The sequence below is a fragment of the Coptis chinensis genome, chromosome 6 (assembly GCF_015680905.1).
Source record: "Coptis chinensis isolate HL-2020 chromosome 6, ASM1568090v1, whole genome shotgun sequence".
Lineage (NCBI taxonomy): Eukaryota > Viridiplantae > Streptophyta > Magnoliopsida > Ranunculales > Ranunculaceae > Coptis > Coptis chinensis.
This window is the reverse complement of record NC_141461.1, coordinates 74,519,566-74,591,654: the sequence shown is the minus strand read 5'-3', so window position 1 is coordinate 74,591,654 and position 72,089 is coordinate 74,519,566. Positions and strand designations below refer to the sequence as shown.

General features: G+C 38.0%; 2 protein-coding genes and 2 long non-coding RNA genes across 15 annotated transcripts; 2 read left to right on the top strand and 2 right to left on the bottom strand.

Moving 5' to 3' along the window:
- Nucleotides 1-13,572: 13,572 nt before the first annotated feature.
- LOC147494436 (uncharacterized) lies at nucleotides 13,573-14,481 on the bottom strand. Its single transcript, XR_015198703.1, has 2 exons — nucleotides 14,294-14,481; nucleotides 13,573-14,211 (listed from the first exon to the last, which is right to left on the bottom strand). It is a non-coding gene; the product is annotated as an uncharacterized LOC147494436 (long non-coding RNA).
- A 4,455-nt stretch (nucleotides 14,482-18,936) lies between these two features.
- Nucleotides 18,937-25,084, bottom strand: LOC147494435 (large ribosomal subunit protein eL15-like). The gene is made up of 4 exons (XM_086568811.1): nucleotides 24,929-25,084; nucleotides 24,685-24,851; nucleotides 19,721-19,918; nucleotides 18,937-19,642 (listed from the first exon to the last, which is right to left on the bottom strand). Exons 1-4 carry the CDS (start codon nucleotides 24,930-24,932, stop codon nucleotides 19,397-19,399), a joined length of 615 nt encoding a protein of 204 aa, XP_086424937.1. The 5' UTR covers nucleotides 24,933-25,084; the 3' UTR covers nucleotides 18,937-19,396.
- A 14,145-nt stretch (nucleotides 25,085-39,229) lies between these two features.
- On the top strand, nucleotides 39,230-44,527 carry LOC147494434 (uncharacterized). Its single transcript, XR_015198213.1, has 3 exons — nucleotides 39,230-39,333; nucleotides 39,995-40,064; nucleotides 44,358-44,527. It is a non-coding gene; the product is annotated as an uncharacterized LOC147494434 (long non-coding RNA).
- Nucleotides 44,528-47,481: 2,954 nt separating this feature from the next.
- LOC147494433 (auxin response factor 5-like) lies at nucleotides 47,482-56,531 on the top strand. 12 transcript variants are annotated; one of them, XM_086568799.1, is made up of 11 exons: nucleotides 47,482-47,651; nucleotides 47,733-47,833; nucleotides 52,384-53,501; nucleotides 53,598-53,652; nucleotides 53,820-53,972; nucleotides 54,396-54,524; nucleotides 54,660-54,761; nucleotides 55,005-55,174; nucleotides 55,293-55,693; nucleotides 55,812-55,909; nucleotides 56,133-56,531. In XM_086568799.1, coding segments are annotated over exons 3-7 (357 nt in total). In that variant the 5' UTR covers nucleotides 47,482-47,651; nucleotides 47,733-47,833; nucleotides 52,384-53,499; the 3' UTR covers nucleotides 54,678-54,761; nucleotides 55,005-55,174; nucleotides 55,293-55,693; nucleotides 55,812-55,909; nucleotides 56,133-56,531. The 12 variants fall into 12 exon arrangements, 3 of the variants coding, with proteins under 3 accessions (XP_086424925.1, XP_086424924.1, XP_086424926.1); XM_086568798.1 differs by having other exon boundaries at nucleotides 54,660-55,174; XR_015199806.1 differs by lacking the exons at nucleotides 54,396-54,524; nucleotides 54,660-54,761 and having other exon boundaries at nucleotides 47,485-47,651; nucleotides 53,820-53,977.
- Nucleotides 56,532-72,089: the final 15,558 nt, after the last annotated feature.

Below are 72,089 nucleotides of genomic sequence, written 5' to 3'. Positions count from 1 at the left end.
CATCTTCTCTCCTTACTCCCAAAAACAAAAAACAAAAACAATTCACTCCTTCATTCCTCAATCTCCATTTTTGTGCTCAATACTCGTAAGTTACACTCTCTCCTATTGAAATTCGATTTTAGAAATGTTAATTGTGATTGAATTGAATTGATTTTAGAATTGGATTGAATGTTGATTTCAGAATTGCAAATTCGATTTTAGAATTGAATTGAATGTTGATTTTAGAATTGAATTGAATTGTGATTGAATTAGAATTGCAAATTCGATTTTAGAATTGAATTGAATGTTGATTTTAGAATTGAATTGAATTGTGATTGAATTAGAATTGCAAATTTGATTTTAGAATTGAATTGAATGTATGTTGATTTTAGAATTGAATTGTGATTGAATTAGAATTGTGATTGAATTGAATTGTGATTGAATTAGAATGTTGGAATTGATGAATGTTAGTTTGAAATTATGCATTTTGTTTAAATTGAAATTATAAATAGGATATTGTTGATTGAATTGCAAGTGCCACGCAAAATGAGTAACAAGGGTAAACGATTTTTTGATCGAAAATCAGTTAGTAGATTGACACAAGAGTCGACGTGAGCGCTAAACGTCGATGAGGATGAAAATGTCGATGAAGTCTATAATTTGCAAAACCCTCTAGTAATTCAATTTCCGGACCCAGTCGACCCACTAACACATGCTACATTGGCTAGAAACCCGGAAACTCACATCTCTCATCGTGTAAATATGGTAAGCATTTTATCGTTAAATATGATTTCTTTAACATCATAATTTGTATTTTCTTTAATTTTAATGAATAAATGTTTAGGGAGGGGGGGTGAGATGAAATTGCAATGTTGTTGGGCATCCGTAAACAATTGGTGGAAGATAATGGTTGCCAAAGGAGATTGTTTTGAAGGCATAAGAAATGAAATTTTACAATCTCTGTATGGGTCATTGTTTCGATGTGGTTATCAAAACGCCGACCGTGGTTTGATATATGCTTTGATCGAGCGGTGGTGGGACACAGCTCACACTTTTCACTTTCCACATGCGAGATAGGCATCACTCCAATGGATGTTACTATGCTCACAGGAATGAGCGTAGGAAAGGAAAGGTCATTACGTTTGGAGAAGGTCGGTTCGCGAGTTTTGATTATGCACAGCAAAGTTGGTCGAATATAAAGCCAGAGCATTAGGCTAAAGGGGGTATCAAACCCTCCTTTTTTGTGAATGAGTTCATGGAGAAGACTAAAGAGAGTGACGAAGGTTGGTGCCCAACGGGTACAAATCGGGAGAGATATTTGAGAGCATTCTATTTTTATTTAATCACGCAGTGTTTCTTCCCAACGGGTGATAGTTCACTGAGATTAGGTTGGATAGAGTGTTTGGTTTTGTTACATTATATGCATCAATATGATTGGGGTGGTACTATGTTTGGAGTTTTGATTTATGCGTTGGATCAAGCGTGCCAAGTCACAGCTAATGTTGCGGATGGTCAATATGGTGGCTTCACCCCTTTTTTACAAGTTTAAATTATAACTTTATGATAGTATTATAATTTTTAAATTACGTACAAGTTTGATTTTGATATTTGTTTTTATGATAGTATTGGTGGCATGAGTACGTACCTACCATGGTTCCTTTTCTGAAACCGAACATGGACCGTGATATCGTCCCACTGATTAGAGCATGCATGAATGACTTTAAAGATCGCCAAAGTGGTCAAGAACGCCACAACATTCACTTAGATTGTAACCAACTTGAGACTAGGTCGGCATTGGCGATATAGTGGACACCATGGTTTCATACTCGATATATGTAATTAAATGTTGATGATGTGGAGGGAGATACCATGGATGATGTTTGGTTATGTGAGGTGATTCACTGTGTACGTCGTTCGTATAATCTTACAATGCGCCGAACCTTCTTTGAGTTTGGAGGTATCATCCTGTGGTACCTGGGCGATAGGTGTTGGCACCAAATCATTGGGACACCTTTCATCCCACACCCTCCTCCGGAGAATATGTGCCCATTGGGAAGAGCCAGTCAATGGAGGTCCTATCTTAGAATGCATGAAGACTTGTGGCCACAAGCTTCTCTATATTTAGATGTGAATGGTAACTACGATAGTTACTGGGATCGCGTCTCAAGGGGTCCTATATTGCCTGCTAACATATGTAGAGCTGCTAACATGGACTTTGTGGGACATAAGGCTATTAGAAGTGATTTGCGTATCCCACACCCTACTGAGCCCTACTCTTCATCTCAAGGTTCTTACGAGGCTTTTGTTCCAGATCCTTCCGATCCGGATAACCCATGGAGCTATGGCATAACTAATTACAGGGAATACATGTCGCTATACCTATACCTCATGTTGATTAAAGTTATCTTCCGAACCTTGTCCTGGATTTTGACACTATAGATGAGGTTAGTATTTGGTTTATATTTTGAAACTTGAATTATATTTGGTTTATAGTGATTATTTTTCTTAAAGTTATTGATTTTTTTGAAGGCTAAACTTAGAGCGCGATATGCCGAGTCATAGCTAATAATGCATGGGATATGCAATTTGTTTATGACTACAACCGGTGAATACTATCATTATTTGGTGGCCGAGCGAGAAGAGAAGAAAAAGACACATGATAGAGTTGCGGAGCTAGAAGCGCAGGTGCTAGAACTGACATTGCGAGAATCACGGCGAGCGAGTAAATCAAAGAAGAGGCCAGCTGGCGAGGGTTTGAGCGGAAATTAGTTTAGAATTTGTTTTTATGTGTGTTTTGATTTACTTCTATGGATTTTGTTTAGTTGAATGAATTTTGGTTAGTTAAATGGATGTGTGGATTGTTGAGTGAGTGGAATGGAATGGAATGAATGAATGGAGTGGAATGGATATGAATTTGTATATGAAAAGAAGAACAAGATTTCTCAGTTTTTGCGTCTGCCAGGTATGACGGCAGAGTTTCTGCCGTCCGTCCATTTAATTAAAACGGGATATGGATGACATAGTTTCTGCAGTCTATACATAAATAACCAACGGACGGCAGTAGCTATGCCGTCCGTATCCCGAAACTTATTATGGCAACTGCTAGCGAAGGTCTTAACTTAGGCTGGGTTTTTTACTCCTTATTTGTTGGTGATTGTTTGATGTTTAAGGTTTGTATTTTCCTTTTAAGATAATATATGGGTGTTTGTGTAGAAGTGTCATTGGTCCACTTGCCCATCCAGTACTAATGTGTTTGAATCAAGAGTGTAGGTTTGTGTGATGAATTTACTTTAGAGTTGATGTAAAAGATTTATGCTTTTCAAATTAAAAATGAGAAGGATCCAACTTAATTTGTGTTTCTTATTGTCTGGTAATATTGTCTTGGCTTATGTAACGGAATTTGACATGTTAAAAAACACATCTTGATTGCTTGTTTTATAACTCTTGGGAGGTGAGAGCGAAGGTTTATAGAGCGAGCGGAAAAATGGATACGGACACTATCACTATGTGTTAAGATATCTACACGTGTTTACTCCAAGAATCAAGGAACTACTTGATAAGATTTGGAGTCTATCTTTCAAATGAATCTCTCCATACAGTTAGTTGTAATACATGTCAATCAATAGAACAAAAACAGTTGTGGAAATCAATACAGAGTATTTATTTTCTCATGGTCTCGGAGTAACACTTCTAACTTCTATCCAAATCAAAGCACTCAATTGTTCTTGTTCAGTCTTTCTCTTTATTTTCTCTCTGTTCAATGGTTGTACCACCGGTACTGAATTCAAACCCCTTTCTTTATTCATCACTCAGACTATCCATCTACTATGTTGGTTGCTCTTTCTATGGCCTTACGAGCGAAGAACAAATTTGGTTTTGTTAATGGCACGATTGAGAAACCAATTGATGTTGCTAAAATTCTTCAATGGTAGAGATGCAATGATCTTGTTTCATGCTGGCTCCTCAATTCTGTGAATCCTTAAATTTGTGGAAGCATTGTGTGCTCTGAATCTGCAAGAGAAATGTCACAGCCCGAATTTCTAAACAATTACAAAGTGAATATTTGAAATATAAATATCTCAAACATCACTATGTTCAATTGTCTTAAAAAAAAACCCAGGCTATGACGGGGTGGATACAACACATACAAACTCCTGTAAATCCATTATATTAGAATCAACTTAAAAAATAATAATCCCAAATATTTATCCATCATCACTTTATTAACAGGCTATCTTCCGTCCAAAAATCACATCAAACAAAACTCTAAGAATAACAAATCCTCGACATCATATTCTCATGTCATAATGAATATGAAAACAACATTATTACATACTTCCAAAAATGATCGGACCTAATAAAAGAAACTAATGGACTGCTCCAGGAAAGAATCCAAATCAAACGTCGTGGTTCCACTGCCTTCCACCTATTTTCCCAAGAACACACCCACGTTGCCAAAACAAAACAAACATGGGTCAGCAAAATCGAATTTGCTAGTATGAGTAGACTAACAACATATAGACATTTCCAAACTTTAATTATCAAAACCAACACTTTAAATGTACCCATACTTCACCATTCTCAGCTTAGAAGACATGTAGTTCTGTCTTTTCAACCAGCATAGTTTCTTCCCAAGCAAGATTTCCATTCTATTAATTCATTATAATAATTCGTTCTAATAACTTAGTAATGGAATTAAATCTTACCGATAACCGCTTCTATATAAGGGTAGGACAGCGTCCCTGCACAAAATATTAGTAAGTCATACCCTCCTGCAAATGAAAGTTAAAATTCTTAATATACATATTTAACTAATCTATATGTATTCAAACACAAGTCCAAGCACGCACACGCACAACCAAATCAATTTCTCTTATTAACTAAACCGATTAATTTTTATTCACCCACCCTTTAGTACTTACTCCACGATTTGCACTCCACACATTTGCCAAATCATACATTCTTGTGTGCCTCTCTTCCACCGAGTACCACTATATCACAGCCATCTCTGGGCTTTCCATACACATAATTCACAGCCTCTTTGGGCATAAAATCTCAAGTCATTCATGGCACATTCAATAAATACCTTAGGTCATTAATGCCACATTCAAGGAACACCTATCATATCACTAACGAGTCATTCATGGCACATTCAATAAATACTCGGGTCATTCATGGCACAGTCAATGAATACCCCTTTATAACACTAACGGACCATTTATGGCACATTCAATAAATGCCCACCTATCACATGACATCACTAGTCATAATATCTCATTTCCAAATCTTGAGGCGTGGAGAGTTCTAAAGGGTGTAGTCGACGCGTTAAAAACATTATTGAATTGTATTGTGTATATTCTTTCAGTGTAAAAAGAAGTATCTTGTTCGTATTTCATTGTTCACGCGTTATTAATTATCACGATGTCTAAGTATCATATTTCATAAAAGAATTATAGTAAGAATGTAATTTCACAATGTAGTTAATACACGTACACACTTATGTAAAAAAAAATATAGTCTTAGCTTAAATCCAAACACACTAATAGCCCTAGACCTATCCTAATAGACCTAATCCTAGCAAATAGTCAAAAGTCAAACTTGGTCAACAAGTCAAAGTGTTGACTGGTCAACATTAGTCAATATGCCAAGGGTCAACAAGTCAACAAGTTCTAAACCCATCTAACCAAAACCCAAAGACTAAGGCCCAAAAGTCTTTAGCCTTCCCCAAGCCCAACTTAAACAAACTTAAGCCCACATGTTTATATCTTAAAAACAACTAAAGCCCACAAGTTCTATTTCGGCCCAAGCTCAACTAAAAGAAATCAAAGCACTAGAACACTACCATAGTCTCCTTCTTCTTCCTCAAATAGCTCACACCACCACCGAATCAACCACCACAACATGACCACCAAACACCACCAAACGGTTCGGTTTTGATCCCCATTAAAAACCCAACCTTTTGGTATAATCAAAACCCAATTTTCTCACTTCTCAAAAATTCGATCTCGGCGCCATTAACACCCTTGGGAGCTTCAACAGCACCCATACAAACCACCGAAATAGTTGGATTTTGATCACCAAAAAAACCCAACACTTTGATATACTCAAAACTCGATTCCCCTCACTTGCCCAAATTCAAGTTCGACTCCATTAATAACCTTTACAGAGCTTCAACAATTCAACCAAAACAAAATTCAGCATACCCAACTCAATCAACAACCGACAGACACAAATTAACACCCATATGATATCCAAACAATTCAACAATTCAACAAATAAATTTCTCAACAGTTAACAATTTTTTAACAATTTGACATGATGATATTCGACAGGATAATCTCGACAGTAGATAAACCAAACCATAATCAAAATCAAATAATATTCGACAGGATGATCAACAGTATGTATTCCAATTCGACAGCACGTACGATAAGCATGGAAGAGAATGAGCAGAAAAAATAATGAACAGAAACCTTATATATTTGACAGTAAAGTTTTTAAACATACGTAAAAATCTAGGTTCAGTGAAAGATAAAAATATCTACTCACTTGTGATATGCTCCTGCTATCAGCTATTAGTAGATCTCCAGCAAGAAGCCTCCCTTCTCCTCTATATGAAAAACTCTCTTTTTTCCTCTATGTGCAAAACTCCCTCAGTGTAAAAAAACACTCTCCGTGTGAACTCCTGTGTAAACTCTTCTATGTGTTCCTTTTTGTTTTAAAACCCCCGAAAATAGGGAAGAGGGTTTATCCTCTTTACCCACGGGGTTTCCTATCCTTAACTAATATTTATCCTATTTTTATTTTATTTTATCTATTATTATTATTATTATTTTATTTATTGTACTAGAAAAATATAAAAAAAACGGGGGTGTTATAAGAAATTTGGAAGGACCTTACGGAACACTTCTCTTAATCAAATGCTCCATTAGATTTTTCAACTCAAGGAATCCATTAAAGACACAAAACAGGATGACATGTCTATCTCTGCTTATTTTACCAAGATCAAGTCCTTTTGGAATGAACTTGATTCTCTCACTATCACTCAGCCATGCAGTTGTGGATATGGCAAGCTTCTTGCAGATCAAATTCTTGATGATCAAGCAATGAAATTTCTTCAAGGTCTCCATGATAGGTATAAACCAATACGTAGTCAAATACTTCTCATGGAGCCCTTTCCTCCCATTACCAAGATTTATTCGATTGTCCGTCAAGAAGAAAAGCAACACAAGATCCATTCCTTCTCATCTCCTATTCTAGAAGAAGCAACACTTGCTGCCAAGTATGTGCCTTATGGAAACATTCTCAACCGTGGCAATCAAAAACCACGTTTTCATTGCGATCATTGTGGTAGAGACAATCATACCATAAATCGTTGTTTCAAGCTCCATGGCTACCCTCCTAAGAACTTTGTTGACCCACAAAAAGCAACAAAGAACATGAAATGTTGTCACCTCCAAACATCACTAAGGAACAATACAACAAATTACTCGCCATGCTTTCTTCAGGTAGTACATATTATAGTGCAAACCTAGCAGGTATTACTCTCACTATTCCCACAAATTCGGTATGGATTATTGATACAGGAGCATCCAATCATGTGTTATAGTTTATCTCTTTTTTCTTCATATAAACCATGTCCCAATCCTTTTAGTGCTGGTCTTCCTGATGGTTCAAATGCTTTTGTAACTCATATTTGGTACTGTTCAGTTGTCTACTACTATTAAACTTGAAAATGTTTTCTTCATTTCCTCTTTCAAGTTTAACCTTTTATCTGTTAGTCAACTTACCAACTCAAATGATTGTGTTGTAAAAAAAATTCCTTGTAAATGTGTTTTTCAGGACCAATCAACGAAGAGGACGATTGGGAAGGGTAACATTCATGAAGGGTTATACTATTTTCAAGCAGCTTTAGCTATGGCCGTTATCAAACCACCTTCTATTGACTTATGGCATTGGCGCCTTGATTGGTCACATTTCTTATCACTCTTTAAGTCATCTAGTTAAAGACGCTTCAATTATTTCTTGTTTAGAAAATAAAACTTGCAATATTTTCCCTCAAGCAAAACAAGCTCATTTATCGTTTCCTTCAAGTTCTATTAATACTACTAGACCTTTTCATTTAATTCATTGTGATCGATATATGGGGTCCTTTTTCTCAACCATCATTAAATGGTTCTCGCTATTTTTTTAACTATTGTAGATGCTTTTAGTTGTTGCACTTGGCTCTATCTCATGCATTTTAAATCGAAAACAAAACAAATTTTGCAATTTTTCTTTGCCATGGTTCGCACACAATTTTAGTATCACATACATCGTGTTTACTCTAACAATGGTACTGAGACTTTTTTTTCCCTGACAATGGTGTTATTCACCAACGAAGTTGTGTTTGAACTCCCTAGCAAAACAAGGTTGTAAAGCGTAAACACCGCCATCTTCTTGAAGTAACTCGTGCTCTTCGATTCCAGGCGCATCTCCCTTTAAAATTTTGAGGTGAATGCATTCTCACAGCTGCTTACCTAGTTAACAAAATGCCAACTCCTATTTTGTCACATAGAAGTCCGCATGAAATTTTGTTTGGCTAGCTCAAAACCTAATTATTCTCGCTTACAGATTTTTGGAAGCTTATGTTTTGTTCACAACAACAACATTCGACATGGCCTAGGGTGTTTATTGGCTATCCACATGCACAAAAAGGTTACCGTGTTTTAATTTGATATTGCAACTAAAACTATAATGACTTCTCGCAATGTTATATTTTATGAAGGTATATTTCCTTTTCGCGACATATCCTCACCACTAGTACACTCTCTTGATCTAGTTCTACCATTGTCCTTGAGTGAAAATCCTTGTTATGACAATACACCTCCTACTGCATCGTCACTTCCTAATACCTCCACTACCGTACCTCCTTCATCCAATGCACATATTACTGAAAATTCAAACACAACATGTCCATCTTTGACTGCCCAACCAACCACTAGTACACCTACTACTACATCTATTTCTACATCTACATGTACATCTCCTCTTGCTACATCAGAACCGATAGAATGCACTCGACGGCCTCCACCTTATTTTGGATGCCTATGTATGTTTTGCGGCTATTTATGAATGTTTACCTTCTTTATCTACCTCCAAGTTGAAAGGTACACCATATCCGACCTCTTCACAATTATACTTCTATATTTAATTTTTTCGCTACACACAAGTCTTTTGTTTCCACCATTATATTTGTTCTACAAATGACCCCAAAACCTTCTCCCAAGTTGTTAAATTACCTCAATTGAGGAATGCACTAGAAAGAAATAATACATGAACTCAGACATATCTGCCTCCAAACAAAAAATCCGTTGATTGCAAATTGGTATTCATAACTAAGTATCGATCTGACGGTACTATCGAAGCGTCCCAAAGCTCGATTAGTTGCCAAAGGTTTTACTCAAATTGAAGGGCTAGATTACCATGATACTTTCGCACTAGTTGCTAAATTGGTCACTGTACGTGTTTTACTATCTATTGCAATTGTTAAACGTTGGTCTCTACACCAACTTGATGTTAACAATAATGCCTTCTTGATCTTACCTAAGAGGTTTACATGGCACTTCCACCCGGTTTTGCTCGACAGGGGGACACTCGGGTTTGTAAGCTTAACAAATCCATTTATGGGTTGAAACAAGCATCTCGCCAATGGTTTGCAAAATTCTCTTCTACATTCATTGGTGCAGATTTTTCCCAATCTAAGGCTGATTATTCTTTATTCATTTATCATAAAGGTAGCTCTTCGATATTTGTTCTCATTTATGTGGACGATATTATTATTATCGGCAATGATGAACATGTTATTCAGCGCTTCAAGCGGTTTCTTGAAGTCAAATTTTTCATCAAAGAATTGGAAAATTTTAAATATTTCCTTGGTATTGATCGAGCTTGCTCACTCAAAAAAAGGCATTTTTATCTCCCAAAGGAAATACATTATGGACATTCTCAAGGATACCGGTTTTATTGGTGGACGTATTGTTGATTTTCCTATGGAGCAGAAACTTTAATTATCTAAAGAAGGTGGTACATTGCTCCTTGATCTGACTTCTTATCGTCGTCTAGTGGGTCGCTTAATTTATCTGACGGTGACACGACCAGATATTACTTATTCTGTTAACATTCTAATTTATTTTTCACGCGCCTACACTCCACAACAAAATGGAGCGGTTGAGTGGAAGAACAGTCACATTTTGGAGACATCTACGACTCTTATGATATGCATGGCTCATTCAAATATCCCTATGAAATATAGGGCATAAATTTTCCAAACATCTGTCTATTTGATCAACAAACAGAGACAGCCCTTTACAACATGTCTCACCTAATGAGAAAATTCTCAAACATCCACCTAACCATACTGTAGATGTTAGTTAATTTGGCTCTACGACCTGATGATTTGTTGGATTGGGAATGGCTGCACTCTTTTTGGGATAAGAGTTGCCTACGTATCAAGTTTCTTGGGGTAAACTTGAATCAAGTCTTACACAGTTCATCTCTCTATATTTATAGATGTTTGAGCTGAACTTCCATATTTGCTTTGGACCATTTATGAAGTATAGATCCACCTTGTGTGTTATCTTGATGATTCGCCATTACTCTATTGTTACAAAGTTAATGTCTCCTTGATTGTGGCGTTGATTGAGCTCTAAGATTGCGCTAGTTGATTTGCTTCCATAAATGGTCATGGCGATCTTTGTGGACGATCGGGTGTTGGGTGCGTGGAGTGCGGTCACGATGGTGTAGGACATTTGAAGGAGGACGACCTGATATGTGGACACGTGTACTGTAGTGTGGAACGGAGGGTACTTACACATACTTTTCTCGGTCTTTAAATGCACATGCCTATTGAAGGATTAAACCTTATACACAACAAAAACTATATTACAAAACTAAGCATTGTGCCTTCGTAGGGTATAGTACTATTTTCAAAGGATATCGATGCTTGGATATATCAACTGAAAGCTAGACATAATGTTGATATTCAACAAATAAATTTTCCTTTACGAACAAAATCTCAAAATACTTCCAAAGAAAATTCTTATTCTCAAGCCACATTACCTCTTATATCTCCTCTACTCACTTCACAAACTCCTACTTCAACACATCATACTCCAAACTATCACACTTCATTTCCAGTTGTCACTTCACCACCGCGTCGTCGGGAAATAAAAGGGCTTTGGAGCACTTTTTATTTACTGTGGTGATTTACTAATATCTCCTTCTAATTTTTCGCTTGATGTAGGCGATTTGATGGTTTTAGGCATAGACTAAAATGTCAACTCGAGGCAAAAAATCAACAATCACAAAAACTGAAAAATTGTAACACAAAACTTGACATGCAACCAACCACAAACTCCGAATACACAGTTGGACCTCAACAGGGTGCGTATTTTTTAACTAACATGCCTAAGGGGTGAAGAGTCCACTACCTAATGTTGGATTTCATGGATTTCCAGCCCACACACAACTAGGCCTTTTGCAATCTCTACACAGAACCTGAACCGGTCCAGATTGTTGGATGCAACTACTTAGGTTATGGACACCAAAAAATATATTTAGTCTCCCTTAATAACTCACTAAGGACTCAATATCTTATGTGACATCCAAATTATATTTCTCTTTCCAAAAACCAAAAATAGAAACAAATAAACAACTAATAACTTACCCAATTAAATAACTAAAACCAAAATAGTAACAAAAAAATTAATTATATTTCCACAACAAATCAAACAAAAAAAAAACCAAAACCCAAAAAAAATTGGGCACCCCAAAAAATTCACATTCCTCATTCTCAATCCTCTCTCTCTCTTTCACAAAATTCAACTTTTTATCACTTTACTTTATTTTATATTAATTTAGAATGGTTCTCTATCTATTGACTTGAACAAATGGTTCATATGTATAGTATATATAAATGTAAAAAAAATATAATGATTTGTTTCACACTTGGGCGCCCAATTCAATATTTTTGGATGTTAAGGTTTATTCTTTCTTTATTTTCTTTCTTTATTTGTTTGATTTGTTTGTGGAAATATAGGCAAGTTTTTTTTTATTTATTTGTTACTATTTTTTGTATTTGCTATTTAATTAGGTAAGCTATTTATAATTAATTTGTTTATATGTTTGCATTTTGAATTTTGGAAAGAGCGAATTGGATTTGATGCCACCTAGAAAATGGAGTCTTTTTGTTGACTGCCATTTTACTTGGCGACAGAATTGGACATCAGTTTTTCATGTTTGGATATAATTTTATTCATTTATTAGATGCCAATTTCAAATTTAGCAAATGTAAACTAATAACAAAATCATTGTTTGTCGTAAAATTATGGTTTGAATTTGGCTATAAATACTCTTTGGATGACTATGCAAAAACATATCATTCTAGGAAGAACCTCCTTTTTATCTTTGTCTAATTGAGTTTCTACAATTTCTAAGAAATATATGGCTGATGTAAGGTTTGTTATTGCGTTATTGGTGGTCTGCATGCTAATGTTGTTTGCACAGCCCGCCTTTGGTACCTGTTTTAGTGACTGTATGAAGCGTTGCATTGGACAAGAATCTGTGAGCGATTGTGCAAGGGACTGCAGCACAGCCTGCCTCCACTAAATCAGATGTGAGTTTTAATATGTACAAGCCTCATATATGTGTGATGTGCGAATTATGAAGTAAGAAATTATGCAATTGAAAAAACGAAGAATTTTTGCGGAGCTCGTCATTTAAGTGATGGATATATGAAAAAGAAATAAAATTATTTTAGTTACATATAAAATTATCAACTCATATTCGACGCTACAATAACCCCCGCAAAGGCAAAAATATTGACCGGGTCATCTGTTTGATGATTTCATTCCAACTATATTCTGACTGGTACACATATTCAGTGTGTGCATTCCCCATTACAGCATTACGTGTGCACACTGATTGTGCAAACAAATCTTGACATGCAAAACTAACAAGAGAGACTAACATAACCAGATATATGTGTGCACCTCAAGATGTATGCATACAAATTGTTCTGGAAATGGGATCTTAACATCTATACAAGGCTAGAAGCTCATTTGTTGTGAATGTTTCTCTATCTACACATTAGCTACAATTAAATCTTCAGTGTTTAGAATTACTACAGGCAATTACTTAAGTCAAATAGTTTTGAGCAACCACCATGATGTTTTCGTTGCTAATTAATCATCACACAACATCTTCATGAAATTCTGCAAACTCCAGATTCCCTCAAAATTTTCAAGTATCACTTTCCAAACATTTTCCTGACAAAGACTGCATTTATAAAAATATCTAGAGGTTCTCCCCAATACTTTCTAGGTATTCAAAATTTCAAACCCATCCATCTGTTTTAAAATCCATCATACCAAACACACGACTCAATATCCAAGACTTTCATGAAAGCTACATGCTGAATAACCCTCCCAACAGCCAAGTGCATAGAGGACTTCAAGCAGTAAAGGGACTTTTCTTTTTTCAGTTCTCAATATTCACCTAAATAAACTGAATATAATTGACAAATTGGGCCTTATCTAACTTAAAACAACAAGATCTCACAACTTTCAAATTCATAAAGAAACGAGCCATACTGTAATCTAGGAATACAATTCAAAATATAGTCCCCTCTATATCCAAAACTTTCAGGCCTGGCTGGTACTGAGAATTATCAAAGGGTTAGTTAGTCTTACCCCACTAGATGAGCCAATTAGGATTTCCCCCACTAGATGGCCAATTAGGGTCTCCTCCCTAAATACACACAAAAAAAACACGGTCAACTCAAGTTGATTTTTTTTTTTTTGTATGTACTTAGGGGGAGACCCTAATTTCCATCCATCTAGTGGGGGTGAAATCCTAATTGACTTATCTAGTGGGGGTAATACTAGTTAACCCATTATCAAATAGACAACAGAATGACACCAAAACACCCAAAAAGTACTACTAAAATCAACAGTAGCGTCTGAGAGAAAGGGTGTTGTTCCTCTTCCAAGTTGCCCTTCGAGAGGGCCTTGCCTTGGTGTGCAAGTGACCCCTTCCGCGGAGACCCCTATACTTCTTTCCAGCAGAGGTGAGTCCTCGAAGCTCTCTGTGGTTGTGTACAGGAATGAAGATCCAGTTGATCCTTGGGTCATTTCGAACTACATTGTGGGAAGCATCAACAAGGATAACCTCAAAGTATTTATAAGTAGAGTCCTGCATCAAGGAAAACACAATGAGAAATCACAGAGTAACAGAACACAGCAGAAAAAGTGGGGTAAATACTTCTGCTACAAACCTCGTTGATTCAGTAAGAGTTGAGAACCTTCAAGCCACCCAACTTTCGACCAGCACGCTCCTCTGCAACTGATCTCTTGTTTCTTTGGAACTTCAACTGAGATACCTTGGTTTTGGGTTTGCCATAGACAATACCCTTGGGAACCGGCCTCCTACAGCCACCTCTTCTAACACGTACTCGTACACCACATAACCCTTAAAAAAGGACATAGCAAAGACACAAAAGCATAAGTGGGTGTTTGGTTCTCATTTTTTCAAAAAATTATTTTTTCTTAAAAAACATTTTTATGAAAAAGTATTTATTCTAAAAACAGTTTTTCAATAAACATGTTTGATTGTGATTTTTCTTAAAAGCTATTTTATCAAATCAGATTTCACACTATGTTTCTCGATATATTTTGGCATATCATGGCATAAATCACTAAAATCTAAAACATCCGGAGAGTTCATTTGCCTTTAGCACCCAAAGTGTTTCCTTCAAAGAAAAATAGTTTTTTAACTTGAAAAACAAGTTTTACCTAAATCTTCAAGATTATTGTGCTGCTTCTGGTCAGCTTATCAACTTTGATAAATCTAGTATGTTTTTCAATAGAAATATCAATTTTAGAAATAAAATCAAGCTGAAAAAGTTCTGAAAGATGAGATTGTTTGACCCAAAAGATAAATATCTGGGCATCCCTATCATGCTTTCTCAAAAGAAGGCAAAGGACTTTGATTACTTGGTTGACAAAATTCATAATAAGATTAAAGGGTGGAAGGCTAAGGTACTATCTCAGGCTGGTAGGGCTACTCTGATCCAGTTTGTGGTACAAGTCACCCCTTTATATGTTATGGCCACTTATATGCTCCCTATGTCTACTTGTAACAAAATAGACAAAGCATGTAGAGACTTCTTTTGGCATGGTACTGAAGACTCAAAAAGTGTTCACATCATTAGGTGGGATAACATATGTAAATCCAAGTCTGAAGGAGGCTTGGGGCTCATAAAGATAAGGGATATGAATTTAGCTATGCTAGCCAAGCTTCCTTGGAAAGTTGCTACTGATATAAACTCCATATGGACAAAAACCCTAGCCAGTATTTATGGAAAAAATTGTATTAGGGATGTTTGGAAACCTCCTGAGTATGCCCAGGGATGTCCAAATGGGTACCCGACCCGCCCCGAACCCAACTTTTCGAGTTTTGAACGAATATCGGGTTACCCAAACTCGGACCAATTTTCAGCTGGTCGGGTTCGGAGTCTAATATTTTGTTGAGAAGTGTGACCAAACCCTACTCTAACCCTATATTTCGGGTACCCATCGGGCTCGGGTTCGGGTTTCGGGTAAGAATAAATGAAGCCCGGTATAAATGAAGAAAAAAGACAATAAAAAACTTTATTTGAAATATATATATACATTTTATCCTTTCTTCGGCTATCCACCAATCCTTCAAACAAAATAAAACTTCTAATGAACTTAGAAGTAATTATTACATATACTCGGACATAATTATTTGATATGATTTAAAAATAGATAGACTTCGGAATGAACTATAGACACATAATCATGTGCAATTACTGGAAAAATTGGAAATCCCGACATAAATTTTTACATAATCCAATATATTAAATAACTCATCATTGTAAACATGAATGAGATCATAATCCAAATATTTATCTAACTCATTCTTTTATATGAGATTAGTAGTATGCAATTGAAACCGGATTTGGGGTTCAATTTCGATCTTGGTTCGGTTTCGGGTTTTTTAGCCCTTTTAACGGGTTTAGGACTAAATTATCGGGTCGGGCTCGAGTCGGTCCAGGTTTAGAGAGTGTGACCAAACCCTACCCTATGTATTTCGGTTCGGGTTTGGGTTCGGATTTTGTCAGGTTCGGGCAGGGTTCAGTGCGGGTATTTTGTTCGGGTTTTGAGCGGGTTTCGGGCAAGATGGACATCCCTCGTATGCCTCCTTTTTTTGGAAAGACATACACAGAACTTTCAACCTCAATAGTGGGGGTTTGGTTTGGGGGATTCATAGTGGAACCTCCACCTCTATCTTGGATGATCCTTGGGTTGTTTGAAATGGAAAACCTAAGACTCTAAGAGAACTAGGAGTGGAGGATTCCATGCTAAATGATCTCCATGTGGCTGACTTGTTCAAAGAGGATAGGACTGGATGGGATGAGGCTAAGCTAACATCCTTTTTCCCTCCTTTTCTAGCTTTAAGAATCAAGGAAGTTGTGATTAGGCCTTTGGGCCTTGGAAAGGACAATATGGTTTGGAGTGAGGATAAGTCTAGGAGGTTCACTGTGAAATCTGCTTACAAGTATATAACTAAGGACAAAGTTGTAGGGCAGAGCTCCAATTTTAACTCCCATACTACTAAGCTCCTCTGGAAAGCCAGATTGCCAGCCAATATCCAAATGTTCCTTTGGAAAGTGTACATGTATACATTATCAATGGGGGAAAGGCTGACATCTAGACAAATGTTAGGGACTTCTCCTGCCCCTTATGCTTCAAGACCTTAGAGACTGATGGCCACCTGTTCTTTGATTGTGAATGGTCTAGAGCCATGTGGTTCTCAGTAGGCTTGGGTCTGAGAGTGGAGAGTCGAGGCAGGAACAATGTCAAAGCTTGGGTTACTAAATTCATAAGTTGGAGCAATAGCAAGAGTCAAAATATATCCCAAGCGAAAAACTTGCTATTTGTTATACAACATTTGGAAAACAAGAAATGAAGCTAAGTTTGAACATAGAACACCTAACAAAGAGAGAACAATCAGAAGGAGTGTTGTGGAGGCAGACAAGTGTTATACTGGCCTTGCAACAAGCAACCAAGAGAATAGAGCTTCTATTCCTCCTGTGTTTCTTTCTGATCAAACTGATTTTGATTCTGTGTTTCCTATTATCCCTAATGATTGTATTAACATTAGGTTTGATGCTTCCTTCCAGGCCACAACAGGATAGGCAGCAGCTGGTACCATTGCTTGGGACAATGAATGCAAGATAGTAGGAGCAGGAACCAGAAGGTTTAAATCCAGGTCAGCAAAGGAAGCTGAGATGGTGGCTGCTAAGGTGGCAATAGTGCTTGCTATAGCTTCTGGGTGGACTGCAGTTTTGGTAGAAGGTGATTGTTCAGAGGTTATCAAGGCACTCAATAGTCATACCTATTCATGGATGTATGAGAGTTTAAGAGACTATGTTGTTAACTTAAGTTCTTCCTTCTCTTTTTGTAAGTTTAAATGGATTAGCAGGAGGTTTAATGGAGAGGCACATTTGCTGGCAAAATGGGCTTACCATCAGCAGCAAATGTGTCAGCTACCACAGTGTATCCTGACAAACAATGTTGTGCCTGTTATGGTTTAGAGTTTGGCAATATATATATAAGGTATTATCGGAGAATATTTTTAAAAAAAAAATGAAAAATGATGTATATTGTCATTTGTCTGTTGGTAGTGGTATTTCAAATTGTTAATGGTATGTATATTCAAGGCCCAATATTTCAATATCGGATGATATATCAGACCCTCCAAAAATCAATATATATCAGATATATCAATATATCGGTGGATATATATCTTTTTGTTGACCGCCATTTTACTTGGCACTGTGAATTGGATATTAGTTTTTCATGTTTGGATAGTTAGATGCCAATTCCAAATTTAGCAAAAGTAAACTAATAACAAAATCATTGTCTATCATAAAATTATTGTTTGAATTTGGCTATAAATACTCTCAAGATGACTATGCAAAAACATATCATTCTAGGAAGAACTTCCTTTTTATCTTTGTGTAACTGAGTTTCTACAATTTCTGATAAATAAATGGCTGATGTAAGGTTTGTTATTGCGTTATTGGTGGTCTGCATGCTAATGTTGTTTGCACAACCCGTCTTAGGTATCTGTTTTAGTGACTGCATAAAGCGTTGCATCGGACAAGAATCTATGAGTGATTGTGCAAGGGACTGCAGCACAGCCTGCCTCCACTAAATCTGATGTGAGTTTTAATATGTATTAGCCTCACGTATGCGCGATGCGCGAATTAAGAAGTAAGAAATTATGCAATTGAAAAAACAAGAAATGTCTGCGTAGCTCGTCATTTAAGTGATGGGTATATAAAAAAATAAATAAAATTGTTTTAGTTACATATTAAATTATAAACTCATATTGGACGCAACAATAACCCCACAAACACAAAAATATTGACGGGGTCGTCTTTTTGATAATTTTTTTCTAATTATATTCTGATTGGGTGCATTCCCCATTACCGCATTACTTATGGACACTGATTGTGCATACAAATCTTGACATTCAAAACTAACAAGAGAGAATAACATAACAATATATATGTGTGTACCTCAATATGTATGCATACAAATTGTGTTGCATATCCCAATAGGTGTGCATATATATTTTGCATACCCTATACGCTCACTGATTGTGTATATGCATACTGAACGTGCATACCTCACCCTCAATATTCCATAACGCCCAAAATACATTGCAGGCAACGGCCGGAAAGACTAAAGAGCCATCCCCATCATCATATTAGGGGTTTCGATTCAGTTTTGCAAAATAAAATAACTTAAGAAGTTCTGGAAACGGGGGCTATAAGCTCATTTGTTGTGAATGTTTATCTACACATCAGCTACAATATCCAAGGTATTCAAAATTTCAAAATTTCAATTTTGAATACTCCTTAGGTATTCAAAATTTCAAACCCATCCATCTGTTTTAAAAATTCAACATACCATACACACGACTCAATATCCAAGACTTTCATGAAAGCTAAATCAGCACAAAAAACCTACATGCTGAATAACCCTCCCAACAGCCAAGTGCATAGAGGACTTCAAGTTGGTAAAGGGACTTTTCTTTTTTCAGTTCTCAATATTCACCTAAATAACCTGAATATAATTGACAAATTGGGCCTTATCTAACTTTAAAACAACAAGATCTCACAACTTTCAAATTCATAAAGAAACGAGCCATACTGGCCTAAACTTCAGGAATACAATTCAAAATATAGTCCCCTCTGTATCCAAAACTTCAGGCCTGGCTGGAACTGAGAATTATCAAATAGACAACAGAATGGCACCAAAACACCCAAAAAGTACTACTAAAATCAACGGTAGCGTCTGAGAGAAAGGGTGTTGTTCCTCTTCCAAGTTGCCCTTCGAGAGGGCCTTGCCTTGGTGTGCAAGTGTCCCCTTCCGCGGAGACCCCTATACTTCTTTCCAGCCGAGGTGAGTCCTCGAAGCTCTCTGTGCTTGTGTACAGGATTGCAGATCCAGTTGATCCTTGGGTCATTTCGAACTGCATTGTGGGAAGCATCAACAAGGATAACCTCAAAGTATTTATAAGTAGAGTCCTGCATCAAGGAAAACACAATGAGAAATCACAGAGACAGAACACAGCAGAAAAAGTGGTAAATACTTCTGCTACAAACCTCGTTGATCCAGTAAGAGTTGAGAACCTTCAAGCCACCCAACTTTCGACCAGCACGCTCCTCTGCAACTGATCTCTTGTTTCTTTGGAACTTCAACTGAGTAATACCTTGGTTTTTGGGTTTGCCATAGACAATACCCTTGGGAACCGGCCTCTTACGGCCACCTCTTCTAACACGTACTCGGTAAACCACATAACCCTAAAAAAAGGACATAGCAAAGACACAAAAGCATAATATTTTGTTACTTGAAACAAAATCATCAGATTTTGTTACTTAAAAGTAAAATAATATAAACCTGATCTACCAAACTGCACAAAGTTCTACAAACACCCCAACCTATATATACTTCATTTTCTACAAACAATTGATTCAGTCTGAGGTATCTATCACTGATTGATACCCTAACGGGAATATCCCGATTTGTTAGAAAATATCGAGTAAATATCTCCAACACTAAGATTATTGAATCTTGCCACCTTTTTTATCAGTAATTCCCTGAACTGAATTCACAAGTCCAATATCTTCTGATAATTGGGGTCCAATATATTGGACGTCATCTATATTTTGGAAATTGGCTTTGAAAAATAGACACAAAAGTCATGAGACTGCATAGCAGAGATTAAAAGCAACTTAATTATAAAAAGGGGGCTTAAAGTACAGGCAACTGAATATCTAAACTCTTCCATGGTATACAATTAAAACAAGAGAGTCAACCTTTAACTCACTGTTGCTTTGGATGCCCTTTAAAGCGGCCTTCTAACATGCCGGAAAAAAAATGTGCAATGGATTCAGCAGCTTGAAGCCAAATGAAAGTCAAATTTGAAAAGGAAATCAAATTTAACCAGCAGAAGGGAAAGGCCCACACACATTGAAGGGACCTTCTTTGACTAAATTATTCAGGCTCTTATTTGGATAGCAAAATGCAGAATAGAACAAGACAACGAAAAACAAAACAACCCCAGCCGCTTGCAGTAAATTAATGTTAAATTCAAAAAGAAAGCAAGCTTAATTAGCAGAGATAAGAGCCCCCCATACGCACCCATGCATACTATCATTAAGTAAAGACCTAGAATACAAACTAGACATATTTGTACTCCTACTTACAAGACAAGGATAAGAACTAAAACACTAGTTCGGAAGCAAAAGCAACTATCAACTGATCCCTATCAAATCGTGAAAACCAATACGAGAAGACACATTCATATGCATGGATTAGACTATATTGTCGGGGGCGACGCTAAACGAGGCGCTAAGCTTCCCAACTGGTGCCTTTGCAACACCTTTTGACAACAAGCCACAACAATTTCCAGTACAATTGGTGCCTTCAGAACCTCAGTAGGACAGGGATGAATGCCTAGGGCTCCTTGGCGGCAATTTTTACAACATACCCAATTTAATATATGAATATAATGAAAAACATGTTATAAAATTTGAACTTTACAAACGCTACAAGAGTACCTTACTACAACAATCAGAAAGTAATAGGAGCAGAGGAGGAGGAAGTAGTAATTACAAGTAATTGCAATCCAAACTACAATGTGAAGTACAACAACAGTGGAAGTACAACTTATAACAATGGGAATTCAAGCTCTAACAGTGATATACACCAATATGTCAGATAGGCAGTACACCTGGTCACCTGGCAGTGGATTGCTACCACTGAATGAATTATGTTTTTTCAGGCTGATTACCACCTCCAGAATTAGCAGCTACGATCAGTACATCCTACTCTTCACCACATGATAACACATAGATAACAGACTCAGGTGCCACTAACCATATCACATCAGATTTATCCTAGGTTACATTGACACGGAATGGTGTGTCCATATCCGACACAGATACGAAGTGTCTGAAACAAGAGGTATAAAAAATTAAGGTATATCACATATAATGTGTCCAATGTGCCTGACACAGACACGTGGATATGCATCCGACACAGATTATTTTCAAAATATGGTGTCCATGTAACATTGGATTTATCAAATCTTTATGTGTTTTCAGAATACAATGGTGGAGATAAAGTGATATTTAGCAATGGAGAAGGGCTAGACATTAAAAACACTGGTTCACCTCTTATCCCAACTCTTTTGACTAAATTTCATTGAAACAAACATTACACATAACTTGTCATCTGTACAAAAATTTGTCCCAGATAACCATTGTTCCATAACTTTTACATCTTTCTATGATTTATGTGAGGAATCTTATCTCACAGAAGATAATTTTCAAAGAACTCGTTATTGTTGGCCTTTTATCCAATCTCATTCATTCAAGTCTAACAGACCACCAACTTTTCTTGTCAATAAAGTTTCATCATCAACATGGCACAAGGACTTGGCCATCCAGCACAACCTATCCTAGTTTTTGCTCAGACAAAGTTATCAGTAAAAAGATCTTCTCAGCGTTCAAGCTTTCTTCCTTCTTGTCAACTTGGTAAAAACCACAGATTACCTTTTTTCTTATCCAAAGGAAGGTCTTCAAGTCCACTTCAACTGATTCATATAGATCCATGGGGGCCATCACCAATAGCATCTTGTTCTGGTTCTAGATAATATGTGAGTTTAGTAGATGATTTTTCTAGATTTTGTTGAGAATTGATTAATACTTTGTGGTATTACTCATTTATTTTTCGCACACCTACACTCCACAACAAAATGGAGTGGTTGAGAGGAAGCACAGTCACATTCTGGAGACATCTAGGACTCTTATGGCTCATTCAATAACTTTTCCAAGCATCTGTCTATTTGATCAACAGACAACCCTTTACAACACGTCTCACCTAATGTGAAAATTCTCAAACATCCACCTAACTATACTTTTCTCGGTCTTTGGATGCACATGCCTATTACAGGGTTAAACTTTGTACACAACACAAACTAGATTACAAAGCTAAGCCTTGTGCCTTCGTAGGGTATAGTATCATTTTCAAAGGATATAGATGCTTGGATATATCAACTGGAAGCTAGGTATGGTATGTTCATATTCAACGAAGAAAATTTTCCTTCACAAACAAAATCTCAAAATACTTCCCAAGAAAATTCTTATTCTCAGGTCACATTACCACTTATACCTCGTCTGGTCACTTCACAAACTCCTACTTCAACACATCATACTCCAAACTATGACACTTCGTTTCCAGTTGTCACTTCACCAGTGTCGCCATCTCAACACTCAAAAGTACAATCTCCAGTACAATCACATACTAACAATCTCAAGTACAATCAGACACTCTTTCACCACTACATGAAGCACATACAAACGCATCAACTAGAAATCCAACATCAAACACAGGCTCAGTCTTCTGGCAGTACTTCACCTTCTGCAGAAATTTACCTTCTGGCATGATTCCCTCACATACATCATCTCAACAACCAGGATCACATGACTACAAGGTCCAAAACTGTTCAAGAACCAACACAACCCACACTACGAAAACAAGATCATAGTTGTGGGATTTTCAAACCTAAAATCTCTTCAACAACTAATCATTCGTTGCCACAAGACTTAGTTGCAAAACTAAAAGATATCCCTTCTACACCAACCTGTTATACTCAAGCCTGTAAAAATCTAAAACAGAGAGAAGCAATGGCCTTAGAATACAATCTCTCATTCACACAGACACCTGGTCTCTTGTTCCATACAGTCCCCGACAAAACCTTGTAGGTTCCATATGAGTTTTCAAAATCAAATATAATGCAGATGGATCTATTGGAAGACACAAAGCCAGGTTTGTGGCCAAGGTAAAAAACAAGGGTTAGACTATTCAGAAACATATAATTCTGTTGCAAAACTGTTTACCATCAAATCCATTACTCTTCAATTTGATTAGCCTATAAAGAAACTTGATGTCAATAGTAACTTCCTTCATAAAAATCTTAAAGAGGGTAGTTTTCATGGTTCAATTGTTCCTGCACCATATATAAACAATTGATATATTTTGTGAGAAAGCTGTTCATTCTTCTTGCAAAGTGTACTTTATATCAAAATGTTAAACACTGTAATTTTCTTAAAAGAAAAATGGAGTGATCAAATAATCACCATTCACCAATACAAACTTTACAGAAGCACGTCAGAATCACGTGCAAATACACTAACTACTCTTTGAGATCTTCACTACAATCTACAGAGACCACCACAAGTATTATGTGATAACATCAGTGCAACAACACTCTCCTCAAATCCAGTATATCATGCCATGAACAAACATGTGGAGGCTACCTACCACTTACTAAGAAGCAAATGGATGTACACTACGTGTGCACACAGGACCAACTTGCAGATGTCTTTACAAAAGGTTTGTCATCTGCAAGATTCCAGACACTCGAATAAGTATGGACACATCTTGAGGGAGTGAATAAGCAAAATGCTTGACACATAAGTACGAACACATCTCACTTATTTTGTTTTAACAAACTGTACAGCTCAGCAAAGTTAGTTGCAGTACCAGATTCGGCTAAACCGTTGTAACTAGAATGTAATTATTGTCTATAAATATTAAATAGTGAACACTTCTGTAATGAAACTCGATGAAATGATATCATTGTGAGTCTGTCTCATTTCTAAACTAAACAGATTACAAATATCCCAATCCAAATAATCGTGAAGCGCCAGACTATCATAAACCTATAACGAAAGTGATATTGAACTATGGCAGCACGCGTGCAGTACTCGGAAGTCGGACCATGCTAAAGCATACTGCATGGCTAATCTTATAGGGTGTTGTCATGTACCAAAAGTACAAGGCCAAATCTTGGGACACCTTGAGGTTGTACACATCCTTGGACAAGGTTAAGCTTCAATATCATTACGGCTTATGGCACATAGTGCAATAAAAAAGCCATCTTCTCTATGAGCTAAATACATCTTGTCCTCAAGGAGTAGGACCCACAATATGTAGATGGTTACAATGTTTTTAGCATAGAACTAAAACACAAACTACAAAAACATTTCATTTTGTATACCTGCTTTGCCTTGTAGCCCAGACGACGAGCCTTATCAGGACGCGTAGGACGAGTGACACGAACAATAGAAGGAAGCTGACGATACTCCCAACACCTGACCCTCTGCAAGAACCTCATCACATCCGATTGTTTCTTCCTCCATAACTCAGATACATACTTGTATGCACCTGAAAAATGGACATTATTATAAACAAATAAACAAACCCACATTTCTCATTAATACAGAGAGATTAATAATACTAACCCATTTGTTCAGAGACGGATTTTTGGGGAGGAGAAGGCTCTTTTTTTCTACTTCACAGACTAGGTTTTAAGGAAAGGGTTGATATTTATCGTGTTGTATCTCAACCGTTGGATTTGTTAAGTTGTGTAGATTCTATGGCTGAGATTTAGTTATAGAGAGAGTATAGGTGTTATTGAGTGGGTTGGGCCAATTTAAAATTTATTTGAGTTGAATCGGTTGGACTTTGGGTACCCAGCTTAATTGGGCTGGGTATTGGCTGGACCTTTAGTATAATTGTCGGATGGGCTCCCCCTTTTAAAAAGTTCAAAAGGAAGTTGCCATAACAGAAAAATGTCTTCGGTACAGTGAAACAAAGTGGAATTTTGTTAAGATTAAAGTATTTTTTTGTCTTTCGAGGCTTGCTATTGATTGCGGAAATGCGGAGTACTCTGTTTGTCTTTCAGGATTTTGCATGTGAAGTAGGGGTGGGCAATGGGCCGGGTCGGGCTAGTCCGGCCCTAAACATTTAAAGCCCTTCAAATATTAGGGCCGAATTGGCCCGGCCCTAAAGTCAGCATAGAGCCGGGTCATAAGTCTAAACCTCAAGCCCTTATCCTACCCTAAGCCCTCTTTAAAGGCTTTAGGGTATATACTATATATATATATATATATATTTTTTTTTTTTTACATCAGTTTTAAAACTCATTTATATTACAAAAATGTCTAATAATCTACAAACTCAAAGTCCAACCAATCTAATAATAATCTTGTATAAGTTCAAAATTTAAAATGCACATTCACAATCTAATGAACCCAAGACATCGAGAATTGAATTTGTTCTTCCTTTGTACTTCAAACCTCACTAAAATTACATTTTAAATTGAAATACATAGACAAATAATTATATTATCATTTTAAAGGAAGAAGTAATAGATATAAAGAAGAAACATAATAGTTTTGGTTAAGGGTCATTGGAAGTTGTTAAACTATTTGTAATATCATAAATTATTTTATAATAGATTCAAACAAATATAATATTACCTTTCTTCTAATTTAAAAGTGATTCAAGCTTTGTATATGGAAATGAAAATATTGGCTTTTGAACAAGTGATGGAGAAAGGTTTGAGATTACAAATGTCATTTTTCCCGACAAAGGTTGTTTTTTGTTTCTATGTTACAAATGTCCGCTATGTATTTTGCTTTAATGGTGTGGAAGGAAATCTTTAGTTTTAGACTTGGCTTGGATGTGAATAAAAATATAATTTATAAGAAATAAGTGAGAGAAAAGAAATTGAGAATAATAAGTTATGGACTTTGACTTGATGATCAAAGGAATAAAGTCTTTATTTTTATTAAATTTAGTGCTCATTGTTCTTCGTAGGTACATTAAGTTGATGTTTTTTTGTTATATAAGACAAGTTATTGGAAGTACCACTTGGGTGTAAGTGATAAATTACTGAAAGGACAATGTTATTTTAATTGAAAATATTTAACAAAGAGTTGGACAATTATGGTATGTGTATTTATAGTGAAAGTGTGAAACATGGCCGGTTATGGCTTGGTTAGGGCTTGGTTAGAGTCGGGTTAATGAGGGTTTGAATTAGGGTCGGCCTATGTTTTAGAATTTTAACCCTAGCCACCGCCTAGAGAAGGCATTAGGGCGGCCCGGCCCGACCCCTAAACTCTGTGAGGGCTTTATAGAGGCTTTAGGGGCTTAGGGGTCGGTCGGTCGGGTTAGGGTTAGGGTCGTTAGGGCCAAATTCCCACCCCTAATGTGAAGTACATTTTATTGGAAATAACGTGAGATAATTCCACTTTGTGTGGTTTTCGTCAAATTTGTAAAATTGTGGACTGACCAAGTGTTCTATGGACATCATCTACTATTTCTATATACAAAAGCAGATATGAAGGATAGTCTTTTCTAATGGCCTACAATTCCACGTATATGGAATCTTTTTGGAAAGTTTGACTGTATTTCTAATTCTTATATTTGGAGAGTTTGAGTATATTTTAAATTCTTATATATTTGATTAAATAAAAAAAAATTGTTAAAAAATATGTGATTTATAAAAGTAATTTTCTATTACGAAACAAACACTTTTAGTGTTCCAATTATTATATATTTGATCAAATAAAAAAATTTGCTAAAAAATATGTGATTTGTAGAAACTAATTCCCTATTACAAATCATACAATTTTAGTGTTTATGATAAAGCACCGACTTATTTCGAATATATCATTAACACGGCCTCAAAACATAGTTAAAAACAATTATACAAAAAATAACATCACAAAATATATAATGGAAAATGGGAAAAAAAAATGACGACAAAGCAATAATGACAAATATTTTAAAAAATATATAATACTGAATGAAACTAACGCCAAAAAATAATAAATGGGGAACTGAAAACTGGATGCAAATGCATCGAACTAACCTCAAATCATATTTAATGAGAAATCGAAAACTGGATGCAAATGCAAATATTAAACTAATCTTACAAATTAATTAATAGAAAATTGAAATATGGATACAACTGCATTAAATTAACCTCCAATAATATTTAACAGGAAATCAAAACTTGGATGCAAATACATCAAACTAACATAAAAAATTAATTGTCGGAAAATCGAAAACTGGATGCAAATGCATTGAGTTAACTCTCAGATATTAAATTAACGGAAAATCGGAAACTGTATACAACTGCATTGAACTAACATCAAATAAACATTAATTATAAATTGGAAACATGATGCAAATGCATGGAACTAATCTTAAAAAATAATTAACAATAAATCGGAAGTCGGATGCAACTGCACTGAACTAATCTCAACAAATAAACTAGATGCAAATACATTGAACTAACCTCAATAAATAATTAATGGGAAATTGGAAACTGAATGCAAATTTATTTAACTAACCTCAAACAATAATTAACATAAAATCGAAAATTAGATGCAAATGCAACTTTATCAAATAATAAATGAGAAATTGAAAACTGGATGCAAATGCATTAAACTAATCTCACATAATAATTAATGAAAAATCAGAAACTGGATGCAAATGCGAAGAACAATTAATATGAAATTGGAAATTAGATGCAAATGTATTGAACTAATCGAAAAGAATAATTAACGAGAAATCATAAACTGGATGTACCTGCATTGAACTGATCTCAAAAAATAAATAACGGGAATTGAAAATTAGATGCAACTGCATTGAACTAACTTCAAAATATAAATAACGGAAAATCAGAAACTGAATGCAAATGCATTGAATTAACTTCAAAACATAGTTGGGTTATATGTTGTGAGAATGTCTCTATAAGTATAGTTTTGCATTTAAAATGGTGTTTATCTTATCTTTTTCCGTATGATTAGGAACTCTTTGCTATTTAAGTAGTTTCAATATATATGAACTTCACCTTATTAGCCAATCTCACAAAAGTTCAATTAAACTTCTATTATTAAACAACAAAATAAAGTTGAAGGGTTTTTTCAAATGTGAGTTATTTTTTTTAATGAATAGTGAGGTTTTCACGTTATAAAAAATTTGGTTTAGTGATCAATATAATATCTCTACTAGTAGTATAGCCTATAATGATCGTGGCCTCTTAAATTCATTCGGGTCTTTTTCTAACGTATAATACCCTTGATGAATAATAAAATTAGATGCCTAGATATTTATTAATGAGGACTACTTTGTCTTTTTATGCCTTTATAAATTTTCAGTACCAATATTGTCCTTAAATAAAAATATTGTTTAACACTTTTAAATAGGAGCAATCAGTCTTTTCATATGGCAGTATATTAGAAAACCAAATCCACGCTATTCTCAATTGTACGCCTGACTATAAATGTTATAAATGCAATTTAATTAGCAATAATTGAATTATTTAATAAGAGATTAAGAAAAGGAAAATTCTAATCAGAGAATACGAGCCAATTCTTTTCCCTTCTCTCCCATCTCTTCTGTTTCTCATCATTTTTTTTTTCTCACAGAAACTACTACTCTCATTCTTTTAATTTTGGACCATAAATACACAAAGCCCTTTCACTTTCCATCTCCCTCTCAATCTCCACTCTATTCTCTCCAACTTTCTTAGTAAAAGATAATCAAATGAAAAAATTCATATTTTCTTTTGCTCTTGAAGTTTAATTCATACTTCTCATCCTTTTTGCTTTTTGCTTTCTGTATTTTTTCTGTTATGTACAACTACAAAAGCTCAAATCTTACTTGAAGCTACTTCCAATGGAAATCTATGTCGTCTCAAGAGTAACAGCTTCACTTTTAACTTCTCTACATTTTTTTGGAGTAGATTTGGCTGCGGAACTTGATGTTGGAAAGGGAATAGCGGCAACAGTTGCCAGTATTAAGAATTCAAAAGGCGAATCGGCTCTTCATCTTGGATATGAGCACATAGTCCTTGTGCATTATCGTGAGACTTCAGAGGTTGGTCTGAACATTACCACTGCGCTTTTATATTACCTTTGTCCACTATTTGTTTCAAACGGTCAGCATACATAATTCTAACTTATTAAATGTGTGGTTCATTAAGTGGCTTCCTTTTTTAGATGAATCTGTTCACAAGCGCTCCAAGTTTCTTTTGTCGAATTATCTTTTGAGTTTGATGTGATGGAGACAACCCCAAACAATTTAAAACATTAGCAATGTTGCTACCTATTTACAACTACAGGATTCTCCAGTCACACCTGTTAATTCAAATTATGCTTCCTCCTACTCCGATACATCTGTGCCAAGGCCTTTATCAGACGAAACCAATAGCGAAGCTAATCATGCACTCTATATGGGTATGATAAATGTTTAATGATGCATTTCTTTTACATAGATATAGGCAATAATTTGAGCTACATGGTGAGCAATAAGAAAAGCTCTTAATATTTCATATTATATTCTTTATTTACTTGATTAATCGATTACGTAGTATATATTGTTGAGTGAAAAATTTGGATTAGCTCATTCCTAACATTAAGAGGGAGTTTACAGTTTTTATTCATCGTATTATAAACAGATAGAAGCAATTTGGCCTTTGTAGTACAAAATATCGATATTGGTTTTATTGTGGTATAATAGGTTCGATACATCTTTCGTTGGTGAATCTGTTGAGCCTAGCGGTATCGTCGATTGTGCAAAATCACGAAAAGAGACTTCATGAGATTAACACCCTCGAATGGGAAGACCTCTTATTGTCAAACGCTCCCAACAACGTCAACATAGGCGAGGGAGAGGTGAAAGCATACATGTTATGTTTGTTTTTAATTCGAAATTAACTTGGGAAATCATTCTCCATGTTTTGTTGTTACAGTTGACATTTCATCCCTCCAACAACAATATCAAATTGCAAATGTACGACTCCAAAACTAATGTAAGTAGTAGTAACATGGTTGTATGAAGTTATTTATTTGTGGGATCTTGATCGATAATCATTTAATTGTATGTCACTTGCACTGTTTATTCTAATTTTAAAAGGTTTCAGGATGGCCTTCTATCATTGGACATTTGTTTCTGGACAATCGGTTTTGAGCCTTGATCCCTAATTCTTTGGGAGTGGTTTAATTTTGGACTGCAGCTCATGAAGAAAGATACATGGATAAATCGAACTGCAAAGGAAATTGAGAAATTGGAGCTTAAGATCACCCCGCTTTCTTTGGCGATTCTTGTGTACCTCTGTCACATGATGCGAAGCCATACATTCTGGTATTGCACTGATTTTCAAACTTGTGTTTTAATCATACGTCATACATTTCCTTTATATAGACTTATTAATTCTTGGTTCCCTTAACATTTCCAGGCACAACTGGAGGAATGTGCGGACAAAGATGCTGCAGAGAAATCTGATGTTGTAAAATAAGCAACTAAAACTATTTTTACTCCTAATGCCGACGAGACAGTCTCTAAGGGAAATGGTCAAATTCAAGAGAAATAGAAGAATAAGGGCAAAAAGAAACACAAAAGGACTACCAAGCTAAAAGTTTTAGTTCTATACCTTTTTTTCCCTTGCCTTTCAGTTGTGTAATAATTAGGGGCTGATACATGTTGCTTGTAAATTCAGACCTTTGGTGGTAATGACTAATGAGCATTTTCTCCATGACCAGAGAAATGAGAAGCAAGTGTAAGTTTCTCTCTTTCTCTTACGAGACATAAATACAGGAGTTCTCATATTTCATGTCCTTCACCTCTATTACTCGTCACTACAAGTTTCTGTATGGTAGTTTATGATTTAGTTGTTCGTATCATAAACTGGTGCACCTTCCAAGTCTCGGCTAAGAATAAACCATCCCTTGGAATATCCACCAATTCTTCAATACTTCCACTCTGGTAAATTCATTTCATAACATTCGTGATTTAAAGTACTGATGAAATAGTAAGAATCTTCTTCACAAGGGTGACCACCAGGTTTTTCTGCAGAGGGAAGTCGAAGTACTATCCACTGAACACGCACTCTGAATTCTCCCCTCCCTAACTAGAGTTCGACTAAAAATGTTCTTCTAATGTTTGGGCTTAGTCTTTACACAGGCACACACTCACACGCACTCCGAATTTGAGGATAAAAACATTAGTAGTATATACAACAAACGTAAAACTAGACATAAAACGAACATTTGAAATTAAGACAACCCTTCAAATCTTAGACATGAGAAAGACAAATAACGAAAAATAAAGTAACCCTCTGCTCAAACTTGCTCCTAGATACCGAGTTGTCGTCTTAACGTTTGAGCAGTTGCCAGACTTTCTTATGACTACATAGCTCAATCCTTTGCAGCAACGGTATTTACCTGCTTCGTAAGATAAGCTTCATATATACCCACAACAAGGCAGGGATCTTTACCAACTAGCTCCTGATATTCCTCTTGCTTTGTGAGCTTGTCCATGTTTTCCGTGATCAAAGACAAAGATTTTTCATGTTTGTTTTTTGCATTGTGCTGACTGGAAAAGGCAAAGCACATAAATGCATTCTCTCGTGATTAAACCCGATGTCAAAAAGTTCGCAGTGTGGACTTAAGATGCTTCACTTGATACTTCTCTGCTAACACCAAAAGATCACAAGCCATTTGCTCATCGAGGGAAACCTCGGCCATAGTGTACAAAAATCTTGAACAAAAGAGTGAAGAGCATCATAAGTCACTTCACTAATCTTAATGGTGCCGCTTATGCTCTCCTCCAGCTCATTTTCAAGCATAGCTTTAAATATTGGGGATCTACTTGTCTGATGATTATCAATGAAAAAATATATATGTTAATTTGATGTGAATAAACACCAAATATATTAGTGCTTACCTTCAATTAATCTCCCATCGGGTTCTTCACCTGTGTATTACATTCCATCGGGTTCTCTTCTACTCTTCTTTCATGTCTGAATATCATATTTTGTAGATTATTGGATTGGATTTATGCATTTATTAGTAGTTCTCTTGCACATCGTGATTCACTCACAAAGACGACATCCCGTACCCGCTTTTTTGTGTTGTATGTTGAAAACATCAAGGTTTCTAACGGTGGGTATCGACAAGGTTTGCAAATTCTTCTTTCATTATTTTGATTATTGGAACAAATGATACTTTCAATTATTGGATTGTATTTACACTTTTTAATTTTCTATTGTTTCACAAGTTAATCGTCCTATAATATATATTTTTAAATTATTAACTAATTTCTTCTTTCAATTATTGTTATTCTTTTGATCGATCTTTTGTAACTCTGATTTGATAACTTTTCATTTCCACAAGATTTCACCATGAAAAGACTAATTCCAACTGTAGCAGGTAAGCTCACTTTGAATTATAATATGTATTGCTCGTGGTTGTAAAACATTGTTACAATTGGCTGCTATCTTTATATTTTCCTTCTTAAAACTTGACACTATTGCAAGCAGGCATTGTGTGTGTGCAATTTCTCATTCTTTGACTCCTGCTTTTGCTCTGTCTTCAATCTTCGACTGGTACTGTTCACACGTAAAGGACTACTATATAATTTCTTCAATCTTGAATATTCAGCATCTTGATACATATTTTTTTGTGGCACTGTTTTGTTGTGATTATCTGTTCAAGCTCTCATTGGAGATTCTGGTGTTGGCAAATCATGTCTGCTCCCGAGATTTTCTGTAAGTTATACTTATGGCAGCATTTTTAATATTCACATCTTGAGGGAATCAAGCCATTGGAGGTTAGCTCCAAGGTATTGGGTCCGATTTCCAAATTTGTATGTCATTGAGATTTGAGAAGTTGCTACTTCTCTATCTGTCCAAATTGCTTCTTTGCCATTTGAGAAATATTTTATTTTTGTTCTAACTTTTGATAGGAGATTCCGTTTTCAAATCAGTTTGATAATTCATGCCCTTGATCAATTGTAATCATTCTACCTTTATTGTACACCATGAAAAATTATCATTGAAGTAGAAAATTGCTTAGCCTACAGTTCTCAATTTTCCTTTTTGATCGATGCCCAACAAATGATATTCTAGCTGTCAACATTTAAACAAAGTCTATGCAGTTTGTTCATATATGTTTGCTTAAGTGATGGAAGAAATGACCACTTGATATATCCATGAAAGTGTCTCTTAAGTTTTCACCGATTACGTTTATATTTAGTAATGGTATTTGATAAGTGAATGGAATATTATGTTTGAAATCTTTTCTAGGTCCAATGTACAGTCCAGACATAGTATATATAGATTTAACCGCATCACTATTGCAAGTACTGGATGGATGATGTCCACTTCAAGCCAAGTCATTGACTTAGGGTTTCCACATATCTTTGGTTGGCAGTGTGTGTAATGATTGTTGCTAGCTTCTTACCCTGCATGTGTACATGAAGGTTTTATTTTTCTTTTACAATATATGCCTTTGGGTTTGAGGTGTTATAATAGTAATCTATTTATGTTTCATACTATGATTGTTGCAATGAACATCCTACCTATTCAACTTATCTGGTATAAGCATATTGATAGATGCTTTATAGGAACACTTATTTCATAATGTTATTTGTGTTTCTTATTTTCTTCCTTCTAACTTCAGCGAAATTTAATCGGGAGGGAAAAGTTAAACTGCATGAAAAGAGAACGGCCATTTCTACTGTTATAATATCTAAAATGGAAAAGGTGTATATTGCAGTGAATAGAAACGTTTAACCTGCTGGCCTGGGTACATGTCTACTTGACCAAAGAAGAAATACCGCAGGGAAACAAAAGAACACCGTTGCATAAGAGGTATTTATTTTGGAATTACATATAACTGCTCTTCTCTTCAAAACTTTGTCTTTTGAAAAGAATGTAATTATAGTTGTAAGCCTCTTCATAGTCCTTAATCTTAATTTGATGTTAGTACTTTTGTGCCCATCTTCTATCCTAAAACTATACAGTTGGGTAATTGATGGGATGCGTCACTTTTTCCAGACGAAGAATTGAAGGAGAAAGTCTACAAACTCATGGTATTTTTTTATTTTCTCCTTAGCATTTACTATTTCCATTGTCAGAAGATTTCCTTTACAATGGTAATATGCTTTTCTTTAGTTCTGGATCCCAAAACACAAGGTTTCATGTTAGAATAATTCTACACTACTAACATAGTTTTATAGTCTGATTGTATTAGTACCTATGGCCAATTGTAGGGTGTGCAGGGCAACTTGAAAGCAGACAATGATCGGGAACAATCTTCTTGGAGCAGAGAAGCAACAGGAGCTCCAGATTTAGGAAAGCAATACACTGCTAGACTCCGACGAAGAGATGGATGCATAGTTGGTCTTGGGCTGTAACACTCTCTTTTTATCCTGGTACTGTCACAACTAGGTCCGATAACTTTGGCTTTCACTGCATAAAATGGGGAATTTTTGTTCATGTTGTTTTGATTATAAGGAAATTTCATAGAAAATGGGGAATCTTTGTTGTTTTGTCAAGGGTTGTTTATAAGTACTTTGATGAATGTGGTGTTATGTTTTATGGGTTTTTTGAGCTTCAAGGAAGCTCCCATGCAACACTTTTGCACTACACCATAACACTGATTTTGCAACATATAGTAAATTTGAATGCTAACACTTATTCATCCGTTACAATGTTTGTCACGCTTATAGTTCCGTTAGAAATGTTACCAACCGTTACATATTCTCAAGGCAAATACTAGAATTATTTAGTAACAATTATGTAATATTATGTAACAGATAATCAAGTGTTACCAATTGGCCCAGAAAAATAAAAGAAAAATAAAAACAATTAAAATTGGGTGAAAATGTTTTGGGGGGAATGTTTTCATCTCGCGCTCATCTCTCGTAGACTCACACAGTCACACCCACTCAGTAGCAAAAGAGAAAACATCGGAGATAAGCAAAGAGAAAATCGCTGCCGTCGCCACCATTATTGCCCCCTGAGGTAAGTCGTCAGCTTGTTCTTCCTTTTCTATTTCCTTTTATTCATCTTCTCTTCTTCCTCCTTTTTAACAGTTAGGGGTTTTGGCTTAGGCGTTCGGTTTACAACAATCAATTGTTCAATCTGCTCAAGAAAGCTTCCTTTTTGTCCAAGGTAAAACATTTTATTTCGAGAATCCTCTATTATTTATGGTTTATCGTGTTTCCAGTTTCGAAAAAAGGAATTAGCTTTTGGGTTTAGGGTGTATGTTCATGATTATCAGATAATATGCCAACCATGGCCAAAGGTTGCATCTTTATATGTATTGTGTTTAAGTTTATCTAAATATTCTCATGTTGTATCGTGGTGTATCAATTATAAGGCTAGGAAATCTACTCATGTTGGCTTCATTCCTTTTTGATTTATAGGAACCTAATTACTATAGCAAATTTGTTAAATTTTTACTTTGATTTCAAGTTAATAGTTTATTTAGTTAACAAAATCATCGTAGGTTTTGAATTATTTACTAAAGCTTTGTTCTTGAAGTGGAGTTTTAGATTTTGAAGATGGGTGTTGCTTGGAAATGATGGGTTATGTGTGTTGATGCTTAGATCTAGTCTATTGTTACTGTTGGTCTTCATTAAAATTGATTAAGCTTGATGAAGTTGTCTTTTATGTTATCGTTTGCCCTTCTCCAAGCGATACTCCTCCATTTTATGGTGTTTCTGTTTTCACCGGGAATATCTTGGCACTTCACACGTGAAATCCTGAAACCACAAGTGTTCAATAGAAGAGCGGGCAATACCGGGTATTATTGTTTTATCATCATTATGAGTTTCCAAGTTTACACTTTAAGCAACTATGGATGTTTGTATATGTCTAGGGTTATGAATTTTTAGTTACATTTCATAGACTCATATTAGACGTTAAAATATTTGGGTGAAAAATTTATGTTGATTCTATGGCCATGCCATTTCGAATGTATTTTCTATTTGGTTATGGGCTGACTTATTTAGACTTACTTGCAATATCATATAATGAAATTGTTGTCCCCTTAATTATCTTGTATTGTTATTATTGTTCAGTAGGAAGCTTTATTTGGGTGGGTGGACTATCTCTGACGATACCTTGAAAAAGCAATCAAAGCATATCAAATTAGAGAACTCTATTAAGCCACAAGCAAATTAGAGAAAATGTGTAAGTAGATGTCTTGGTCATAGTGTATGGATTCAATATATAGCCTCAACATCATGAAGTTTTTCTTTCACGTGAAGAAGCATAACCGTTGGATCTTGCAACCGGGGAAAAGGGGGTGAGGGGTATCCCTATTTTCTTAAAAATGGAAGGTTATCTCTAATTGCAACCAATAGTGGGGAGACAAGGAGTCATCCCTAACTAACCCTTTATATGCCTTTCGGTAGGAATAGTGCAACCTTAACCTGAGCGTTATATTACAGGTCTCTAGTTCAATTGAGTTTGATGGAGCTTCAAAAGGAAATCATGGGCTATCAGGTGCATGAGTTGACATACGAGCCGATGATGGAAGTTTGGTACACTCCAACACATTTTATGCTTTCCATTTGACTATGTTAATTGTTATTAAATACCTTGAAAAACTTTGCTTTCTAATCCTTCTATTGTAAAAATTTGTTGAGTCCATGAAGGTGTGGGCATGCGACCAATAATGTTGCTGAATATCGAGCTATCATTTTAGGATTGAGGCACGTGCTGAAAAAAGGGTTTACTCAAATTTGTGTGCAAGGCAACTCTAAACTTGTCCGTATGCAAAGTGTCTTTTACTTATAGTATTGGTCTTTGTTATGTTAGACAACCTTAGTTCATATTACATGTTTTTGTAGCAAGTTATTGTTTTATAATGGGCTGAATGATTGTATTTTTTTTTCTCTGTTTTCATTTTTAACTAAGGATGAATTATGGAGAAGGTACAGGGTTTATGGAAAACCAAGAATGACAACTTGGCTCTCCTATGCATGCCGGTTAAGGAGCTTGTGGATAACTTTGTTTCTTTCAAAATCAGTCACATTTTGAGGGTATGATATATTATGTCCATATTATACTCACACTTGTTTTAATTTGTGCTATGCTTTGCTAAGTCACTAATTGTGGTTTTGCATGGCTTGAAACATATCTATTCTATATTGCTATAGTAGCCTATGATATAATGTCTTGATGTGATAAATTGAGTCCACTATCATGTATCAATATCTGTGTAAATTGCTAAGCTAAAGTCATCATTTTAAGTTGTGTCCGATCCTTCTTTTGAATCTTTTCCATACCCCACTATACTTGATTAAGCATGTTACAAATTGTAAGTTTTTCCTAAGCATTTATCCTTGCAGAAGCTACGCCATAAGGTTGGTTTGAGCAATAGCTCGATTGTTGACAAAATTCGGACAACTATCTACTCATAATTAGGAATTGCTTTTACAAATGTCTAGATTATTATATTTGGGATGTGTTTGACTAATAAGAAGAAAGGGAAATCTTAACCGTGCTATTGCCTCTTACTTAGCCCAAAAAACAACAGTTAACTTCTTCTGATGGCAACCCACTGCCTAAGGTCTTTTGCTTTGAGGTTCATTTACAATCTAGAAAACTCTGAGGGATCTTAACTGTTGTTACCCTCGATGCCACCTCTGGGGGCACAACTTATCTTAACAAGAGGAAGCTCACCATTTTTTCAATAGAGGGGATTTTCAGTAAAAATAAAGGGAAAGAAAAGGAAGCAAAAAGAGGAAGGGTCTCAATTTAAAATGGGAAGTCTACTACCCATTCTTTTTGCTGGAAGACTATGTACAAAGGGCGACACCCATTTTTTGTGATATCATTCCATCTCCATGTATTCCACTACTCAAAGGCAAGTTGATTAAAATGGGAAGTCTAGTATGTCTCTTTCAATTAAGTGATTGTGGGTAATTTACTTAACTAAAGTTTGGATTATGAATAGATGTTCTTGTCGATTCAATTACTACCCCTTTATTATTTTTAAGTAGTAGAACATTGGATGGAAATTCTTAACAGAGGTTTATCATTTCTTGAGGGAGCTAATTTGATATATGTTGTGGTTAACTTTGAATCAAGATTTTGATATGGAGTGTTGTTCCTTCTCTTTTACATACATGTATGACATTAGATTATTTCTTAATTAAAGTAACAAGGAATACTGATTCTGGTGGGAAGGGGGACATTATTCATCTACTCGACGTACTACCAAATAGCAAATAAGATGGTTTTGATTAAATGATTAAGGTTTGTTTAGCTAATTGAAGAGTGTGTACCCAAAAAAAAAAGTGTGTACGTATACCTTATGTCTGTCCTTATGTTAATTATTTGCTTGGACTTATTAAATTGTTCTTGCACCTTCACTAACACATATAGATTTAGAATAATCTTCACTACATAGCATTGAAAGTACTCACACTTAACTTGGAGTCATCCTTGCTGAAATTTGGAGTACATATTCCATTTCTTTTGAATATCTTATACTTGAACTAACTATATTGGATCTGCTTAATCTTGAGGTGTTTAGTTGGTTGGCACATTCAAGTAAACACAAACATGATTGAGTTCTATGATATGGAAGAAAGGCTACGATCAAAGGAGTTCACACCCAAGGAAATCTGATCGAGTCAAGCTTGTTGGTACTGATAAGACCCAACTCGTATAATATATGCCAATACGAAAGTAAGTGGTCAAACTTATTTTATAGCTATCTAAATATTTAGTTTAGATTTAATTTAATTTTGAAATGTTTACATTCTTGTTCTGTCATTAACCTAGACTGAATTATTAACTAATCGGCTATAGTGTTTCTTAGTGGGGTTCAAATACTATCAATATCCAGAGTAGTTTCAGTATAAATGTACAAAGCGTAATTTTATTGTGGTTCCTGCCCATCTTGTATAGCCTCGGGTATGTTTTGATTTTTTTTTTATGAAATTGAGTGGTGTTAGATTTTTTGTATGCTACCTGTTTGTGAGCTACTGATTGGGGATTTGATGTTTTGGTGTTTAAGGAGCAAGCCTTTGCAGATATGGGATAAAGAAGGTATGTGGATTACTATCAATTTCTTTGATCGGTCCTTTTTACGTCTTTCTTTCATTACCTGTCATTGCAGTATGTAGTTCACTAGTTCATACCTGGATCAAGACCTGAGAAAATTGTTTGGCTTCTTTGAGATGCCAAGAAGAAACCTATTGCAAGTTAGGGGTGATGACATTTGGTCACATCATCACAAATATCCGAAAAAATTGAACCTAGAATTCTATCTCTAGAATTATCATCTCCATCTCCATCTAATGAATCTTCTAAGGTTTGTACAATTAATTTCTACTGCAATAGAATGATAATGCATGTATTGTAGGAAGGAAAACGATCATGTACTTTATCTTTCATTGGGTTGTAAGGAAATATGCTCTATCGTTATTTGTTTTATATGGACACACTTTGGGAAAGTGGCTCCTTACCTTAAAGTAACTAGAAAAGATCATGTAGATGATGCTTGTTCATTTCCATTTTGTTATATTTGATGGTTAAGAGGGGCATACTTTATTGTTGAATCTAGCATGGATGTTATCAAAATCATACCAAGTTGATTTTGAGTAGCCTAGTGCAGCCTTCTAATTAGGTTTCGTCCTGTTATCACCCATGATAATTAAGTTTCAAGGTGTCCTTTAAATATATTGTACACTCTTGTTATTTCCTACAGGTAAAGCGACCATTGCAAAGTACTACCAGTTCAATAAACTTAGAAATTCTTCACTATCCCATTCATCAAGGTACTCTTCAATCCCTTTATTTTGATTATTTTTTATTTGACTTGAATTTTGTAATTTGTTTAGCTTGATTTGTCCTTAGTAACTTCACTTGCTATTTACAATTAGGTGAACTATTCTTATACTGAAAACATTTCAATCATGTTATACATAGGATGACAACATTTTCATTAATGAAACTTAACAACTGGCGGTGGTACTTATTTGGATAGTGTTGAATTGCCTTACATCTATTGTGCTTATTTTATTAAGGGTTGTTTCTCACTATTGCCCTCAGATTCAGATTGTTTCCTTGTGCCATCTATTGTGCTGATTTTATTGGATTTTTCCATTCATTTTGCTTACCTACAAAGTTTAGGAAGTCATATGGAGGGTTCTATATGAATTAGAACTTTGATAGTTTGTCGGGTCATTAACACTTGAATAGCACACCACTCAACTTTCATAGTTTAATCTTTATTAACGCTTGCCCACCTTTGAAACTACTATTTTTGTCACACCCCTTAATGAAAAAACATTATTTGTTCCCGACTCTTCGATCTCCGAGGTGTGACGACTCTCCACTCCCAAAACCCATAAACAGTTTTAAAATATGGATAATTAAAACCAATAAAAATTTTAACTTAAACAATGTCATCATCTTCATTACCAAAACAATTTACAAATAAAAATGCAAATAATCTTATCTCAACTGAAAATCTATATCACCTCAAGGGAAAACAAAACTTATCCCGAGATGCAACGCTTAACGCAAAACCACAAGCAAAGAACCGATCTTCTTCAACACTAAACCTGTCAAGACTTATCAACTATGTTCATTTATCGAACACACCCGATAAGCAAACATGCAATCGGGTCAGCATTATAAACAATGCTTTGGTGTGAGTAGTCCTAAAATACAACATATAATATACATATATATACACAATCCATAATGCTAGCTTAGTTCCTCCACCGAGGTCTTTAACTTTCAACGACTAATACAACATTCTTAAGTACAATAATCTAGGCAGGTAGTTCCTCCACTGAGGCGCCTTAACTTCCCACTAACCACACAACAAACTATACTCATAATAAATAAGGCATGTAGTTCCTCCATCGAGGCGCCTTAGGTTCTAACTAAACTATAACCAAACAAACATATTATATACGTACCTCATTTCATGCTCAATCACAGAGTGGGTCGTCTCTGCCCAAGTAATTAGTTTGACCCACCCTTCTGCAAAACCATATATAATCATCTATCTACATATACATCATTAACAAACCTATTACCATAATTATATTAATTAAGGTTTTCAAGGCGGTCCCTAAAATCACGCCAGATCTATGTCTTTACCTAGTTTCGGCTACCACAATCGCTACCCAACGCTTAACATGTACATCCACATGCCTCCCTTTACATAATGAGCCACTCGCGGCGTGAACCACCCCGAGCGGGATGCCGCGACACCGTAAATCCTCACACGGAAGCCAAATCTATGTAAACCGCCACTATTCGCATAAAATATTAAGCGATCATCGTTCTATTTTGCGTAACGGAATAATCAAGCCACTATTCGGGTTCGCCGGGGGGGGCAAGGCCATTCGGATTAACTCAAACGCCGTAGTGGTCCCCAAGGCCATTCAGATTAATCAAACGCCGTAAGGGCCAATCACATGAGTTGTGGTAGTCAGGGTTCTAGGATTTTCGTTATGTAATTTATTCAGGTGTCATAATGCGTTAATGACTCATAAACATTCCACTATATCACGCGGTCAATTACCTTATTGCACTAAGCCATAATATTTAGAAACATCTCAATTATATCTCATAACCACTTTCATTCTTTCACGTGCTAATATATTATTAGACTACACCACATTTCGTGGGCAAATATTCACCGATACTATATTAGCATCTCACATATAAAATAATGGAGTGTATATACATTTCTCCAAGATATTGCATTAATATAACTATCCCAAAGATATTATATCATGTCACAATGCTTCAACGATCGCATACATCTTTATTATAACGATTAGGAATATAATGTCTCCTAACATCTCAATATCGCCACGTGTCAAAATACACAACATCAATGTCAAATCTTTCTTAGATAATGACAACCAAATATATACTTAGCTTCCACAACATTTTATTATTATATGTGTCCATATAATATACACATAAACGAAGACAAATAACAAAATAATACCCACAATCAAAGCCCAATATAAATATGCTTTACACACTACTCACGTCAAATCTAAATTAGATAATGACCAACCAAGTTATATAATATCGACAATATTTTATTACTATATTTATCCATATAATCAAATATGTGAAAAATTGGAAAAGTCAACATTCCCAGTCAACGGTCAATAGTCAAAGTCAACGGTCAACGGTCAAAGGTCACCACATCATGGTCAAGGTCAAACTCAACATGTCATGGTCAAAGTCAAAGTCAACATGCCATGGTCAAAGGTCAAAGTCAACCGTCAAAGTCAACGGTCGATGGTCAAAGTCAACATGTCATGGTCAAAGTCAAACTATCGTTTCCATATTCGACAGGTTCATGGTCATAGCCATGGTTCATGGCTAAGGGCAAAGGTGCATGGTTCATGGCTCATGGCTAAGGTCATAGGTCGGACCCAACTGGCCAAAACCAAACCTTAAAACCAAAAGTCTAAAATTGAAGGACCCATTTAGATCTAATTTACGCCCCATGGATCCGCCCCAAGCAATATTATAAATTGGCCCAAAACAGTTAAGTGATCGCCCAAAGGAAACTAATTAAACGGGTCCAACACACAAATGGTTCGCCCATCAATTTAATGGAATCGGTCCACAAATTAAAACAAAACGGGCCCAAATAGCTAATAGAATTTTGGCCCATACAACTAAAACAAACCGGCCCAAAACTTAAACCGACCGGTGCCCAAGCCCAAGGGCAACAGTGCTTCTTCCTCACCCATTCTCTCCTCCACCACCACCAAAACCGACCACCACTCCTCCACACAACCACCCAATCCAACCTAGCGATTTTTATGTGGGTGAAAAAACCCCACGACTTTAACTCACCAAGCAACCCCGATTTCCAATAAACAAATCACTTCCAAATTCTTAGATCTAAAATCGCGACCGCCATTAATGGCTTCTCTCCGAAAGCTCCAATCGACAGCCCCAACCATCCCCACTACCACCATACATCAAACACCAACCCACAATACCACAAAACGGTTCAAACACGTAAAATAAATACACAAAAATCAAAGTCCTCGGTTCCACAAGAACGCCATGGTTGAACCGCGGAAAGCTTCACAGCCACCCCCAAGCTCTCCACAAAGACCACACACACGACCCCCATCATCATCAAACCCAAACCAAATAAAACCAAACCTAAGAATGTAGCTCTTAACCACCGGGTTCCACCGCCATTCAGGTCCTTGAAGTTTCAAGCAACGCCAAACTCCCCACTACCACCGAAGCAGTTCAACATACATCCACAACCCATTAAACTCTAACATCACAAGATATATAACAAAAAACAGAGTTTAAACAAGACCATCGTGACGATTTGTCCCTCGCGGGTTTGGCGACGCCATTGACGTCTGGTCGAGGTTCAACAGCCTTCCAAGTACAAACTCTAAACATATCGACATAACTAAAAATTATATAAACACCGGTCGGAAACACTCAACGGTAAAAAAATACGTAAATACTAAACCTAATTTAAAAAATCATAGTTTTAGTAGTGGTGAGAGATAAAATCTACTCACCGGGTATGAACAAACTCCTCTTAATTTCTCCGAAGTCCGAGCCGCCAAGGGCTCCACCCTCCGAAATCCAAATTTTCATCTCTGCCTCCATTTTCATTATTCTATTATACTCAACCCTATTTTCTAGAAAAATGTGTTTATATACTTGGGTCCAAACCCAAGCCCCATTAACCGACTTCGGGCCCAAAACCAGCCCACATATCCCGAAGTCCGTCCCATTTAATTTTGAAAATAAATAATTTAATTAATTAAATATAAAAATACGTATTTTAAAATACGGGCGTTACAATTTTCATTAGACACGTCTGTCCACCCTTGTTCACATTAGAACTAACTTCACAAATCTACCTTAGACACCATACACCATAGAAATGTATTGATCAGACTATTGGTACCACTATTTTGTTTGTTGAATCTGATTCATCACCTTGTTTTTGTGAATCTAACTTAGACAAATTTTACTTATTATTATGTATGGATCCCTTTGATTTTCTTATTTTCCTTTTGGTGTCATTGGTCTGGGTGCAGGTGTCAATTACTTTCATAATTGCTAGAGGAAGAACGATATAAGAAATCAAATGTTTCGTTTCAGAGCTATTATAACTTATTCTATCCGTGTAAAGACTTAATGAATTTACTATTGTTATTAAATACTTGGATATATCATCTCATCGTTGAATAAAGCGTAATTAGAGTTATGACTTGTATGAATGAATTATGGAATATGTTTGGTTTTAAGTACTTATTTTCTTTCTTGCTATTGTACCCAAGTGCCTTTTTAGACTTTTAATGGGATGGACGGGTGGTGTAAATGTGTAATATATGAGAGATGTATGATAGAACTATAGAAGAAAAAAGAGCTCCAAATGATTTGGACCAAAATTTTAATTATTATTATTTTTTTCATATGGTTCTAGATTTAGTAACGGTTACATATCCGTTAGAAATGGATAAATGCCAATTTGCAGATAGATAGAATAACGGAATAGCAAGCGTGACAAAGGGGTAATTGCCAACCCTTTCATCTGTTAGGAACAAAATTAATAACCGTTACTAATAAATTTGTAACGGTTGATATGTGTTGTTGAAATTAATTTTAGTAACAGTTTCTAACCGTTAGTAATTTACCTAACGGATATTAAGCGTTACTAATATCCGTTACTAATATTTGTCACGCTTTTGTGTCAACGCAAGATAACCGTTACTAATATTTTTTGTAACGGATGAGTATCCGTTACTAATCGGCTGATATAGTGTAGTGTTGGTTGTTCTTGAAGCTCCTTTTGTTTACTTGTAGTTGTTTTTTAGCTGTGCAAACTACAAAAATCTATTCTCTTTTGTGAACATTGATTTTTTAAAATGGTGGTTTTGTTCAATTTGTTTGTACAGATTGTTAGCAAATATATGACAGAAGCTCGAGCTCTCATTGCAACCTATGACCCGAGAGAGATCATTTATGCTCTCGATCTTCTTGATGCAACCCTCGCGCTGTCTCCCCGATTTGAAGATGCTCTCGAGTTCAAAACACGATCACTTCTCTATCTATATGACGATTCAAGGAAGTTGCTAACTTGCTTCAAGATTATATACCCAGCTTGGCATGGAGATTGCTCTTCATCTGACCATGCACGCGTAATAGTGGTGTTCTCACCTTCAAGGATGCCATGTTCTACTACAGTTAGCAAGAAAATGATACAATTGATTACTATTTCACGGTTGCTGATCATGCCCATCATTGGGAATGAGTCGTCAGCTACTTGTATTAGGAGGGCAACAAGAGATCTCTGAAGAGTTTTCCGTTTCTAAGGAACAGTTTCTTTGTTTGTGATTTGTTGTACTGTATTAAGGTTATCCAGTTCATTATTTTTTGTGTACTATATAGTCATCCAGTACTAGGGCGAACTACTTTGAAGATGAAAATCTTGTACGGGATGTACTTATAGTTATTGAAATGCTTTTATTATATATTGAAATGCTGAAGTATTCACTTAAATTTTGTCGACTATCTTCTCATCAAGTTAGACAAGGTACTTTCTTTGCCTAGCGTATCTTGAGCTTTTTTCTTTGTAAACATATTCAGTCAGACAAATTATGTTTACACTTTTCGGTAAATTTTGTTTGACATTGCGTGCAGAGCACGTGCATCTTGCTAGTTAATATATAATAGTTCTGCATATTTACAAATATTTTTCAGAATAATTAATAAAACAACACCCGTTCGTAGATAATCTTTGAATATTTCACATAGTGAGTCATGCATAATTTAAAGAATAATTAATGGAAAATCGAGAACTGAATAATAATCTTCGATGATCACACATAGTAAATTAAGCATAATTTACTTTTTATGTCAAGTTTGCAAGGACACTATAGATGGATCAGTAGAAGTTGGCATTACACACCACATTGGATAATTAAAAGGAAATCGGAAACTGGATTCAAATACATAACTGAGCTCAAAGAGTAATTAACGGAAAATCTGAAACTTTATGCAAATACAATAAACTAAACTCACAAAGTAATTAACTAGAAATCGAAAATTGGGTGCAATTGCATTAAACTAACGTCAGATAATAACTAACGGAAAATTAGAAATTGGATGCAAATCCTTGAAAAAAATTTAACGGAAAATCGAAAACGGTATGCAAATATATCAGACAAACCTCATATAATAATTAATGGGAAACCGGAAATTGGATGCAAATGCATTGAACTAAACTCAAAAAATAATTAACAGGAAATCAAAAACCGAATGCAACTGCATTGAACTAACCTCATAGAATAATTGGTGAGAAATTGGAAACTGAATGCAAATGTATTGAATTAATCTCAAATAATAATTAACGGAAATCAGAAACCGGATATAATTGCATCAAACTAACCTCAAAGCATAAATAATCAGAAACTAGATGTATATATATATGAGCTAACCTTAAAGAGTTATTAACGGGAAATCGGAAACTGGATCCAAATGCAATGAACTAATCTCAAAGACTAATTAACGAAACATTGAAAAATAGATGAAACTGCATTGAACTAACCTAAATGAATAATTAATGAGAAATTATAAATTTGATGTAATTGTATTGAACTAACATCAGAAAATAATTAACGGGAAATCAGAAACTTGATGCAAATGCATTGAACTAACCTTAAAGAATAATTAACAGAAAACCAAAAACTAGATGCAACTGCATTAAACTAAAATTAGAGATTAACTAATGAAAAATCATAAATTGGATGCAAATGCATTGAAATAACCTTAAAAAATAGTTAACTCGAAATCAAAAGTCGGATATAACTGCATCGCACTGACCTCAAAGCATAAATGTCTGCTTTTTTAGCCTTCTCACATGAGTAATTACGGGTAATTAGAAACCAAAAACGAAAATAAGTTTATAAAAACAGACTCTTACATGTATGCAAACTGTATATAAATTATAAACTACATTACACCATAACAAGGATTTTCTAACAATTGCAATTTCACGTTTGTAACACATATATATCCGTTAGTAAATTAATAACGGTTAGTATTCCATTACAAAGCTACTTAACTGTTACTGAATTATTGGGATTAATTTGTGACATTTATCGAGATATTAACTAACGGATATTCAACTGTGACCAATGCTAAAATGAAATAGTGAAAGTGAGACTAATTAACAAAAAAAAACAAAAGAAAATGGCGAAAGTTTAAGTGGGATTATTCCACCTCGCGCTCATCAGCTCAAGTGGTCAACATATCCATGAAAAGAGTAAGCAAAAGGGGGAAAAGGGCTGAAGTGTTGGCGCTGCCGCCTCTGCCAACATCCAGATAAGGTATTTCTTCTTCCTTTTCTTCTCTATCTTTCTCAAGAATTCATGACTGATGATAATTTGTTTACTGGTCGATCTTGTAAGGTTTTTCAAGCTAGTTGCTTTGATACCCAAAGGACGAACCTTTATTCATTATTCCAACGCAAAATCGCCCGATCTAGAGGAGAAAGTTTGCTTTAAGCAAGGTAACAAGTAATTTGGGTTTTCACTAAGCGTAAAAGTGTGCTATCTGTTCATTTTCATTAGATATTTGTTGTGGTTGTTTAACTTAAATTTCGGTTATTTATTATAAGTTGAGACATTGTTAACCTCGAATTAGTTTATTTGATAATTGTTATTGTGCTTTTCAATGTTTGATTTTCTGGTTTTAATGGTAGGATTAGTTTTCCATGAGGTGACTCCAGTGTTTTAAAAAACGCTAGGCGGTAGTCGGGCGGTAGGGTAGCGCCTAGTGCCTAGGCCTTCTAGACTGTGCCTAAACGGGCTAGGCGCTAGGCAGTTTTATTTAGTTAATTAAATATTTAAATATATATGTATATATAAAAATGAAGAAATGGAGCCAATTATAAACTTAAAAGTGAACTCAAAAGTCAACAATAATCGTGAATCGTCCCAACAAGTCATGCATCAGTGCATCACACAAATATCAAGGAAAATATGTGGTGAATATATCAAGAAAGTATGTAACTGTTGAAATAAACAAAAGAAAAAAGCAAACAAAGAAAATTTCTATTGTCATCTTCTTCCCACATCTTGCTTTCAACTGCTTCGCCCCCCACCCTTTTCAACAAACATCAATATATCATAGCAAGGCTTTTCTCTCTAGTTGATTGTTACTTGCATCTCCATCTCCCATTTTCCTTTTACCATATCTTTGAATCACAAGAGTTTACTCATCTTCCACACTTGCTAACACATCAGCCTAAGGTAAGAAAATCAAATCACAATCAAATAAACTCGCTTACTCACAAGTAAATTAAGATTCACAACCAGCACAACTAAGAAAATGGGTTGAATTGAAAGGTTAAGAGGAAAGCTTGAATTGAATTAAAAGGTTAAGAGGAAAGTTCGAGAAAATGGGTGTTTAATCGCGGGTCTGATTTCGTCTCTCCTGTTTTTTGACTTTTTTCCAATTCTTCCTTATTTTGCCGTCCAGCCCCGCCTAGACCGCCTAGCCCGATTAATCAGCTGCCTGGACCCTTCTAATCGGACCCCCGATTTATCTACTGATTACACACCAAAACAGTTTGGCTTGACACCGCCTAGGCTGTTTTTTAGAACACTGGGTGACTCGTGGTTTATTCTTCCATTCATGTTTATTAGATAATGAAGATGCTAGGTGTCCTTGGACTAAGGCCACCTGTTCAAATATTTTGGTAAGTTTGGAATAATGAACAACATCTTACAGTTGATAGGTATGCAATGATTATTGCTCAACCCTCTAAATTGTTTTTGTAAATGCCAAGACATGGTACACCTACCTTGTCCTACATAGCTGAAATCTGCAGTGCCAAATGGGGACTGTATCATATTCTTCAAACATTTATATCATGAAAGAAAAAGTCAGAAAACAATAAGATGGAACTAACAAACGTGAAACTACATACTATGAAATTATTGTGTTTATTTGCAATGACATTATGATCATGGATTCAGTTATGTATTTCTCCTTCGTATATTCTTGATTGTCATTTCGTTTCTTTAAGTTTTAATTGGACCGAACCTTTTTTAAGTTTTAACCTTGGAGTGATATTCATTCACTCCGTGCATTCGAGGACATTTCAATGTCCCAAAACTATACAAGTGTACATAGTACTGTAGCCTAGGATGGTGCATGGAAGAACTGTGACAAGTCTGCCACTGGCCTCATCTTCTAGCTCTATGGTAAAGATACATTTAATCATAATTTTTGAGTCTCACACAGAATCTTGACTATGAAATTCAGTGACTTAGCTTAAAAGCTTCATGTTTGAGAGTCGAAAGGAAAATTTTATGATGGGTGTATTAGTGAAGTCCCTATCTATTTATTTTTCCATTTCCAACATAACGAGGACATACCTTTTCTCAATAATTTTGTTTACATCTAAAGTTATTAATTTTCATACGCGTTCTGTGGTTATCAGTTACTGGTGGAGGTTTAATTCGAACTCTTGTCCAATTATTAGCGACAGCTTGGTAACCTCTGCAATCCCTTCCTTTGCGTCTAACTTGGTCCTTTAACATCCTTTAATGGTAAGCCTGGTAAATTCTATTGTTCTTGAACCATTCTTCAAACTCGGTCCTTTAAGATCTGGGCAGTTAAATCGCTACTCGGTCGCTACTCGGCGGAGGTGCGAGTAGCGAGTAGGTCTACTCGGTCGGGGATTAATCGGGATTACTCGGGCGATTTTTAAACCGCTACTACTGGTCGCTATTCTCGGTCACTACTCGGTGGGGGGCGAGTAGCTTAGTAGGTCTACTCGGTCGGGGATTAATCGGGATTACTCGAGATGTCTTAATTTTTATGTTTATATGTAGCATGTACATTGATTTGGGCAATGTGGCATACAACATGGTACAAAATTTTTGCTATCAATATGCTATATAAATGTTGACATTGTCCATAGTTATTTGACCACTAAAGTTTCAGTCAATATCATTGTTTTTTCAATCTTTTCTTTTCTTTAACTTGTCATAGTTACAAATGCAAAACATGGGTCGCACATTTATTTTTATTTTTTTTATATTAAGTTGTCATTAAGTATTCAAGTGGGTTCTCAAAAATTATAATACACCACATAGTGTTCAGTCAAAATACACCACATAGTGTTCACTGAACATATTTTGTGAAGATTATCGGGGAAAAAAAAATCGACGTTTTGCATTTGTAAAGAGAGTGGAGAGTGGGCGAGTGGCAGACTGGAGAGGAGAAGAGAAGGAAAAAAAAAACGTAGAGAAGAAGAGACTGGAGAGAGTGAGAGACAGAGAGAAAAAGAAAAAAAGAAAGTGGAGAAAGTGGAGAAAAAGAAAAAAACGTACCTGGAATTGGAGCTTGTTTTCACGGCTGGAATTGGAGAGAGGCTGGAATTGGAGCTTGTTTTCGCGGTTGGAGAAAATCCCTAACTTGATTTCGCGGTTAGAAAAAAGAAAAATCTCGGTTTTCTTTTATATACCGATTTATGGTGAGTAACTCGCCCGATTCCGATTCGTCATCAATTGGCAACTCGGCCGATTACTCGGTGATTTTTGGACCCCGATCACTTATGGGGAGTAATTGGTTGGTCGGGTCGGCTAGGTACCGAGTAGCGATTCTCACCGAGTACTCGCTGAGTACTCGCCGATTTAATAGCACAGTTTAAGATCCAACTCTTTGAACATAGGCTTTGGATTTAACCTGACGAAACTCATCTTGTCAATGACCCACTTCTGATTGATAGCAAATTTTCCATTCACTACCTCGTATATTATTTTCTCCTCATTTCCTAGTAGTCCGCTAGTGAACCTCACTAGAGTCCCCCATCTTTTCCCATCTACACTTCCTCTCCATCATCCAAGAAAAGTTCTCCATTGGCATTACCATTGCTACAATGCTACTGCCACCAAGAGATGAAAAGCTGTCTATTGTGTTGCCTACTTCTCCTTGCATAGCTAGAATATTACCTTCACGAACATGCACGTTTATGGAATCTGGAGGAGCATCTAGTTTTACGTAACTTCCTCGCTAACTATGAAAAATTGAATAGATTAAACCAATTCCCTACTGTAACAGAGACAGAGCCTTCATCTTGTTTAAGTACAGGGAACACCAGTGTCAATAAACCCAATGATAGAACTCACTTGGACAACCGGCTTACCAAATGAGGATTCCCAAGTGTTTATCTAGTAGCTCATGCCCAAGTATCCAAGCAATGTGGGACTATTATTCCCAACAACCAGTACTCCTTTACCGATAAGAAACTGTGAGCTAATGTCATAGGTCTGAACGTTTTCAGGAAATGAGAAGAAAAGGGGTCGTGCAATTGAAATTCCTTTAGTGTCGCATGCACTAGCGTATAGAAGTAGGGGAGTAGCCTATATCAGAGTCCAAGCGACTTCTTTGAGCAACAGAATCCCATAGATAGAGGCATAGAGCTCTTGGCGATTTTTATACTTGTCATAATGGTCTCTGGCCATTTGGCGAAGGGATAAAAGGCCCCAATCTGCATTGAAACCAATGTTTTAAAATGCGAAAACGTGAGGGGAGGCATTTGACTAGCCCATGACGCAAGGCGTAAGCCTCAAGCAAGCGTATGACATTTTCTTAATTCTATTTTTTTTTTTATTTCATTAAACGTTCTAAGTCGAACAAATTAAAGTGAACAAACAAAAATCAATAAAGTGAAGTAAACTTTGTGATACATCATTATATATAACAATTTATTCATAAACTTACTATTTATGTAGAGTTTCATATCATTAAGAGTTAACAATTATACTCCATTTTGCAACACAAGTTACTTGTATCTATATAGACTTTTAAAGCCTTTAATTAGATGGTACTTTAATGGGCAAATACTAGAGTTTCCAGAGAAAATTAGCGCCAAAGAGAGAAGTCGTCGCTGCCTTCTCCACTGGAATAAAGCTTAACTGTAGATCATCCACCATCCACAAACTATATATTCCTAAAGCATGCTTGTTTCTCTCTCTTTCTATGATCTTTGTAATTTATTGCTGATTTTCTATTGGTGTATTACATCTCTAATGGTGCTTGATTTAGGAACTAGGAAGAGTATAAACTCTGAGCTTTGGCATGCCTGTGCTGGTCCACTTGTTTCCTTGCCTCAAGTTGGCAGCCTTGTGTACTACTTTCCTCAAGGGCACAGTGAGCAGATGAGTAATGGAAAATATTATGAATTTAAAATTGCAAGCTCCCTTTTTTGCAATAGCCCTTTTTTCTCAGAATCTCATAAAGGTAATGGGTAGATAATTCCGATTTACTGATTCATCATCAGTCTTTAAAGAAGTTGAAGAAAACATTTTAATCATCAACTGTACGTGCCACTAACATTTGTCGTTATCATCATCAGCATCTACTTCTTACCCTAACTTAATAGAGTAAAACACACTCTTTGGGCATCTTAATGAAGAATGTATATTATGTGCATCTTGTGATCTTGTTAAAACTTCAGTCATGTACTCGATGCATTTGATGTTTTCTGATGGTGAAAAACTTAGAAATGGCGTATATGAAGTGCTTGACTGATAGAGTTCTGTGGACTATAGTCATTTCTGTCCAGGCTTGAGGGGAACCAAAAAATTGTTCAATGGACACTGTATCTCATATTTCTGTATAACCTAGACAGTAGAGGGAGAATTGCTAGACTAGTAGACTAGTATGCAATCTGAAAGTTTATATGGCCTCAAGGCTCTAAAAATGTGTCTACTCATCCTATCCAGCAAATATACTAAAAAGGTCGAAGTATAAAATGTAGATGGAGGTTTTTTTTGTGGAAGTGTATAAATACATGATTCATAGATTGCATCATAGACATTGTGATGATCGATTAGACTTAATCTCTTTCAAATGCAAGTCATGTAAGGGACTACCTCCAGTGAGAAACTAATAGTTTCTACCTCTGTCTGCATTTTAGATAACAAAACCTCATGATTACTTAATTTGCATATCAAATGTACAAAATTTTTGTGCTATATGGGCCTTTGTACTTTTTGTGACTTTAATTACACATACTTGAAAGTATGTTGAAGCCATATATTTGTTATCATGTGGCTCTACAGGTGGCAGTTTCAACTAAAAGGATTGCTGCATCACATATTCCTAACTACCCAAATCTTCCATCTCAGTTAATGTGCCAGGTTCACAACGTTGCACTACATGTATGTGCTAGCACTCATCTTCCTTCGTGTGTAGAGTAGAAAGTGAGGGTGGTGGTTGTTTTCTTAAGCCACTCATATCAATTGATTTTGTTACAGGCTGAGAAAGACAGATGAAATCTATGCTCAAATGACTCTTCAACCAGTAAATTCTGTAAGCTTAATCACTGCTACATTCTGCTGGAAACTTCCTTGCATAATATAATGCAGATTTATTTTGTGTTGCTAGAATATCTCTATAAGAAAACCAGTTCCCCGAACTTGAATTGTCGAAATATTTTGAAACTATTTATCTACTAATAAGTTATTTTACTTTTTCAGGAGAATGATGTATTCCCAGTTCCAGATTTTGGAGTAAAGCAAAGCAAGCATCCCAAAGAGTTCTTCTGCAAAACACTAACAGCAAGTGACACAAGCACACATGGTGGTTTCTCAGTGCTCCGTAGGGCAGCGGAGAAGTTATTCCCACAGTTGGTGAGGTTCATACTCTGCTTCAAAATAAACCTATTCGAAGTCTTTTATTGCTCATCTAAGGTCACTCCATAATTAAAAAGGTGGGGGAGTGTTCCGTACCTAGGTATGACGAAAACGTTTAAGCATGCGACACGTGAATTTTGTTTTATGTAATTATGTCTCTGCCTCTAGTATCTTTATACATGTTGAACATACAAGGGGTCTGAGTCTAAACTACTTCAACTTTGTGTGAAGATTGACTGGAAGTACCTAACTTGTGGCACATTCTTTTATTTGTCTGAGTCATCTACTTTTACTTATGTAGTTCATTAAGTTAGCTAGTGTAAATTATGTGTCTGATTTCATTTTGCTTAGTTACACACTTACAACCAATTTCAGATTAGTTTTATCTATTATCCTTGTGTTCATTATCTTGCTGGCCAGTACTCCAACAGGTTCATTCAAACAATTACCTATGCCCCGTGTGAAAGAGAGAGGAACTTAACCTCCCATGAGGCCATCCTAGTATCCATGGGGACATATATAAGTGGATCTTTAATAGTGTTGGCACTTGTAAGTGGATCCTTTTTTAGGGGATTGTTGAATTTATGTTTGCTTTATGTGCTGATCATTTAGATGTGGTATTCATTTTGTTGGCGTTAATGTGTTTGAATGCGGTTGATAAATTACCTTTTTGTGGTTGGACAGTTTCGACATTGTTCTTAGGTGAGTTAACTATGGATGTGTGTTCATTTCTTGGCGAGACTGTTTATTAGATGCAATAAAGATCTTAGTTATATGATTTTTTAGGTGAGTTAACTTGAATGATTTTTTTTCTTTTAGAAAAACATTATAAGTATCTTCGCCATTGCTACTTGAGATGGATGTTTTCCTTTTCATTTATAAGTTGTTTAGTTATCAACTTTTTTACCATTAATTGGTTCGTGTTAACATTTTTTATGTAAGTGGTCAATTGGATTTTGCCGTTTACTTGCATAAACTTCTTTCTCATTTTGTGGTGGTACTGGACTGGTGCTGCGGGTACTGCTGCAGCTGCAGCTTCCAGGTGCTGCTGCTAGCTAGTGCATGAGTGTGTGCAGGTGGTGATGTGAGTGTGCTGCTAGCTAGTGTGTGAGTGTGTGCGCTAGTGTGTGCATGTGGTAATGTGAGTGTACTGCTAGCTGGGTGTGTGTGTGTGTGTATGTGAGTGTGTGTAAGTGGTGGTGAGTGTTTTTTTTTTTGTTTCATTTATTGAAATTTGGTTTATGGTTCAAATGCCTAGAGAATAGGTGGCTGAGTCATTTCTCGACTTAACTAGTATGCTGGCAATTTGGTTTGAAGGGTTGGGCCAATTAATACAGAATGAAGGAAAGGAAAGTTATGACCCGCAGAAACTTGGTTAGTGTGTGAGTGTGGTGGTGTTGTTGCTGCTGGGTGGAGTGTGTGCTGGGTGCTGCTGCTGCTGGTGTTGCTGCTGGTGCCTGCTGCTGCCATGGATCTGCTGGTGCCTGCTGCTGCTGCTGCTGCTGCTACCTGCTGGTGTCGCTGCTGCCATGGACCTGCTGGTGCTTGCTGGTGTTGCTACTACTGGTGTCGCTGCTGGTGCCCTTGGTGTTTAGTTCTTCTGTGAAGGGCTAAGTATCAAAAGCCTTTGGTACTTAAGTCACGATGGCCTTACTGTTTCTGGCAACCGTTTCCGCAGAGTACGCGATGTGGATCTGAAGCATGGTTTCGCCTTTATTGTAAGTGTTTTTGCTCTCTCTCTCTCTCGTAGTTGTGTTTCAAGCATCTCTAAGCAGAACATTACGCAGCTATAAGCTTCTTCTCATATGTTTCTCTTTGTTCTTACCTTTTATGTAGAAGAATTTAGTGATCCGCACGATGCTAATGATGCAAGATATAGTTTAAATGGTTGGCAATTTGATGGAAGTCGCATGGTGGTGGAATTCGCCGAAGGGGTAAACCTTCTTAACTTTGGATCGTACTATTTATTTTAATGTCCAAATTTTAACCATTGAACTGTTATCGATTAGTTATTTTTCTTAGAGGTAATGAATAACATATTTTGTTCAGGGAAATCCTTAAGCTCGCATGGGTTGTTGCACAACCATTTATCGTTGAGCAAATACCACTAAATAAACTAGAGGCAAATGAATTTGAAATATTCTTGGTTTCCTGTAGTGGATTTATGAGCACAGGTGGACTTGTTTATCCAATGGGCATAGGAGCTGAACGCCATGTAAGCCAAGCAGAGTTTATGGAGCTTCAAAAAAGTGAACGGAGACACATACTCTTTACTGAGCAAGAAGCAAGCTCAAAAAAATGCTGCCATGGTTGCTTGGTCCACGCTTCAAGAACACATGTAAATTTATGCAGCGGAGTCATTAATGTAGCTCTGTTATTGTTTTTTTGTTTTAGTTATAATTTTTTGTCAATGAAAATTGATAAACACGTACTTTAACAAAAAGTTTGGTTTTTGCTTATTTGTTTAGTGTTGATAGATGGGTGTAATGAGTGGCTTTGGTTGGCGTGAGCATTTAGAATATTTTGTTGTGTGGATGAATGGAAGGAATTTAATTATTAGAGTTTGTTAAAGTTATAGATGAATAGAACTTAAGTGATACATTGTGGAGTAAAAAAAGGTGGAGGTATAGGTACCAGTACAGGTGGCCCACATATAAAAGGGTTAGAGAAATCAATTTTTTTTTTATACAATGAAAATTTATTAGTAACGGATACGGAATCGTTAGCAATAGATTTTTTTTATACAATGAAAATTTGTTAGTAATGGATGCGGAACCGTGAGCAATATCCGTTACTGATAAAGGATAAACAAATTTGGTAACTGTTACTAATAAATTCTAATGGTTATGTATCTGTTACTAAAATTAATTTTAGTGACATTTTATAACTGTTAGTAAATTTTGTAACGGATAATAAGTGTTATAGATATCCGTTACTAATATTTGTCACGTTTTTATGTCAATGCAAGATAACCGTTATTAATATTTTTTGTAACGGATGTATATCCGTTACAAATAAGCTGTTATGGTGAAGTGCTATCATATCGAACTAACCTATAAACTGGATGCAGATGTATTGAACTAACCTCAAAGAGTAATTAATGAGAGATTGAAACCTGGATGCAAATGCAATGAACTAATCTCAAATACTAATTAATGAAACATTGAAAACTGGATGCAACTGTACTGAATTAACCTTAATGAATAACTAACGGGAAATTATAAGGTGGATGCAATTGCACTGAACTAACCTCAAATAATAATTAACGGAAATCGAAAACTTGATGTAACTGCATTAAACTAACCTCAAAGAATAATTAATGAGAATTTGAAAACTGGATGCAATGTACTACATTAAACTAACATCAAAGAATAATTAATGGAAAATCAGAAACTTGATGCGAATCCATTGAACTAATAACCCTAAAACATATTTGCATTATATATAGGGGGAATAAATGCATCGACAAATATAGTTTTGTATTTTAAGTAGTGTTTATCATAATTCTTTTATTGTGATTGAGAATGTCTTGCTATTCAAGTAGCTTCAATATTATCTTCGCCACATTGGGCATTCTCACAAAACTTCAATCAAACTTTTATTGTTAAACCTAACAATAAAAAGAAGTCGACGAGTTTTATCAAGATTTGATGCTTCCTTTTTATAGAGAGTGGTGCAAGAAATTTAAATGAGTAATTAATATAATTTTCATATCTCATAGCTATGCATAGTTGCTAATACTGTTTAGAATAATTTAATATAACAACACCCGTTCGTAGGACACGTTCATGTGATAAATCTTTTCAAGTGGGAGTAGTATATTCTTTGAGGATATGGAAACAATCAATCTGTTTTAGTGATTTGTACATATTAGTACATAAGCTGAGTGGTGATGATTTACCGTTAAATCACCATAAATCTAAGAAAACTATTATACAAGCTAGATCGAGTTTAAGATAATTATATTTGAAAATTACTGATTAATATCCTAAACCACAAAGTGAAGAGATTATCTCAATTTGATCCCTTAGTTTCCAAGTACTTATGCACCATAATCGCTGCTCATTAATGTATTTCGGTTTATTTTCAATAAAAATATATTCTTATTCGAAAATTTGCCGCTAAATCACTATAAATATAATAAAATTATTATACAAGCTAGATTGAGTTTAAGATAATTATATTTGAAAATTATGGATTAATATCCTAAATAAACCACAAAGTGAAAATGCTATCTCAATTTGATCTCTTAGTTTCCAAGTACTTATGCACCATAATCGCTGCTCATTAACGTATTTTGGTTTATTTTCAATACAAATATATTCTGATTCGAAAATTTGTGTGAGACATTTTGTAAAGCCTTTTCAGCACACAAAATATTTAATAGATCCCGAGTGTATGCCCAGGTCCAAAATCTAGTATATTAGAAAAACACGTAAACAAACTCATGATTTTAAAGGCATTTCTAAGTTTCAGATTTGGCTACTTTTTTTGTACATATAATCTTCTAACTATTATAAACATTATCACTAAAAATTATTCAAATTTGAAACTTGTAACCCCATCCAATATAGTCAACAAATTTAAAAAATTGACTAATTGTGGACCGTTCATTTTTACCATACTTTATATTATATTTGGCAAGTTCAGAAATTTTTAATTTTTCTGATTATTTGTGACAATGTTTAGAATAGTTACGAGATCATATATACAAAAATTAGCCTGATCTAAAACTTATAAATACTTTAACAATTTTGAGTTTGTTTACCTGTTTTCTTAATATATGTCTCTAGAACCCGCCCTTTCCTAATTGCTACTTTTATGGCTAGGAATTGGTCTGAGTTATCCGAAGACAACATCTTCAGACAGTTGTTTGCAAGTCCTGGAGGTCTGTTGCAGTTGAGGAAAAGCAGCTCAAGTTGTAAAGGGGTGTTTTGGATTTTCTGTTGGGACCGAAGTTAAACTTCGAGCTTAACCGCCACGATCCTCTTTTTGGTTTTCCTTTTTGGGGGAGAGAGGAATCAGGCCCGACGTAGTTCAATCAGGTGGTATTTATAGGCTTAGGGAAATGTCAATATAGAAAGCACGTGTGTTTATGGTACACGTGTAAGATGGAGATCGCGAATGAGTGTTGAGCTGGTTATATTATAAGTCGTGTGCTGATTGGGTGTTGGCGAGGTTACCCTTATTTCCCGGTGGTGGGAAATACAATCAAGATTTTGGTAATGATTACCCCTGGTGGTGATCATTACCCGATGTGCTCGTACTGAGACATCTTCGTTCGTACCACCTACCAGAAAGGCGTTATTCGTAGGTTGCTCTTGGAGGTCGATGCATTAAGTTCGCTGTACCTGTGTGTTCTTGAGGGAGCTGCTCACAAATTTCGGTCTTGAGGTCGCTTTACGTTGCACGCGTGCATGATAGGATATCGCCCCCTACACGCCCCCTCAAGAGAAGCGTTTATGCCACGAAACGCTCACTGGCGAGAGAAAAGATGGAAGAACGTGTGGAACATGAGCGAGCTGTGGTGGACGATTCGACCAGGACGGCATGACTTTTGAATTCATGTATCGTGATGCTTTGGCAGGAAAGGGAAGTTATGTCGTAACATGCACGTGACAGAATCGTAGCAGTTGAGGGAGAAACGTGTCGCCGCGTTATTCGGAATCCAGGAAAAGACAGGTCCTTAGACACGTGTGTGGGCTATATGATAGGTCGTAATCATAACTTCTTGGGAACTGAACAGGCGGTTGTGTAAAATCAAATTTGGGATAACCAAAAGGCATTTCCAGGCTTCTTCTTCCGCAAAAACGCAGTTTTGTGGGCTCGCAGCAGTGAGAGTGCATTCGCTGTTTGCTTTTCATTTTCACTTTGCTGTCTTCTCGTTCCAGTAGGGTTTGTTAAGTGGGTAGGTCAGTGTTAGGTTGTAAGGTTTAAGGTTGGGTAATTTGAGAAAAAAGGAAATACTACAATGTCGGATTCTGACGACACTCGCTTAGAAGAGGTTCGAGAGATTTCACTGAGCTGCGGAGAGTATGAAGAGGAGAATGAAGACTCGTTGAGTGGTGGTAATGGTGGTGGGACTGAGGTGGATGAAGAAGTTAGGGTAGAGGAGGTTAATAGTCGATCTGGGTCAGACGATGACGTGGCTAGTACGTCGGGTCGAGGGGAGATGACGCCAAGAAGTGAAGTTACCCCTGGGCGCGGTAGAGCATCGCGGTCGCTAGCTCGTTTCCGAGCCGCGAAAGCAGCTTTATGGGATCAATGTGCCCGACCTAAAAATATCTGAACCCGGCTGAAGGAAGATGTTAAGTAGTGAGAGGTACAATCCCTCGAATGGTGGAATAATCATATGTGAAGGTCAGCTGAGAGCGTACATGTAGATACCGTTCTCGAAATTGGTTTGTGACTTCTTGAGTCACTGTGGGAAATCTCCATGCCAGTTCGTTGGTAACACCTGGCGATTATTTAAGGTGTTCGACCTGTTGAATGCCAGTGGTGAATACCACATAGGGGTGTCTGACATAATAGAGCACTACGTAATGAGGCGGTCTGGTAATCTGAATTTTAGCTTGCAAACCATGACGACGCGTTCTGCTGTGCTCGATGGTGTAAGCAATGAGGCCTGGACGAAGAGGCCGTTGCTGCTAGTTGGCAACTACTGTGCTAGTGGATGTAGGTTGCGAACTAGGATGTGTAGCCTAGCCGGTGGGTAGGCTTGTCTTGCTTTTGACACTTTAATGGGTGAGCGACTGTTGTTCTAACTGGTTCATCTCTTTGTTTTGTTTGCAGAATTTCCTGTGCGGACATGAACTGATCGCGGGAGATAGAAAGGTTCGCGCGGTTGAGTCGAGAAGAAAAGCGTGCGAAGCTTCCGGAATTTGCTCATTTCTTTGAGGAAAAAGGAGGTGTTGCGATCCGGGAGAAAAGAAAGGCTAAAAAAGAGCGAGCTCTAGGTCGAACGAAGCGGGTGGTGATGGAGAAGCGTACAAGTGATCCGATAACACGGAAGATCGAGATCGGGCGTGGCCCCGAGGCGGCCCCCTCCGGGCGGGTGGTATCGCAGGGTTGGTAGTTCGAGCTTTCGTTACGGAAGGGTTAACAATTGACGCCTCTGTGGAGCCGAGATCAGAAATTTCACCGCCGGGCCCCGCAGGCAGATCGGAGAAGAGAAGAGCTGAAGGCGGTTGAGCGCAGGGGCTCAAATGGCTAAGGTTGTCGCGGCGACACGGGGAGAGCTCTCTGGTGCTGGTGCGGGCGCCGGAGTCGGGCGAAAGGCTCGAAAGGTGTCATGGACTTGGCGAACTTCGCGTGTGGGATCTAGTCCGTCTCGACGAGGACGGGAACCCGATCCGCTAGCAAAGCGAAGGCCCCGCAAGGCGAGCGGGAAGGCCGCGGGTGAGTCTTTGATGACGGAGGCCCGGCCGTGTATTTAGATGAACATGGAGGCAACGAACGATAAAGCCGCATCGACCGCAGTTTTCAGTCGAGTAAGGTAGCGGCCCGCTTCTTCGGAAAGCATCGCGTTAGATGGCAATCGCAAGGAACTGGATGAGAAGGGACTGGCGGATAACATACGTTGGATGGAAATCGCACAATGTATGGTACGTTGTGTTGTTGTCCTTTGAGATAGCGTGTTTTGTTATGTTCGTTGCGTTGATTTGTTTATATACATGGACTATGGCAGCTTGTCAGTGGTTTCCAAAAGTTGAAAGAGATTGCGCAGTTCGCTGAAACGGATAGAGAGTCTGTGTTGAAGCTATCAGAGGAGCTGAAGAATGTGCAGGACGCTGCGAAGATGGAGCGTGAGGAGCTTGAGGACCTGCGGAAGGCTCATGAAAATCTGAATCTGGCGAAGATCTTTGAAAGATACCGGGCGGAAGATCCGAGGCAAAAAGCTAGAAAATTTGAAGGGAACGTTCGTGCCGCCACTGTGGAAATTGGAAGGCTGAACGATTATGCCCTTTACTACAAAAAGGTTGCTCAGGACGCTACTAAGGCCTATGATGATCTGGATGCGGACTTCGGAGATCTGGAAGCGGATTATAAGGCTTTGAAGGAGGAACATGCACGCTACTCGTCTCGTACCTTAGTGGAACAGGTACGAGGAGATGGTGGTGGGGCGATTGCCTCCTCCTTGATCATGCAGGCCGTGGGTGTCCGGTCGAGCCGCATTGCACCGACGCTGTTGATGAGTTTGGAACCGGATGGCGATCGATCGTGAGTGGACGGGAGGGAGGCCGAGGTCGATGAAGCTTTTGAGGCCGCAGAACCATGGTGCGGGGAGGGTGAGTTGTAAATTTGTTGATTGTCTCTTATCAGCTTATATGCTGCGATACAATATAACTGGTTTCCTGGGGTAACCTGGGCAGTTCGCCTTTCTTGCATTTCTGTATTCTGTTTTGTTGAATGAGTTGGTATCCCGTACTAGTTCGGGGTAACCATATGAAGTTAACTTGTGCGTAGCCGGGTTGGATTTCCTGAGTAGTCTCAGCAACCCGGCTAAAGAACGAACTGTATGAAAGTGCTGTGTAAAGAAGGTCGTTATTTGCTTTCAGCGATGTTGCGCACTTGTTTCTCTTTGTGCGTTTTCTTATCGATGATAGCAGATCGCTTTGATGGGAATGCCACGTGTAAGACAGCGAGCGGCTCGAGGGGCGCAATGATGGCGGACAGCTTGGCTGACGTTTGGTGTCTCAAGGTAATTATGAAGCGCTTAGGAAAAGACGTTTCCTTTTGAATAAAACGGTTCATCGAATACCATAACAAGTATTTGCTTGTCTTAGTGCCAAAGCTTCAGTCTGTCTTCTTGCTTTGCTCGTTCGCTGTGCATTTCCTCCATTGCTGCTTATTCAGGTATGTTCACTCTCTTCTGTGAGTATTCTTTCGTTGAGAAAAGTTGGGGATAAAACTGTAGCTCATGTGACAGTACGTTCCTTTCCTAGGTTTTATCATGGCGAGATGTCATCCCTACGCGAGAGGAAAGGACAACATAAGGGAAACTTCTCCGCTGATAATGGAAAAGATGGAGTTTCACCCGCACGTGCATGGTGATCGCGGGAAGAGGAAAGCGATCTTTGTAGGTTTAAGAGTCATAAGCGCCCTAGGGAAGGTCGCGTCCAACCGGGCGGCATTGTCTTTAGGTCGCCGCAGCGGGTAGGCGACACTGATCGTCACGCTGCGGAATGTAGCGACCTGGGGCAAGGTCGCCCAGTCGCTGGTGAGAGTTCGTCCTCCCGCTGTGGTGACGTGGGGGACGAGTTCTACTACGTGGGGAAGACTGGGAAGAAGCGTATGGTGAAACGGTCAGACTGTAGCTTTCACTCGGCGCCCATAGCGACCAGCGTTCTGAAGGGGATCGTGTTGGATGGCGACAAGGCAGAGATGAAGGATGAGGACATGGAGACGCTACTGGGGACGATGGATATGGCCGCTTGTTTGGTAAGTTCATGATGCACTAGGCTGTTATGTCAGTTACCAAGGCAAACTGACTCTTGGACTTCGTTCGTGCAGTTTCTTGCAGGATATGATAAATTGAAAGAAGTTGTACAAAACACCGAGGCTGTTGATAACCCTCACGCCGAAATGGGTGGGGGTGTATCGCGGCGTGGGGCTGACAAGAGAAAGCTGGAGGTGATGACTACCAAGTACCGTAACGCAATCGCTGAGAATGCCGCGTTAGTGACTGACGTGACGGAGTTAGAAAAGGAATTAGCTGTGGTGACTGCTTATGCTAAGAAGTGTTAGAAGGTGGCGACAAAAGCGAAGAAGGCGATAATCGAAGCCTCAGACGCTTCACGCCGCCTCGACGGAAGACGAATGCGATCTTATTTGGAAGAAAACGATTGCGAACGACGAGCGAGGTCATGAGATGCGTGTGATGCTGAGGTCGTCTCGTCATACTGCTTCGACTAGTGCAGCGCCAGAAGATAAGCATGTCATAAGTGAAATTTGATTCTGATTTAACTCTGTCAGCCACGAATTGTAAGTTTTGTTTACATTTCCCTCTCTTATACGAGAGTTAACAGTAAAGCTGTGTTTTCAGGCTTGCCTGAGCAGTTCGCCTTTTTTATTCAGGGAACTGGTGTCCACGAAAGTGGCAGTTCGATACTTGGTTAAGTTTTGTAATGATCACCGATCTGGATTTTCTGGGTAATCCCAGCAGATCGGTGGATGTAGTTGTTGTGATGTTCCGTATGCATGTTGCCGTGAATTTGTGTGTGACTAGCGTTCTGCGTAGGATTCTAGAAATATGCGTTCTGCCTTGTGGTCAACCCTAGAAATATAGGTCGTCGACATGACAGGAATTGGAGAGGCTATGTAGCCTGTGAGCTCTGGAGAGCTGTCTGCTCATGGAGAGCGTTCTCGTGTAGTCGATCCTAGAAATATAGGTCCTCGACGTAACAAGAGTTGGAGAGGCGAGGTAGCCTGTGAGCTTCAGAGAGCTGTTTGCTCGTGGAGAGCGTGCTCGTGTGGTCGATCCTAGAAATATAGGTCCTCAACGTAACAAGACTTGGAAAGGTCAGAGCCGTAAGCTCCTCGAGAGTCGTGATGCTTTCATGAGAGCGTTCTCGTGTAGTCGATCCTAGAAATATAGGTCCTCGACGTAACAAGAATTGGAGAGGCTGTAGAGCCCGTGAAGCTCAGAGAGTTGATATGCCGGAGAGAGCGTGCTCGTGTGGTTGATCCTAGAAATATAGGTCCTCGACGTAATAAGACTTGGAAAGGTCAGAGCACTGAAGCTCCAGAGAGGAATGATGCTCGCGGAGAGGCGTTCTCGTGTAGTCGATCCTAGAAATATAGGTCCTCGACGTAACAAGAATTGGAGAGGAGGTAGAGCCCAGAAGCTCCGAGAGTGTATATATGCTGCGGAGAGCGTTCTCGTTCGTGGATAAATGCGTCACCGGGCCGAGGATGGCGGACCCAGTAAACGTGTTGATTATCTATGCTGTGTAAGCTGTTTGACTTGTCAATACAAGTAAATAAATTATATTGTAGTAGTTAACACAAGAAACTTAAGTTTCATTAATGTGAACAAAAGGATATACAACATGAATAGCGCTACTGGTAATTTTTTTCAGTAGATAGGTATTCCAAGGTCGAGGCAACATCTTCCCCTCTTGGGTTCTTAGCCAGTATGCTCCATTACCGACAACGCGTTCCACAATGTAGGGGCCTTCCCATGTGGGTGCTAACTTGGAATCGTTCGCGTCTTTTTTTCAAAGACTAGGTCGCCAGGTTGAAAAGACCTAGGATGCACTCACTTATTGTAGGAGTTCTTCAGAGTTTGCTGATAAGATGCAACTTTGATGGTAGCTAAGTCCCGCTTTTCTTCCAAGAGGTCGACTTCTCGTGCTAACACGGAGTCGTTGTGTCCTGACTCGACAAGTTCGATCGAAGTCGTAGTATTGATCGCCACCGGTGGGAATTACGGGCTACGTGCCATAACATAAGGAAAATGGTGATTCGCCGGTACTGGATCGAGCTGTGGTGCGGTGAGCCCATAGAATATTCTCCAATTGAGTTGGCCATTGGCTCTTATTCTTTTCAATCTTTTTCTTCAAGTTTTCCAAGATTGCTTTGTTATTCTTTCCGACCGACCATTACGAAGAAGGCATCTTGTGGAGTAGAAAATCGTGAACGATCTTCCACTTGGCTAGAAACTCTTTAACCGTTCTGCCTTTGAACTGAGGCCCATTATCCATTACTAATGTATGTGGCAAACCAAATCTGGTGATGATGTGAGTCCAGATGAAGTTTCTGACATGTGACTCTTTGACGTGTGCTAAAGGAATAGCCTCGACCCACTTGGTGAAGTAGTCGGTTGCAGCTAAGACAAAGCGGAAACCCGTACTTTTCTGTGGGATGAACGGTCCCATGATGTCCATGCCCCACATGTGGAATGGTCATGGGCTTGCTATACTGATCAGTTCGCGAGCAGGTTGGATGATATTGTGGCCAAATTTTTGACACTTGACACATTTGAGGACGTATGCTTTAGCATCGATCTGCATACGGGGCCAAAAATATCCTTGTGAAATGGCCTTATGGGCTAAAGAGCGACCACCGGCATGATTTCCACATTCTCCTTCATGGATCTCTGTGAAAACTAACGACGACTCGCCTGCGGAGTGATGCAACTTAAGTGTGGCCACCATGATTTCGGAACAATTTGTTATGGAACAAATAATAACGCCATGCTTGATAGGGGATTTGCTTAGCCTTGGTACGCCCTCGGGAGCCGCCCGTCTTGGATATAGTCGATGATAGGTCGCATCCATGTTTGACTAACCGACCGGGCCGAGAGAGAGGGAATAGGTCGCTTATTGTCGGGTGTGCTCGACTTGGCACGCAGGTCGATCGACTACTTCTATGAATAGTTGTCTTGGGGTGCATTTCGGGGTCCGGGTTGCTAGGTAAGTTAAACCGTCCGCATGACGGTTTTCGTCACGCAAGAAATGATGTATGTGTACCTGCTTAAAAGAAGGCAATAATTTATGAACGACCTGAAGATATTTTGAAAGATTACCTTCATGGGTAGTGCACTCTTTGCAACCTGGCTTAACAACCACCGCGAGTCACTAAAGACTTGGAGCTCTTTGACACCGAGCTGCAGCGCCATACGAAGTCCCCTGATCAGCGCCTCGTACTCCGCCTCATTATTGAAAGTTGCAAAGTCGATGCGAATTGACTTCTCCATCACCGTTCCATCGGGTGAAACTAATACAACTCCTATGCCGCTGCCGCCAGGGTTGCTAGAACCATCTACAAAGAGAGACCAGGTGGACTTGATGTACTCTTTCGAATCTGGGAGGTCGGTTTCGTGTTCCCAATTGGGATCATCAACAGGGAAATCCGCTAGAAAATCGGCGACGACCTGTCCTTTCTGAGAAATCCGTGGTACGAACTCCAGGTGGTGTTCGTCTAGTTCTTCGGCCCAAACTGCCATTCGAGTAGTCTTGTTTTCTTTATGGAGGATTTTCTTCAATGGGAGGTCGGTAAGAACTTTGATTTGATGCGATTGAAAGTAAGGCCTGAACTTCCGTGCCGAATACAACAAAGCAAGTACGGCTTTTTCCAGGAAAGAGTAATTCTTTTCCGCTGTCGTGAGCGTCTTGCTTGTGAAGTAGATCGGTCTTTCTGAATTGTTTTCTTCTTTGAAGAGAACTGAGCTGATGGCAAAATCGGACACTGCCAGATAGAGCCCCAGAGTCTCTCCATCGACGGGCTTGGCTAAAACGGGGGGCGTGGTGAGGTACTCTTTGAGTGTGGCGAATGCGTGATGGCACTGATCGCTCCATGAGAATGGCTCGCCTTTTTAAGGAGTTGCAGGAACGGTCTACACTTATTGGATGCCCTTGATATGAATCGGTTGAGTGCAGCGACCATGCCTGACAATTTCTGTATTTGTTTCTTCGTGCATGGATCGGGCATGTCTAAGAACGCTCGGATCTGGTCTGGATTTGCTTCGATCCCTTGCTGAGACACTTGATACCCTAAAAACTTGCCGGAGGACGCTCCAAAAAGGCATTTCTCTGGATTTAGCTTCATGCTCGTTCGGCGTAATCTAGAGAACGCTTTGTTCAAGCGGGCGAGGTGATCACCGCTTTTTGCTTTTGACGACCATATCGTCGATGTAGACCTCCATGGTGTCGCCTAACATGTCTTGGAACATGTCGGTGACCAGCGGCGATACGCTGTTTCCGGCGTTTTTCGGGCCGAATGGGAGAACGTTTAGCAATAGATCCCTTTGCTCAGAATGAAAAGGTCTTCTCTTGATCCTTCTCTGCGAGTGGGATTTGGTTGTACCCTACTCGCACGCGTCCATGAAGGGAGAAGCTCATGACCACAGTTTGGTCGACAAGTCGGTCGATGCGAGGTAGGGGAAAACTGTCTTTTGGAGTGGCCTGATTTACGTTCGTAAAATCGACGCATAGGCGAACTGTTCCGTTCTTTTTGGGTACTGCCACAATGTTAGCGATCCATTCCGGATAGTCTACTTTTATGATAAAACCGACTTGCTTTAGTTTGTCGACCTCGTCGTTGATGGCTTTTTGAAAACGCAGGGATAGGCGGCGGGGTCGTTGTCGGACTGGTCTAGCATTGGGATTAACATTTAATTTATGGCATGCGACTGCGGGATCTATTCCGGGTACATCGATATACGACCAAGCAAAAACATCTTTATTCATAGATAAGAAATTTACAAGGTGGGATCTGATTGTGGGGTCCAGGTTAGTCCCTACATATACAAACTTGGGGTCGTCTTCGGTGCCTAGGTTCACTTTTTCTCTTTCTGCCGCTGGAGGTTTTGCAACTGATGGCAAAGCGCTGCTTGGCGATTCACTATCGGGGGAGGTCTGAACACTTTGTGAGACGACATGGTCGTTTGGGGGTGGGCGACGACTCGCGGCGGTAACGTGACGAGGGTACCCACAACCTCGGGAGTGGGACCTGGCTGCATGCACATTGATGGTGTGGCTACTGCTGTCATCTGTGGCGGCCTAACATGAGCTGAGACGACCTCTGATACTTCACCTGACGAAGTTACTGTCGTTGGATCAATCTTTGGAGATCTTTTGTCGAAAAAAGGACTGGGGGGAAAGTGCGGTATTTGCATTGAGAGACAAACTGCTTGCTAGAGCTCCCAACGCTCGCTTGGCGGTTCATGGACTTCGGCAACTAAGTCACGTGCCATTGTGTAACTGGTGGGTTCATGTGTGGCGGGGGTCGGTTCACGGGCGGTCTCATTTGTTGACTTGATCTGGTTACAATGGTACACTTCAAGTTGATTGCTTCTAAGCTCCATCATTCCTCGAGGTCCTGGAAAACGGAGAACTTGATGCAAAGTTGACGCATCACCGCCGCGATCCGATGGATCTAACGTCGTCCGAAAGTATGGCATTGTATGGCGAATTTTGCATGTCTAGAACGCAGAACCGTGTATTGCAGGTGATCTTGTCCTCTCTAGATCCCACCGACACTGGAAGTATAATATCACCAATGGGATCTGCCCGGGAACCATTGAACCCATAAAGGGGGGCGATCGGGTCTACGAGGACGGACTTGGGAAGATTCATCTCTTGCATGGTGTGGTAGAACAAGATGTCACAGGAATTGCCGGGGTCGATCAGGACGCGCTTGACTGTCCAGTCGCTAATTTTGACATGGACTATCAATGCATCATTATGAGGAAGACAGACTTTGCTTAAGTCGGCCTCCGCGGAAAGTGATATCGCAAGGCCAAGGCTGCGAAACCACGGGCATGGAGTCGCCTGTGAAGTGAAATGATAGACTTTCAAAGCGCCCGACACGACGTCTTTTCTCTCTGGATGAGGTGACGGAGTCGTCCGGGAAAGTAATCACGTGAATAGTTCGATCATTGTCACGATCGGATGAGTCTGCCGCCATTCGTGGCGCCGAAACGATCTTGTCGCCCCCTCGCTGCGCGGGACGAGCTTGAACCTCTTGGTAGCGACGGGGAGGTGGAGATCGACTACGGACTCGGCGAGCCATCAGTTTGTGACGCAAGTCGCCGTCAGGAATGCTAGTGTACTGTTTTATATGGCCAGCTTCCACTAGATCCTGGAGATAATGTTTAAGCCCCCAGCATGCATCAGTGTCATGGCATTTTGCGTTGTGAAATGCGCAAAATGGCTTGTTAGGTCGATCTACTGGTTGCCTCACATCGGGTCGGAAGAATGGGGCTCGCTTAATCTTACCCAGAATGTAACTGGGGGAGCGTGTCAAGATAGCGAACTCTCTGCTGTTGTCTGACCGGGTACTGGCTTTTGGTACAAACGACCTATGGCGCTTCTTGGCCCGTGGAGTACGATCTGAAACTGCTGCCACCTCCTGGTTCTCGTCTAAGCCGTGGAGTTTCAAAGATTCCTGCAACTTGATGTACTTGTCCACGCGAGCGTAGAGCTCGGATAGTGTCTCGGGCGTTCCTTCATCAACGACCTGGAGAGGTCGGTGTTACACACTCGGCAAGCATTGGAAAAGGTCAGTGTGGCGAAAGATTCTTTCAAGCCGCTTTCCATGCATAACAGTTCGGCCTTGAATCGTCCTAGGAACTCACGAATAGTTTCGTCTTCCTTGAATGATAATTGAAACAAAGAATCAAGATCTGCCTTTTTCCGCTTCGTTGTGGGACGATCGGCCGGGCGAACAAATCGAAGTTGTTCAAGGTTTTGATAGAATCGGATTCGATTGAAAAGAACCAATCAAAGCCATCCTTGAGACCGGGCGGGAAATAATCTGCAGATGGAGATGATCGAACTCGGTGAGCCAGAAGTGCCAAACTCGAATGTAGCGAGCCACATGTCGACCGTGGCACGGTACGCCATCGCATACATGGAAAGCGTGGTGGATAAAGTCTTGTGGAGAGGGTTTATTGAGGACCCTCATACCGAACGGAGACGCGCGCGATATGTCTTAAGCATCTTGTGCACAATCTATGTCGAATCCTTCTTACGGGCGTTGACCAATCATTTGTGATAATTCGTTAATGCGTTGATTAACGCCGTTGATGTCGCGTTCCGCTCCATTACCGAATTTGTAAATGCCGGTAACTATCCACTTGAGCTCGTGAAGTAGCATTTTCCTCCCCGAGCAAGGAAATGCTCTCGTTCGTGATTCCTAACCGGTGGGCAAGGTCTTTGGACTTGAGCTTCGAGGTGACCATGCTTCGTGGGGCTTGAGAAGTGGTGATGTATGAATTGATTTAAGGTGATTCTCAAGTGATCGAAAACCACGATGATGGCCAATGTAAAGGGGTGTTTTGGATTTTTGTTGGGGACCGAAGTTAAACTCGGTTTAACCGCCTAACGATCCTCTTTTTGGTTTTCTTTTTGGGGAGAGAGGAATCGGGCCCGGCGAGTTCAGTTCAATCGTGGTATTTATAGGCTTAGGGAAATGTCAATATAGAAGGCACGTGTGTTTATGGTACACGTGTAAGATGGAGAGATGAATGAGTGTTGAGTGGTTATATTATAAGTCGTGTCGATTGGGTGTTGGCGAGGTTACCCTTATTTCCGGTGGGGAAATACAATCAAGATTTTGGTAATGATTACCCCTGGTGGTGATCATTACCCGATGCGCTCGTACTGAGACATCTTCGTTCGTACCACCTACCAGAAAGGCGTTATTCGTAGGTTGCTCTTGGAGGTCGATGCATTGAGTTCGCTGTACCTGTGTGTTCTTGAGGGAGTTGCTCACAGCTCGGTCTTGGAGGTCGCTTACGTTGCACGCGTGCATGATAGGATATCGCTCCCCTACACAAGTCTTTTGCTCCGTGGCTGATGCTCACCAAAAGGGAGAACGACAGTGTTGATAATAATGGTGAAGCACCGAAACGATTTTTCTTTAGTCTTTCCACCCAAAGAGTTTTCAATTTCGAACTACCTAAAGCTCAAGGAACAAGATGTTGGGGATCTTCATATGGCTGGTTGCTTACCATAGGCATTGATCTCAATATTCATCTTTTAAATCCATTATTCCAAGCCCAAATATCTCTTAAACAAATATAGGTATTACCATCATCCTGAGCGCATTTGTGTCTTGTTTCTTCATTAAGTTGCTCTTGCGTCGAATCCATCTCTTTGGACTACTACCTCCAAATCGATCAGTTGTTCTGTAGTTATGGCTATTGATGGAGGACTTTGCACACTTGCCTTTGCTTCTCCAGGTGATAAAACTTGGACTTCTCTTCAGAGTCCATCTAAATCACACGATGACGTTGTGTTCTACAATGGTTACTTTTATGCGGTAGATAGAAAAGGAATGCTAAGAAGATGTGACATCACTTCAACTCCCCCGAAAGCAATTCATATGTTCTGAGTTGTTGTCAGTACATCAGAAATGTTGCCTTTCCTAATTTATTTATGTACTTCCGACCAAACGGTTCTGCACCCGTATTTGCCATGTGGAGGTTGCGGGTTTGAAACTCACTAGCGTTGCCTAGGGGGTATTAACTCGTGCAATTATTTGAAACCTTGTGTGTCTGCACTCTGCAATGATAGTTTTAGGCCTTGGGCATGCAGTTCGTTATGGCTCCATGGTTAGTTAGCCTTTGGGCCAAATAGAAGCTAATGTGTAATGTGTCAGCTTATG

Coding starts and splice junctions, on each gene's coding strand:
- LOC147494435 (XM_086568811.1), bottom strand. Junction 19,919..24,684: donor TGGGCTACAAGGCAAAGCAG/GTATACAAAATG, acceptor TCCTTTTTTTAG/GGTTATGTGGTTTACCGAGT. Junction 19,643..19,720: donor ACTCTTACTGGATCAACGAG/GTTTGTAGCAGA, acceptor TCCTTGATGCAG/GACTCTACTTATAAATACTT.
- LOC147494433 (XM_086568799.1), top strand. Junction 53,653..53,819: donor CTCTTCAACCAGTAAATTCT/GTAAGCTTAATC, acceptor TTACTTTTTCAG/GAGAATGATGTATTCCCAGT. Junction 53,973..54,395: donor AGAAGTTATTCCCACAGTTG/GTGAGGTTCATA, acceptor CTTGCTGGCCAG/TACTCCAACAGGTTCATTCA.